Source organism: Lucilia cuprina, chromosome 4 (genome assembly GCF_022045245.1).
Source record: "Lucilia cuprina isolate Lc7/37 chromosome 4, ASM2204524v1, whole genome shotgun sequence".
Taxonomy (NCBI): Eukaryota; Metazoa; Arthropoda; class Insecta; order Diptera; family Calliphoridae; genus Lucilia; species Lucilia cuprina.
This window is the reverse complement of record NC_060952.1, coordinates 80,185,870-80,257,958: the sequence shown is the minus strand read 5'-3', so window position 1 is coordinate 80,257,958 and position 72,089 is coordinate 80,185,870. Positions and strand designations below refer to the sequence as shown.

Genomic DNA, 72,089 nt, shown 5'->3' with positions numbered 1-72,089 from the left:
TTGATCAAAGCTTACCTTGTGTTAAGTCCACTGCTTTTTTTAAATGTATCAGGGATATAATGCGTCTAAATATAGCATCCCATCCCACAAAATATCTAAAAGACACTATATTAAATTGCGTACACATATTTTTGAATGAGAACTTTTTTTACTTACGCAGGTCAACATAACAGAGATGAATAAATTCCCGTTCATTTTGTGTTTGATTTGAAATAACACATTTTTTTTTATAAAATTATGAAAAAAATCTTTTCTGCAAAAGTTTTTTCTTTTTATTTTGTTTTTACAAATGTCAAAATATTAAAAATTTTAAAAATTCAAAAAGCAATTACAAAAAATAATCACATTAATTAAAATATAATTCAATTAAAATTTAATACTGATTAACGTCTTTATTAAAAAAAATTACTGAATATTTTTTTCTGTGTATCTTGTTTCAATATCTCTGATCTCTAGAGGACATATATTGCTCTATAACCTATTGAAACTACCTTAATGTGAATTCATACATACGTATATATCCATAACAAAAGCAACACACTGTATGGTGTATGTCAACGATTTACCTCTAAACCACATGATGCATCATGTCTTATTACGTATGTATGTATATAAATATAGGGGTGTTATTTTGTATATAAAATATACATACATATGTATGCATACAAGTATGTATTTTATCATTATTACTTTATGGTTAAAACTGTAAGCATTTAATTAATTAGTTTGATATTTTGCTTTGTTTTTGTGATAGGGATTATATGGTTTTAATCTTTTTTGTCTCCTTATTTTTAATTCTTTGTTATATCCTTCACCTTTGTGTGTTGGATATATATTACTTTATCATTTCGTTTGTAATTTCCATACTTTTTCCTTCTTAAAAACTACTTTTTGATTATTCTATAGCATTTAATCTATAAACATGAAATAAATCATGTAGAGCCCGGAGTTTGTAAGAGAATTTTGATACTTGTTCGTTCCTCAAAATGTACTTGTTGAATTTTCTATAATATTGTTAAAGGTGTATAAAATTCGGCACAACCGAATATAGAACTCTTACTTGTTTTTCTTCTTATCTCTTGTTTTCAAGGAATATGACAAACTAATTAAGGTGTAGTTTGTGGTTTTTTTATACTACGATTAATAGAATATAATTAATTGTTTGAAAATTTTTATTTTATATTTACATAGTGAGTTAAAACAGAAGTATGTAAAATATAGTAGATAAACACATATGGGTAATTCTATACCAACGTTCGTGTCATTTGTTCGGAGTGGTACAAATTTTTTAAAAATAGTAACACTTAAAAAATAATTTTACATTCTATTCCAATTTATGAATACTATTTATATGTGCGAAAAACATTCCATTTTGAAACATATTCTAAATTATAGAAGATGATGAGGGGATATCATACGTGATAGATTTATATTTTCATGCAGTTACCCATATGAGGCATTTAAATGGCTATGGAAATCTTTCACTTTCACGCTTTTAAACTAATAAACTTTTTAATTTATTTTATTATTCTATTTGTAGTAAAGAAATAGTAGCTGTTTAATTAAACTGAAATATTAAAGCAACAATCCAATGAAAAAATAAATTTATAATTAATACAAGTATGAATGTATAGTCGGACATTGCCGACTATATAATACCCTACACCAGTCAGCATGTTAAAAAAGTGGATAATTTTAAAAAATAAAGCATTTAATTTGTTCTTTAACCGTATTGTGAAATATTTTTACGTATTATTGACAAAAAAAGAGATTTTCTACAAGAGGGCTCATAGAGGTATAAGGGTAAATATGGGCCTATCCCTATAAATTTTGGTAGAGGAATTCACGTCTACCCCAAAGTTATTTACGAAGATTTTAAAAGTTTTATTAGAAATTATAAGTAAATTTTGACCTTCAAGACATTTTCTGAGGGGAGTTTGTATGGGAGCTAAGGTCAAATGAGGCCCGATCACTACAAAAATTAGTAGTGTCATTTATAATTCTATAAAACTAAGTTTTGCAGATTTTTGTTGAAATAATAAAACATATAACGTAATTATGAGCCTAAAGGCCCAATTGGGTGGGTACGGTTGTATGGGATCTAGACGAAATAATGGTATGGAATAAGAGTGTGTGCCAAATTTCATCAAATTATCTTGAAAATTGCGACCTGTAGCGTGCGCACAATGTTTACATGGACACACAGACAGACAGCGGACGGACGAACATAGCTTAATCGACTCAGAAAACGATTCTGAGTAGATTAAGCAGTGGCAACGGCTCTCTGCTATAGGAGACACCATTTTTATGCTGGGATAATATATAACTTAATAGCAAACACAATATTTCAAGAAACTGAGGTTTAAAATCTTACAACTTAGTATACAATACGAATAGAATACTTAAATTATACTTTTCATCTAGTCCCCACAGAAAGTTATTTAAACGCTAACAACATACTATAATTTTAATTACTTACTCAAAAATATGATTACTACAGTAAAACTCTATATAGCGATGAAATTCGATAGTAATTATTATAAAGCGATGAGGATAAGTCCACACTCTACTCTCCATATAACCATATCTCCATATCTTCCAAAAAAAAACTTAACTTAACCAAAAATATGTAACATTTTTAATTCAGAAAAGTACTTTTATATTTAAAACCTTATTAAAGGTCCTCTTTCAAATATTTCCCTATTGTACATATAAATTCTATACCGTTGCATAATTATAAATAATTATAAATAAATCGCTAATATCAGTTCAATAATAAGGATGTTTTGATGGTGTGTGTATATAAGATTCGTTAAGATTCTTATTTGGTAATACCTTTAATAGTGTAATTTTATTATTTTGATCATAATTTTAGTTTAGATCAAATACATATTCTAATTTATTTATAAAATATAAATCAAAACTTATTAAAGTTTTTTAAAATACATTTTGTTTGTGTAAATATATATATTCTCCATCCACCAGTTGGTTAACTTGTCATGTAAATATAATAAATTATTTTTTTAACTTTTACTGCATGCCTTACAGAAAAATTCAAGTTACTACTTACTTTTAAATGTTTTTACCATTTTAATGTCATGTTTATTCCGTTGCATACTTGACATAATATCCGATATAATGTGGAAATGCTTTAGTAAATATTTACCATTATTTATACCTGTACATGCATTTGATGTGGCAAAAGTATACAATTGTACACACATAGTTATTGTAGTAAAATGTTTACTATATGTATGAAAATATATTTTTAAAGAATTAAATTGCACTTGATTGCTATAATTTACTTTTATACCCTACACCACTATAGTGAGGAAAGTATATTGGGTTTGGGCTGATGTTTGTAACGCACAATTAAATTGGTTCTATATCCAAGTATACCAATTGGCTTAGAGTTATTTTCTGAGTCGGTTTAGCTATGTTCGTCTGTCCGTCCGATCGTCCATGTAAACCTTGTAATGATCGCAATTTCGAAAATAATTCAATGAAATTTGATACATGATCTTGTATTTTTCCATGGACGCAGCATGTTCAAAATGGTTAACATCGACATATTATTTCACCTAGCAACCCCATACAATTGATCCTATATAATTTCTTACTTTTTTATGAATACAAATGATGTATGTAAGTAAACTTTTTTTTATACTCTCCAAAACCATCAGTGGAGATAGAGGGTATATATTTTGTCATTCTGTTTGTAACACTAAGCAATATTTATCTAAGACCCAACAAAGTTTATATATTCTTGATTCTTATAAAATTCTGATTCGATCTAGATGTGTCCTTCTGTCCGTCTATCTGTCTGTCTGCCTGTCTATATAAAATACGCTCACGTTAAATTGAAGCAATGAAACTCCTTAAAATTTACTCGACATATCATAGATACAACCATGATCAATATTGCTAAAAATTGGAAAAATCGGTTCACAATTTCATATACCTTCCATACAAATGTACGTATTCTCGGAATGTGGGTTTATTGTTAATAATATACTAATATACAAAATTTGCCACAAATATTACTTTTAACTCCATAAATATTACCATTAATTTTTTTCCGATCGGTCCACAATTGGTAATAGCTAACATACAAGGTACCTCTAGAAAAATCAAACTTAAACTTATAACTAATTTAGTTAATTATACAAAATTTGCAACAAATATAACATTTAACTAAAGAAATGTTAGGGTAACCTTTTTTGTACGGCCCAGAATTGGAAATAGCTCCCATACAAGTTCCTCTCCCAAAAATCATTTAAAAGCTCATTATCTAATTAAGATTTTTATACAAAATTTGGCGAAAATATCACATTTATAAACGCAAATGTACATCTCCCTCCAGAAAATTTAATTGACCTAACTTATTATCTAATTAAGATAAATATATTAGTTCTATGCATAGAAAAACTGTAAAATTTCGATCAGTCACAATTGGTCATAGTTGCCGAAAACGGTTCTCTTCAGAAAAACACTTAAGTGCATATGATGGATATCAAATTTGGCAAAAATATTACTTTTGTATACAGAAAATATACTTCAAATTGCTTTAACGATCAACCATAATTGTCCGTTATTCCCATGATGATCACGAAAATTACGTAAACACTTTTTATTTATTACCAAATAAAGTTTTGCACATTAATCCTTTTTATCTTCAGAAATGTTACTGTCAATTTCTTTTTACTATCGGACCATCGTAAGCCATTTTTACCGATTTAACTATTTGCATTATCATAAATATAATTATGAACAATTCCCTCCGTATTCATGACGATATTAATCATTTATTTGAATTTTATTACGCACATTTTCCTTTCAAATTTCCTACAATAAACCATCAATAACTTTATTAAGTATTAATGAATATGGGGGTTAGTGTACAACAATATGTTTGAATTTACTCAATTTTTTTACTCGCATGCAAATTATTAAATATATCGCTAAAGCATATTTTATGGTGTAATGTTGAAAAAATGTTGGGGTTTCCATTAAAAAACATGAAAAAACTTATGTTCACAAATATTTCATCAATATATAGCTGGTGGAGGGTATTTAAGATTCGTCACTGTAACTTGTTTAACTCTAAAATTGTTTAATAATTGTTTGTTTCATATATTTAATAATACTTTTAAGCCGGTAATAAGCGTTATATTAATTTTTTTAAACGGGGTGTGGATTGTCCGATATCAGTCATAATTTAGAATTTTATTTCTGGAAGCAAAAATACTAATGTGTTACTATTTTATACAATATTCATATATACCAATATCCCTTTCACACACAAAACTAAAGCGTTGTAGTTTTTATGGATATGACTCCACCATACACTTTATTTTGACATATAACGATCATTTTCAATGATAAATGGAAAAAGGATATCGTATCGTTTTTTTTTAGCTAAAAAATACATATTTTTCTGTAGAAATAACCATTTGAGTTACAGCTCTTAACTCAAAATGACGCATTAGTAGTTAGTTAGTTAGTTAGTTAGTTAGTTAGTTAGTTAGATAGTTAGTCAGTTAGTTAGTTAGTTAGTTAGTTAGTTAGTTAGTTAGTTAGTTAGTTAGTTAGTTAGTTAGTTGGTTAGTTAGTTAGTTAGTTAGTTAGTTAGTTAGTTAGTTAGTTAGTTAGTTAGTTAGTTAGTTAGTTAGTTAGTTAGTTAGTTAGTTAGTTAGTTAGTTAGTTAGTTAGTTAGTTAGTTAGATAGATAGTTAGTTAGTTAGTTATTTAGTTAGTTTGAAAGGAGGATGTATACACATCAAATCCGAAAAAATACACCTAGGCCTCTATTGGGCCTGTCCTTAACCAGTGCCACGGATGGGAATCGAACCCACGACGATGACGCATTAAGTCGACAAAAATGTAGACGAAAATTTTTGAGACACAAGCGTCCGTATACGTGAAAGAGATAACAGACGGACGGATATAGCTATAAATATACACTTTATGGGGATGCGAAGCAATATTTCGATGAGTGGCATATTGTATTCCAAAATCTATATATCTTTAATCTTTTTCGATAGTTTATATACAAATAGTGTTAAAATGTATAGAAGCTGTATTATAAATGTTTTTATTTAAATTTTTGATATATATATTTGGTTTTTGCTCAAACTAAGCAAAAACTGAATGCTTAAAGCTCACAATTTGCGAAAGATATTTCCAGAAAAATTAAATTAAACTGAGGACTATTTCTTTTATTTTTCCCATACTTAGTATATCAATGTGCTTTAAAGGCATACATATAAATAAAGATACCTGGACACTTTCATATTTGTATGTGTTTTATTAACATTAATTATAAACTAACTCTTTACCTTTAATTAAACCTTGTAATACAACATTTTAATATTACGGTCAAAATTTAGGCAAATAAAAAAGGTTAAACTAAAGTAACACTTTAGTTCTATGGAATATCATAATATGTACAAAGAAATACGATAATTTTACATCGTTTAAAATTTGGTTCGTCATAATTATGAGCAGCTTTGTTTGTATTCATCATTTTAAAATATAAAATATTCTCTTTCATTGCTAAAATATTTTTCTAAAAAAAAGAAACGTGTTTCATATTCCAAATATAAAATCTGCGTTTGTGTTATTGGATTATTATAATAGTAATTTCGCTATCTGCGTTTTATAGAAAACAACCACAAAATGCTAAATATTTATAAAAAGTTTTAAAGTTTTCTATACAAGAGAGTAAATAAATCGAAGTTTATGAAATAGACTACAAGTCATTTATGTATGCTACTACAAATATTTTAGTCGCAATGTTTCAAATTTGATACAAGCGAAAAATATCTTTTGCCTACCCAATTTATAATTTTCATGTTCATTTTAATTACTCACATCATAACATTTTAGTTTTTGATTTGATACATTTTTACAATCTTCTTTAAAAAAATGTGAAAAAAGTATTCATTACAGCTAAAAAGTTAAATGCTGTAATAGAAATAGATTAAAAATAGGGTTAAAATATACACGCTTTTTATATTTTGTTCTACTAAGCAGTAAATTGCAAACTCATTAAAAATTTGTTTTAACTTTTTTCCATTCCCTATTTGTTCTTATGATTTTTTTAATAACTACAACCATTTTTCGTTTGCTTGAAAGACCTTTTTTAAAAACGTAAATGAAAAAATTTACATTCCATTGAAACAATGTATTTTCTAGAATTACTTTTTTTTTGTTGTTGGTATAATCCTTGAAAGGATATAAAAACGCGTTAGTACTTTTTGGTGTTTGTTTACAACCGCCCACAATTTGTTTTACAACAATAATGAACATTCATGAAGTGAAAAAATAGGAAAATTAAAATAAACCTTAAGTATTGAATAACAAATTTCAAATTAAATTGAAGTTTTATTTGAATAAATTTTTATTGCATCGAATTTCGAAATAACAAACAAAATATTTTAAATATTGCTGATGCTTATGCGTTTGTTATATTATTATGCGTATGGCCGACCATATTATACTCTACACTGGTGTTGGTGCCTATGTTAAAAATGTGGAATATTTTTTTTTATTAAAAAACAATTTAATTTAATTTTAACCTTTCGAAATATTTTTACATATTGTTGACAAAAATAAACTATTTTCTACAAGAGGGTAAGGATAAATATGGGCAAATTCTAATAAATGTTATTTATTTAGAATATAATCGTGTTATTAGTGTTTGTAAGTGAATTTTGTACTTCAAGTCATTCTCTGAAAGTTCAAATGAGAACAGAATTATTTAGGCTTCTATGACATGAAGTTTTGCCGAGATTTGTTAAAATATTAGAATATTTAATATAATTATGAACTCATAAATTTTCAAACACACTTAAAGCTATGACTCCATGAAAATGTGACCTATACCAGTAATGACTTACAAATAATATATTATGTAAGTAATTATCAACCATAAAAAAGATGAAGGGTATATTGTTGTTATTCCGTTTTTAACACTTAGAAATGTTAATGTGTGAGACTCATAAAATTATATAAATTCTGGGTTCCTCTTAGATTCTAAGACGAACTTACCATGTCCGTCCGTTTGTTGAAATCACGATAGAGTTTAAACGGGACGAGTTAGTGACAGAAATCTTGCACAGCTGTTTTAGTTGATTCAAGTTGTTTCTTATTGAGAACAAGAGTTATTGGTACATGATTTTACTTTGCACCGTGTAAGGTCCTCTTCAGAAAATGATTATAATGCGCATATCTGGACTAAAAAGGCGTGTATAGCAATGAATAACGTTAACGCTCACAACTTGCAAAAAAATTCTTATTAAAATAAAAGAAGTAGGAAAGTATAGTCGGGCATGGCCGACCTACACCATGAGTATATTTTTTAAATTTTTACTTTTATATAAAGAAATTCCAAAATATTTAAGCAATTTATTATAAAAAAAAACTAAAAATATTTGGGAATAGGATATATTTTTAAATAAAAGTTAGTTTTGTTGAGTTTCATTGCGATACAAATGGTTACAAGTCAATTTTAGATGTTTAAGACATTTTTTGAAGGGGGATTGTATGGGGGCTAGGGTCAAAAAAGGGCCGATCCCTACAAAAATCTGCAGTGTCATTTATACTTATATAAAACTTATTTGTGCCAATTTTTAGAGAGATAATATAATATTTGACTTAATTATGGCATAAAAAGTTCAAATCGGGAGGTACGGTTGTATGGGGGCTATGAGAAATAATAGACCGATTACAACCAATAATTCAATTTTCAATAAGCTTCGTCCCCGTTCCAAAAAACATGCTTGGTTAAAATTTCATTAAATTATCTTGAAAATTGCGGCCTGTACCTTGCGCACAAGGTTTACATGGACAGCAAGCCGGACAGACGGACGGACGGGCATGTCTTAACCGCCTCAAAAAATGATTCTGAATCCATCGGTATACTTTAAGATGGGTATTGGAACAATATTTTTGTATGTTGCAAACATCAGCATAAACGTATAATACCCACCCCACTATAGTGGTGTAGGGTATAAAAATTTATAGTGTAAGTTTTTGCTGGGTACTTACATATTGTAAACCAATATATATATAAAGCCACAACAGTCTACGAACAAAATTTGGTAGAGTATTAAAATGTTCTACAAAAAAAGATTTGGGTTGATTTTGTCAATATGTGTATAACACATCGAAATATTGGTTATAGACCAATAAAAATATATATATTCGGCGTCCTTATAAAATTTTAAAACGATCTATCACCATCTGTATATTGAAAACTTCCTTATAGGAAGTCGAAAAAATGATTTGTCTTTTTAAATATATATACATATTTTCAATTCGGACGAATTCGTTCTATTATTGATTAAAAGATTTATTAAAACCCCTATTTCAAATATAACCTTGATGTTCATATACAATCTCTATTAAAGGAGTTAATATTGTTATCCATCGATTTTTAAATATCGAAGTTTGTTATTGGAAGAGACTTCCTATTACGTCATATGATTTAACGGTGAGCATATTGAATTCGGCATAGAATAGAACATTCTTACTTATTCACTTTAAATTTTTTTAAAAAACTTGACCTATTAACTTTATTTACATTAAACTAAGCGTGTGCCTAACTTTTATAAACTAATAAAAAGGTCTTTTTGTTTTATCTTCTAGTTTTTTTTTAAGTATTTAGTTTACACTGGGGTTAAAATGTATTCATTTGTAGTAAATTTGTTGATATAACTATATATGCTTTCATCTTAAAGTTTATGACTTTTCTTCTATGACTTTTATCGTGTGCTGCCTATAGAAAACTAAGAAATTCCTTTGAAATATTTGATTTTGTTACATTTTAATGCTGCTTTTACATTTGATTTTATGCGTTCGGCTTTATGGTTTGGGCGGATATGGAGTGTATTTTTATGTTTGTTTATTATTTTTATTGTACTAATATTTTTTTACTTGTAGTGAATAAGTAATTTATTGATTGTTGTGTTAGTTGATACGTAGAGTGCCTATTACGGTTTTATGATTTTCAGTGTTTTGGCTAATATAAAATTTGGTGAAATTTATTATTTGTTCTTTGACTTTAAGAGGGTATTAAAGGATTGATTTTGTTATTCTTTTTACTCTAGATTAAATGAATTTTTATTAAAATATATTATCATTTTAAATTTGCTAATCGTATAGCAATTCTGAGCATTTGCAGCTAAAACTTTTTAATGCTATTCTAGTTACATATTATTGCACTCAACTGAGAATATATGTAAAAAACAGCCTCCATATATTGATCAAATATATATTAAAACAAATAACAACTTATAGTCGGGCGAGGCCGACCATATAATACCCTACACCTGTATACGAATAAAATGTGATTTAGTTTTTATAATAAAGTATTTATGTTGAATTATACCTTGCCTCAGATATAATAAAGTCATTTACTGTTTAATAAAACTGTGGATATTAAAGTAAAATTTTGATGGGGGCTTTTTAGAGGGGCTAGGGTCAAATGAGGTCCTATAATTATAAAGTTCATCGGGGTTATCAAGACTAGTATAGAACTTGGTTTTGCAGCTTTTTGTCGACATACAAGTATATTAAACATAATTATGAACTTAAATTATGATTTGGCAGGTTCAGTTCTATGGGGCCTAGGCTGCGACTTGTAGTTTGATTACAATGTTTACAAGCTATATTCGGGGGTACAGTTGTATGGGGGCTAGGTAAAATAATGGACCGATCTTAACCATTTTCAATAGTGTTCGTCCCTGGGACAATAGAAGATCATAACCAAATTTCATTCAATTCTCTTCAAAATTGCGGCCTGTAGTTTGATTAAAGGTTCACATGGACGGACGGACTAAATCTAATTCAGAAAATGATTCTGAGCCGATTGGTATACTTTAAGGACTAATAGGACCAATATTATTGTGCGTTACAAACATCAGCACAAACCCAATATACCCTACCCACTAATGTGATGTAGGGTATAAAAATTTAAATTTGTTAAATCAACATTGATTGAACATAACAAAAATCATTTGCTGTTAATATATTTAGCTCCTTAAAATATGCTCCTAAAATATTTTTTTAGTTTGCAAGTACATATGCCCGTATGTGAGATTTAAGGAAATTCAAATTTTTTATTAACGATTTTATTAAGAGGAATTTTGATTCCATTTTCTGAACATTAAAGTGGAAATTTTTTAGAAGTTTTGAGCAATCGCTAAGTGATGCTCAGCAGAGGACCTTGGTGACAGATCTTGAATTTTGTTTTTTAGAGAAGAAGTGGTACATGTATAAGTAATATTTGGTAAAAAATAATTTCATTCAATAATTTTCCGGAAATAAATTGGACCCTATGGCTACCATTTTAAAAACATTCACAAAGAAATTAACATGAATTTTTAATAGTAAAATCGACAAGTTTGGTTGCTAAATTTAGAAAAGGTATAAACTGCTTCTTAACTGCACTTTTTATCAATAATAAATACGAAATGACAAACTTTTATGGTGGTGGAAGGTAAAGTAAATAGAAAAATACCTGATATTTTTTATAGAAGGAATACTAATTCAATCGTTGTACTAAGAATAGTCGGATTTCTTCTACAAAAGTTAAATTTTTACGCTCCAGTTGTAATAAATAATAAAAAAGTCAAATATTTTTTTTAAGAGCAATTTTTTTATTTTATGATTTTATTTTTTGAAAAAATTGCAATTTATATTTTATGCATTTATTAATAAAACAATTCAAGTTTTAGTTAATTGAAATAAATAATCTGATAAAACAATTACAATATAAATATTTTCGAATAACAAACAAATCATAAAAAATGGAATCTGTATTATTTATTCTATATATAATTTTTTTATCTTTTCTATATGTAACAACAAAAAATTTTTATATATTCGGTTTAGTTTAAATTAAATAATGTTATTTTTCTAATAAACTCGTATACTTTGCAATTTTGTTATTTAAATTAAACCAATTATTTAAATTTATTCGATATGTTAACCTAAATAAAAGTAAATATTTACTAACTATTTTAAAAATCTTATCAATTTATTTACATTTACAATATAGTTATTTTTGTTGCTTTATTTTATTCCTAACGAATTTTATTTTATATAAATAAACTATACATGATCATACACAAATAAGTATGTATGTTTGTATGTAAGTGTGTGTTTAGTAAAAGAAAAATCTGCACTTAAATTTTATTGAATGCAATATACTTACAAACAAATATTTAAATAAATAATAATAAAAATAAAAACAAATAATTTTAAAGAACTGAATAAATAATGGCAAATATTCACAAACAACCATTGCCCCAACAGCCACACCATGGTATCTTGCCACCAGTGTGAGAACTTACAGATAATTTACGCCTTTGCGAGCGCAAACTAAAACTGGCCGATGATTCCCGTGATGATGCTAAACTATTTGAATTACGATCGGAAAATGAAGCTACAGTCTCGTGATTGCTGTCTCGACGGGAATGATGACTGTGATGCGGATTTGTGTTGCTTACTAGAGAAGAGCTGTGTTGATGATGATGGTGATTGTGCTGATGGTGATGATGAGTCCCATTGGTACCACCACTTGCACCACTAATACGTTGATTACCATGTGATACTGTGCCATCAGAGTGACGTCGTGAACATTTCGAACGCATGGCATTGGCAGCAGCGCAAGCTATTTCCGCTGCGCTGGCTTTAATTGCGTCTTGACTATTTTTACGCGGTTGTTGATGTTGTTTTGTCAATGGTGACACAACATTTGGATAACTATTACTATGACCATGATTGTGAGCTAGTAGCTGTGATATACCACTCGTATTGGAGTTGTTGCGTTGATGTTCAGGCGTTGAATTGGGCGTGATTGAGATAGTGGGCGGTAGTTGCGTTATGGCCAGTGGTGAATTCTCAACTTTGCGGGAGGAATGTGGAGTATTTGGTGTACTCTGGCTAGTTTGTTTAATGTTGCGTAATGCCGGATTTGTCATTACAGCATGTAAATCCATACAACTACCACTGGTTGTGGGTTGAACTTGAAAAGTAGGCATTTGAGTACGCAAAGCTGGCGAAGGTTTTTCTGGTGTTCCTGGGCTATCAGTGTCGGCACAAACTATGGATACTCGTCGAGCTTTTCTTTTGGCATTTTCCGTACTCTGAAAAGAGGAGGATAAATTTAAACCATTTTATTGGCATTTTTTTCCCGAGAAATTTACAATTAGTTGCTTTACTTACCTCTTTCTCCTCTTTTACACCATTTATATCATCATCATTGATGTTTTCCGGCATATTACTATCCATATCTAGTGACCTTGTTATATGTGTTGGCTGAGATCGAAATTGTGCTCTTTTGGCAGCAGCATTGGCCAAAGCAGCATATAATTGACTTTGATTGGGCGATACACCAGCTAGCACTGGAGAATTTGTACTAGAATCAGTTGTTGGCAGGCAACCAGTTACAGAACTACTTCTCGCTATACCAGCACACTTGATATTCAATGGTGTTGGATATGATCGGTTTGGTGGAGTGGGAGGTAATTGTTTACCATTTATAGTTTTTGGTGTATTAACATTAGTAACCAGGGGTGACAAAGGCAACTGAGCTCTTTGATTTAATGGTGAATTTGTTATGGGGGAAGTTTGTGTTGCTGTAGCAGCCACCATGGGTGCTGTTGTGGTTGCTATAATGGCAGCCTTATTGATACGATCAAATCCTATGTATTTACGATTTTCCGGAAAAGGTTGCATCGGATCTGGTATATGTGGCGATGGACTGTCTGTATGATCTCTTTCCAGAGATCTTGTTCTTCTAGCTGTATTTGTATTTGATTCCGGACTTGTTTCACTATTGTCATTAGTTTCCGCTGGCTTTATTGTAGGATTGTCACCTTCATAGGTTAGCAATAAATTCATTTCAGATCTGTATGGTTTATTATATTTATTGTTCGGCTGCAGTGGTTGTTGCTCAGTTGTGTTAATTGAATCTGTAGATTTATTGTTTAGATTATCACGGGATTTATTTTTAATTAGTTGTATGGCTAAGATATCTTCTGAAATGGCCTCAATATCGTTTAAAATTGACTCTAAATTGGCTGAGTCAGTCTAAAAGTACAAGGAATATAGAATAACATTTAGTACTGGTTTTGTTTATTTTAAGCAGAAGCAAATATCCTATTAGAGTTAGTTTGTTTAGTAACAAGTTAAATACATATAGTACAAGTAGTAAAAGTATACGCATAAAATTAATAAAACATAACCAAATTTTTGCAGCTGTTTCAAAAAAACTAATTTGGAATGTATTATTCCACACACACCTATTCAAAAATTTTGAACTAGGACTGAAAATTTTATTTAATGTATACAAATAATTTTATTTCTTATTTAATTACAAAAAAATTTCATTCCTACATGAGGAAAACATTTAAATTAAATTTTCTTTCTTCACCTTCCCCTCAGTTTTGGGATAAATTCAAAAATCAATATATGAAATGTTTTCAAAATCTATTTATTTCCTCTGATAAAAACCAAATCTCACCTGACACATCGAATCGACAACAATACAATTTGTTGATGTGGTTGACGTTCTCAATGATGTTGTTATTGGTTTTTTAAAGGAAGAATTTATGGTTAAATTACATGAAACACTTGATAATTTTGCCATCGATGACAATGATGATGGTGACGACGATGATGTTGTTGACGTTGGTGACACAGTTGTTTGTGCTGGTGGTAGTGGTGGCATAATATCAATACAACCGCCACCACCAGCAGCAATTGCAGATGTTATAGTAGTAGAAGTACGAAAACTTTGTGCTGCTGTTGATGATGATGCAGCTGTTGGTATTGGTAGATGTTGTTGTAATTGTAACTGTTGTTGTTTCGCTATACAACACTTAACAATCGATGACATCAGGGGTTGTGTAACAGCAGTAGCGGTGATTAAATTATGGCAAACATTTTGTGCGATTGCATAAACAGGATCATTAGGTTTACGAAAGTTAATATTGGAATTTATAAATTTAAAACAAGCTGCTGGTGGACATGTTGTTGATGTTAAATATAATAAACTTGTTGTTGTTCGTACTGTTTTCGCTGCTGCTGCTGTTAGTAATGGTGATGATATTGTTGTTGGTGTTGTTAGTAATGGATTTAAAGAATTACATAAAGAATTAGAAGTTAAAACAGTTGTTGTTGTCATTGTTGTTAGTAGTGGACACAAAGTTTTTAAATTAGTTTGCATGCTGGTGCATAAAGTGTTAGTAAAGTTTAATGCTTCTGTTGTTATTGTTGTAGTAGTTGAAATTGTAGCTTTATCATTAGTATTTGTAGAAGTGATAGTAGTGGATATTGTTGGCATTACATATACATCATCATTATTAGATACAGCAACATTATTATGTTGCTGATAACGACGCATTTGATGTTGTCTACGATGATGTAGTTGTTGTCTATTTCTTTGATGTTGAGTGGAACTTACTTGTGCTTGGATTGTTGATGTACTGGTTATGCGTTGTGGTATTGGTGGTGGTTGCACGGTTGGCTTGTTGGGTGGCCTATAAGGTGATGCCAGGGCATTGGTCACATAAATATCGGGAGGTTCACATTTATGTTGTGGCATCAATGATTGCGTTTGAGATACTGTTTCGGTCACTGGAGGTGGGGGTGGTGGTAAACGTTTTTGATTTGCCAAGGCTGTATTTAACTTCAGTTTGGGTTTAATGGGCGCGAAAAAGTGCTTAGGTGTTGTATTGCCATTGTTGTCGCCATTATTTATTATTGCTGCACTTGCATAACCATTAGGCGGCAATATTGTTATGGGCACTGTTTCGATAACGGGACTAGTTACACTAAGATCGGTAGGTTTTTTCGGCAATGCAGGTTTTCCATTCGTGGTTGCAATGTCTGAAGGAGGAGGTGGTGTCACTGTGGTAGTAGGTACAAATGTAGTTAAAGTTTGTGCTGGTGAACGTTTAGATATATATATAGAGTTAGCTTGATATCGCCTTTGAGCAAAAGGTGACTCCAGATTGTAGTCCCAACCATTAGTATGCCTAACAATTGTTTTGCCCGAATTGGTAGTAGATGAGCTTTCAGGAGTGCTACCTGTAAAATTAATAGATTTTTTTTTAATAAATTTTCATTTAACTAAAAATAACACCTACCGAAATTTGAATCCATGTGTTGCTGCAAAACATTTTCGAAATACGATAGAGGTGGAACTACAGCCTGTAAATCGTTTAATTCATTTGCAACTAGCTCTATAGGAGTTAGAGGTGTTAACGGTCCCACTAAACTAGGCAGGGTGGTTTGCGAACCACTTATATCGGGGGTATAACCTAAAAGGTTTTCAGCAGGTTGTGTTAAAGCTACTTCACTATTACTTAGTGTTTCCTCCGATACCACCGATAAATGATCGAAATTTGTTAATTTGCTAGGGCCAGTAGGTGAAGCTTCTGTCGAAACAGCATTAGCAGTGTCATTTTGCGGTAACACTTCTGTTATCTGTTGGCCTTCAGCAATATCAGCTAGTTTTTTACTTTCATTGCAGCATTCTTCATTGCAGGCAACATCATCTTCATCGTGGCAACAGCAAGAGTCACAGGAATCTGAATCCTAAAAAAGTATATATTTACAGAGTATTTAAATTAGTTTAAACTAATTTTCTTTACCTCACTATTACATCTACTATGTACACCATCGCATGCGCCGCCACCTTCGTTATATTGACAGGAACAGTTATTACCTCCGCTACATCTAACACTATATACACCATGTTCATGTTCTATAAATTTTGCCTTAACGCGCTTGTTAAGTCGATCGCATTCATCACGTAGTGTCCAAATTTCTCGTCGTAATTGTTCATTTTCTTTACGTAAACGTTTTATATCTGTTTGTCCTGGAAATGGAAAAATATGTATTTTGTTAATATTGGTATATTAGGGTATTTAATGGAAATTAATAAAACATTTTTTTTCTGCGTATATTTCTCAGTTCTAATACTACTTCCCACTTAAGTCACTGCACAGAAAAAATTATCGGTAGTTTATTTTCAATTAACATGTTTTAATTTTCTTTATTTTTTATTTAAACAAATTTTTATTTGTCTTAATTATCTCGTTTTTTGAAACTGTTTGAAACTAAAGTGTAAAATTTTGATTAAATTTTTAATTAATTCAATTAATTTTTTAATTGATTGAAAAATTTTTTCTGGCCTTCTTTTCCATTTTAGATTTTTTTTAAATATTTTATTTTTAATTTTTGTGCTAGCAATATTTATAATTCTTAAATAGTCCATAAAATTTTAGGCATATAATATTCAAGTTTCTTTACAATTTATGAAACACTTTATATGTTAAATTGTGTCAATAAAGTGATAATTTTTGAAAATGCTGAACGCATTGTTAAAGGTCTAGTATTCCTTTAACGTTGTGTGTAATCGATTAATAATTTGATTGTTTGAATCACCATCTTAATTGATTTATAAAAAATTCTCTAATTTTAATTTATTTGATTAATAATTTAATAAAAAAATCAATTTTATATTTATTAAATATTTAATTTATACAATTAATGAATTAATCAATTTTAAATCTTGTCTCAATTATTGACATTAATTGTTCTGATTAATCCATTATTTGGAAAAAAAATATATATTTTTACTTTTTTACAAATTTGGTAATTGATATCATCATTTTGGTTATAGGTGCAAAACTTGCTTGATACAATTATTTTGATAATTAAAACTCATTTTCAGTTTTTTCTGTGTGGAACATAATGATATTCAAAATATTCAATAAAATACTGAATTGTATATCATCTTTTAGCTTAGTAGATTATTCAAGTTCTATTTCTCTCTATCTCGAGCATGTTTCAGCCAATTGGAAAAGGTTAAATTCATTTTTATACAATAACAACAAAAATATTCATCCTATATCTACACTCGACTTAGAATCGTTTTCTGATTCGATTATGCTATATCTATCCGTCTGACTGGCTGTCTATCCATGGAAACCTTGTGCGCAAGGTCGCAATTTTCAAGGTAATTTGACGAAATTTAGCACACACTCTTGTTTTGGCCCAAGTCCGAAGCCTATTGAAAGCGGATAAAATCGGTTCATTATTTCGCCTAGCCTTCATACAACTGTGCTCCCCGAATAGGGCCTTTGGGCTCATAATTAAGTTAAATTTTCAATTATGTCAACAAAAGTCGGCAAAACTTAGTTTTATAGAACTTTAAATGACATTACCGATTTTTGTAATGATCGTGCCTCATTTAACCCTATGCCCCATACAAACTCCCTTCAGAAAATGACTTAAATGTCAAAATTCACATATAAACATTAATAAAACTTATAAATTCTAAATAAATAACTTTGAAGTAGACGTGAATTTCTCCTCCGACATTTATAAGTATAAGCCCATATTTTCCCCTACTCTTCTTTGAGCCCTCCTGTAAAAAATCTCTTTTTTCCAAAAATAAGTAAATATATTCCGGAATAAAGTTAACATACTGACTGGAGTAGGGTATCATATAGTCGGCAATGTCCGACTATACATTCATACTTGTTTTATTTCCAAAGATGGTAAAGTTTACATACAATAAGACTTTCATCATTTCAACACCAAGGTAAGGGTCAAGAAGTAGACGATATCGCAGTGTTCAAGTTGTCCAATGAAATGAAATGAAATGAAATACAAGTAAGAAGTTATAGTCGGGCGAAAACTACCATATAATACCCTACACCTGTATACGTGGATATTTGAGTAAAATTTTGATGGGGGCAACTTGGTTTTGCGTCTTTATGTCGAGATACGAGAATATTTTACATAATTATGAACTTAAAAGCCCTATTTGGCGAGTTCAGTTCTATGTGGCCTAGGTGAAATAATAGACCGATGTTAACTATTTTCAACAGGCTTCGTCTACAGTACCATAAAAGATTATGTGAAAAATTCATTGAATTATCTAAAAAATTGCGACCTGTAGTTTTATTACAAGGTTTACAAGCCCTAATCGGGGGTTCAGTTGTATGGGGGCTACGTAAAACAATGGACCGATGTTAACCATTTTCAATAGACTTCATCTACGGTATAATAGAAGATCATGTGCAAAATTTCATTGAATTATCTCCAAAATTGCTACCTGTAGTTTGATTACAATGTTTACAAACCCTATTCGGGGGTATAGTTGTATGGGGGATAGGTGAAATAATTGACCGATCTTAACCATTTCCAATAGGGTTCGTTGTTGGGACAATAGTAGATCATTTACCAAAATTGCGACCTGTAGTTTGATTACAATATTTACATGGATGGACAGACAGTTAGTGGTGTAATGTATAAAAATCAAAAATCTACAAAACATATCCCAGGTTAATTTTATACCGTTAATGGTATTTATTATTGAATTATATTCTATTACGTAATTTTTCAGTGGGGCTTTTCTTCTACTGAGTATTTAATAGTTAGACTACTTAAAAAAAAAATATCTTAAAATTGGCGATATCTCTGGTAAACTATAGCGTTTCAAGAAGAGAAATAATAACTTTTATTTTTACCCCACTAAAGTGGTGTAGGGTATAATGATTGAAAATTACTAATTGTTAATATATGTATATGTAAAACAGCTGTTTTCATCATAATTTATTATTGTTTTACAAAAATCGTGTAAATATTATCGTTTTTGTCAGTCTATATGTACGTAACCTGTAAACTGTCTTTTAATAACTGATTTATTAAAAGAAGTATCTATAGGTTCCTTCTTCAAATGGCTGGAAATATATGAAACAATAAACATATAGAGGGGTCAAGTTAATGCGGGCTAATTTCAGTTAAAAATGAACTGGAAAACATATGGGTCCTGAGGAACAACTCTTTTATGAATTTGAAAATTTTTTTTTCTTTTTGAAAAAGTCCTCAGTGTTAGAAATTTTTGATTCACAATTTTAATTTCAGTACAGTATGTTCTGCAATAATTTCCAAATGAGTTTCGTAATCTCGTTTTGGAATAATGTCTCAGAAATTTTTATAAGCGTCAGTCCGTTTGTAACACATCTAAATATTCATCTTAAATCCATAAAAATATATATTACGTGACCTCTTTAGATTCACATATAAAGTCCCCTTCAGAAAATGACTTTAACGCTAATAACTGGCTCAAGGTGGCACATATAGCGGCACAAACATATTTTATAGGAACCTACATCTCAATGTAAAATTTTATTCGGCCTATCATTGACACTACCCGACAGAAAATGACTTTAAAGCCCATAGCTGGCTAAAAGAATCATCAAGAGTGGTGAAATTTGGCACAAACATATTTTATAGAAACCTAAATCTCTTTGCAAACTTTTTTAAGAATCGTCCCATTATTGACCCTAACCGCCATTTAAGGTCCCGTTCAGAAAATGACTTTAACGCACATAGTTGCAATATTTTCCAATTGAGTTTCGTAATATCAAGCTTTTAGTGGTAAAAATAATGAAATTTTTTTCTAAGAGTATTTTTAAACAAAAAACTACTTTTACTGCTTTGTGAGAGGCACAGAAATTCTAAACTTAAAAAATGTAATAAAAAAAGATGGGGGGTTTATTTATTTTGTCATTCCGTTTGTAACACATCGAAATATTGATCATAGACCCATAAAAGTATATATATTCCGGGTCCTTATAGAATTCTAAGACGATCTAGCCATGTATGTCCATCTGTCTGTGCTAGACAGTTGAAATTTTTCATAAATATTCCCTATTGCTAAGGTTTATTTGGTAGTGAAAATGGTCCATATCGGTCCACTTTTTCGGATAGCCCCGAAATCCATAATTGACCTCTCATATTAAGTCCCCTTCAAAAAATGACTTTAACACTCATTACTGGCCCAAAAATGCGAGTATAGGGATGAAATTCGGTACAAGTATGTTTCTTACAAACCAAAACCTTTTAAACAATTTTTTTAAGGATCGGCTCATAAATGACCATACCCCCATATAGGGCCGCCTTCAAAAAAATTATTTTAATTCGCTCCGAAAACATGTTTTATATGAACCAAAATGGGTCTACAAAAAATTATGAGAATATAAGATCAACTTTAGAAAATTTGCGGAAGAAAATTCAGAAAAAATATTACTACAGCGCTGAAAATCGACATAAACAAGTTTATACTTAATAACATAATTCTTTATTCCAAATTTAATGAGTGATGAGTAATAATGACTAATCTATATCTGACCCTAGCTCCTATAAAAGTTTCCCTTCAGCAACGAGTTCTGGTTATTAAAATAAGAGTTTTATTTATTTAAAATATGAGTATTGTGCTGAAATTTTGCATAAACAGGTTTTATACAAACGAAATCTATGTAAAAAATTTTATGAGTATCGGTTCATAATTGACGCGTATAAAGGTCCTCTTCAGAAAATTTTTCATACGCTCACGGTTTTAAATTTGAACTAAAATATTTGGTTTTTAAAAATCAATATTTTGTTAGTTCAAAAGAGCTCGGTCCATAATTGATTCCAAATATCACCCTGATTTTCATGGGGGAGCATTTCTTTTACAGCATACGGTTTGATGGTGGGTATATGAGATTCGGCACAGCTGAATATAACACTCTTACTTGTTTTTTCTATATATGCTAAAAATTGCGATAACCGTTTGAGTGGTAAGCCTACCTCGGGACACGCACTACTAGTATATTACAATTAAAGGGTAATTCCAAAAGAAATCGTTTAAAAAACGCTGTTTTAAATGTTTGTCATCTTGGATCCTTAACTCATTCAGCTCATATTTTATGGGGCTCTAAAGTAGAGTATTAAGAGTATTTTTGTTCAAAATTAAACAAATGTTAATGACTTTTATCTGATTTTATCAAATTTGTTCAATTGGTCTTCGAGTACTCATTACAGAAAGTCTAAAGGACCATATAGTGGAAAATGTCCGTTATTCGATTTTAATGTCTTTTATTGCAATAAAGATTATTATTTATGTATATTTCGAGTTTTAAATAAATCGAAAGGGTTGAAAATTTGAAGTGGTCGAAATGTCTCTGAAATTACTCTATATTTAAATAACTAAATGAAATTCAATAAATGCAAAAGCACACAGTTCCAAAATCAATGGGTGTTAAATGAATTTTGTTTTTCCATTGAAATTTTAATATCTATCACAGTTTATTTTGTTTATATTATTTTGACCGTTGACTAAAATCGATGATGTTAAATTGTTTATGAACATTTTCATATTAAAATGCATGTTTACAGAAACACTTGAGGTAAAACAATTGTTTTATAAATCCTTTAAAATTAAATGATATTAGAGTATATGTATGTTTAAATACAACCAAAACACGTTGTTTTCAACAAATGCATAAAATGTTTGTTTATTTGGCAGATCTGTAAAGTATTTATTTTCCATGTACATCAAATTTGGGATTTAGAAAATATATGAGCAATAAATATATAAATTTGTATATTAACTAATTGCGAAATTTTGGCTAAAAGCCAAATATTGTCAAAGGCAATATATTGTTTATTTACTTTCTAACTGTGTCATTTTATAAACTTTATAGAGGTAAATATAATATATACAAAATTTTACTCACCTCTCTCTACCTCAGCATTAATGTTGATGGTACGTAATCTTAATTCTTCATTTTCATAGATCATGCCACGCGATGACTTTCGATCCAATCTATAAGACAAAATAAATTATATTGTGTTAATAAGAGTTTAAAATAAAGTTTTGTTATATTTTATATATAAAAAAAATTTGCCTTCTCAATTTATATGGACCCCACTGTCTATTGATATCTAACAACATGTTATTCTTGAATTTTTTTTTTTGTTGAGCTTTTAAAAATTTTCCTTTAATCGTAATTTTTTTTAAATCTTATTAATATAAATTTAAACAACCACACAAAAAAATTAATCTTTCTTTTTAGTCTGAATGTTGTAAATAAACTAATTTGCTTATCTAATGTTCAATATAAAAATATATATATTTATTTTTTTTACTTTAACTTCGTGTTTTCATTTCAACAATAAAAATATTTATATATTTGTTTTTGTATCTTTTTTTATCAACTAATAAATTTATTTATTTTTTTTATATATATAGTTTTTCCCAAAAAAGAGGCGAACCCATAGCTAGAAACACGTTTGATTTATACTAATAAGAAAAATCAATGTTTACCAAATAAACAAATAAATATCTGACTATAACTATAGAAAGTAAATAAAATCAGTGGGAGAATAGTTTTAAAATATACATAGAATATATTAATAAACATAAACAAATACGACAAAGGTAGACAATATACTTTAATGTATTTCAAAATATCCCAGCAAACTTATTAGGCAGTTTTTTGTAAATAAAATTTATGAATAATTAAATTAATTATTACATACATATTATCTATGAATATCTATGGCGAGACTTATAGTTACCAATTATTATACTAATTTTGTTATATTCAACAACTGCCTTACACTTTCTTATAAGAAATATAATAATTTATTGAGTTGGAATAAATTCCATAGAGTTAATCATCCATAGACAATAATCTTAATAAAACTAATTCATAAGACAATTAAAGATGCTTAAAATCGACTAGAAGCAAAATAAAATGCAAACTTCTGAAAAAAGTTGTGTAAGTAGACTTCATAAAATTCTCACAGAAAAGTATAAAAACTATTTTGTTTTAATAATACTAAAGAAATGCAAAATTATTTCTGATATTAATATAAGTATTTATTTTAAATCATATAATAATTAAAAAATGACAATATTAGAAAAATGTTAAACAAAACTTTCTTTAATAAAATCAATTTTAAGAAATTTTCTCAATAAAATTTGTGAAAATAAAAGTTATTATTTCTCTTCTTGAAACGCTACAGTTTACCAGAGGCATCGCCAATTTTAAGATATTTTTTTAAAATGCACAGTAGGAGAAAAGCTCCACTGAAAAATTACGTAATTGAATATAATTCAATAATAAATATCATTAACGGAATAAAATTAACCTGGGAGATATTTTGTAGATTTTTGATTTTTATACCCTGCACCATTTCAGTGGGGAGGGTATATTGGGTTTGTGCTGATGTTTGTAACGCACTATAATATTGGTCCTATACCCACCTTAAAGTATATCAATCGGCTCAGAATCATCTTTTGAACACGATTTAGCTATGTCCGTCCGTCCATGTAAATATTGTAATCAAACTACATGTCGCAATTTTTCGGTCCATTTTTTCACCTGGCCCCCATACAACGGTACACCCGCAATTTGGTACAGGTCGCAATTTGGAGATAATTCAATGAAATTTGGCACATGATCTTTATGGTAACGCCTATTGAAAATGGTTAAGATCGGTCCATTATTTCACCTAGCCCCCATACGACTGAACCTCCCAATAGAGCTTGTAAAGATTGTAATCAAACTACATACAGGTCGCAATTTTGGATATAATGCAATGAAATTTGGCACATGATATTTTATGGTACTGTAGACGTAGCCTATTGATCCATTATTTCACCTAGACCCCATACAACTGAACCCACCAAATAGGGCTTTTAAGTTCATAATAACGTTTAATATATTCTCGACAAAAAGCTAAAAACCCAAGTTCTATACTAGCCTTGATGAACTATCAAAACTTTACATAAATATTTACAGTTTTTAATTAAACAACAAATCGCTTATGTATATCTGATGCAAGGTGCAATTTAACTTAAATTCTTTGTTATGAAAACTAAATTACATTTTATTCGTATGCAGGTGGAGTATTATATGTTCGGTCTCGCCCGACTATAAATTTTTGCTTGTTTTTTTTTTTTGAATTGATCATACACAGAAGAAATTAATACATAACTGAATGAATTTTGTAATAAATTAAATGAATCGAACATGACTTTTTTCCCAACTCATTTTTATTCAAAATATTAAAAATTCATAGAACTTATTAATTTGTACATGAAGGATTTTTTTTAATTCTTACTTTTTTCTGCAATGTTAATGAAAAAATTGCTAATAGATAAAAATCCTTTTTCTGTGTATAAATAACATATACACAGAAAAAAATTGAAAACGAGTTTTAATTATCAAAATAATTGTATCAAGCATGTTTTGCACCTATAACCAAAATGATAATATCAATTACCAAATTTATAAAAAAATAAAAATATATTTTTTTCCAAATAACGAATTTTATACTAGAATACTAGACCTTTAACAATGCATTCAGCATTTACAAAAATTATCACTTTATCGACACAATTTAACACATAATATATTTCATAAATTGTCAAGAAACTTGAATATTATATGCCTAAAATTTTATTGACTATTTAATAATTATAAATATTGCTAGCACAAAAATTCAAAATAAAAAATTAAAAATAAATCTAAAATAGAAAAAAAGGCTAGAATTTTTTTCAATCAATTAAAAAATTAATTTAAAAATTTAATAAAAATTTTATACTTAAGTTTCAAACAGTTTAAAAAAACGAGACAATTAAGACAAATAAATTTTTTTTTAATATAAAAAATAAAGAAAATTACAACATTTTAATTGAAAATAAACTACCGATAATTTTTTCTGTGTACATAGTCCTTAACAGAAAATCACCTAAATATTTTTTCCAGGATTTGTTCAAAATTGTTTTCCAAATGGAGTATCTCGTGAACTATTTTTCACAGAAATAGTAATAACAAAACAAAACACACATACTTTTTTTTCAAAAAACGAAATTATCAGATCTTGTTTCAGATTTTTGTTTTAAATATTTATGGGCAGATTTTTCTAAGTTAAATGCAACACTTTTTGAAAGCATCTCTGACAGAATTGTTAAAGATTTGAATCACAAAGACATCTGTGGTCTTCAGAAAATATATTTTAACGGACAGACAGACAGACAGACAGACAGACAGACAGACTTATATTGTCACAAAATATAAAAATGAGGAAAAAGAAAATAAGTGAAAAAGAAAACAAAATTTACCCGCGACATTTGTATTACGATGAAATTTTATTCAAATAAATTTTATATAACATAAATTCCGTTAAAAAAGTTTATAAGCATCGATTTTAGTCTTGTAAAAATCGGTACAAGTGTAACATAAATTTCGACAATAAATTTTAAAAGGATCGGCCCAAGTTTTACTCTAACCCCCATACCACCCGACCTTCCGATTTGGACCTTTTATCTCATAACTATGTTCAATATACTACTATGTGCACAAAAATCAATGCAATGCACAGTGCAACATTTAGTACATTTTGATACGACAAAATTAAAATTAGACTTTAAATGTATGGACATATTAAGTTTATAAGTTAAAATTAAAGGTTAAAACAACCTTAACAAAAAAGACGCCTCTATATACCATGTCTACGCCTCATTTTAATGTTAGTGTTAATTTTGGTATTCTCGAGTACAATAAACTTAAAACTTTATTCATAATAGTTATTTTTAAGTTATTATACCCTCCACCACCATTAGTGGTGATAGAGGGTATATATAACTTTGTCATTCCGTGTGTAACACCAAAAAATATTCATCTGAGACCCAACAAAGTATATATATTCTGGGTCCTTATCGAATTCTGAGTCGATTTAGCTATGTCCGTCTATCCGTCTGTCTGTGTAAAACACGCTCACGATAAAACGAAGCAATAGAATTTAACCAAATTCACCCAAAATGTTTTTTGTTTTCCTAAGTTGTTTGGTATTGAAAATGGGCAAAATCGGTTCACATCGGGAAAAGTTATGAATCAAAATTTGAAACAACCTAGAAAAAATTAGCATTTTTTACACATTCTGATGTAATTTTCTCGTTTCCACGCAAGGGCTTAATCTCTGCGTAAAATCGCCGGAATCGGTCCACAATTTCATATACCTCCCATACAAAAGTACAAATTCACGGAAATTTGTTTTTTTTTGTTAATAACTACCGTTGTAATGTCGTTATCTTCACCAAATTTTAAAAATTAAAATTTTATGACAATAGAATTTATTCATAGGAAAATTTTTTTGAATAGGTCCATAATTGGTCATAGCTCCCATACAAGGCTCCCTCCCAAAAATCACTTAAACGCGGATAACTAATTACCAAATTAAGATATCGATATAAAATTTGGTAAAATTATTGCCCTTATATACAGAAATATTATCATGAAAGATTTTTAAACACGTATAACTCATTACTTAATTAAGATATCCATATAAAATTTTATACAAGTTTTGATCATGTATACAAAAATATTACCAAGAAATCCCATACAAAGTCCCATCCCGAAAATAACTAAAAGGCACATAATTCATTTTTAAATATCCATATAAAATTTTGCACAAGTGTTGCTCATATACAGAGAAATAATATTGTGAAATGTTTTTCCGATCGGTCCATAGTTGATCATAGCTCCCATATAAGGTCCCTTTAAAAAAAAAAACACACATACAAGGTTCCTTTCCGAAAATCAGAAAAAACGCACATAACTCATACCCAAATATTTATATCCATACACTGTAAAATTGTTTTACGACCGGTATTTGGTTATAGTTCTCATACTTGGTTCAGAAAGTCACTCAGATTCACAATATTATAGATACAGAATTCTGAAATTTTGTCTTTATGTACATAATTGGACATAGCTCCCATACAAAGTCCTTTTACGAAAATCTCTTAAACGCACATTACTTATTACCAAATTAAGCTATTGATACATAATTTGGGAAAAATACTAGTACTTCTATTTCTCCTATACTAGGTCCAGCCCCTAAAAGCGCTTTAACCGTATTTAAAGAGAATTATCAATTTGCGTTGAACAAAATTTTTTGTACAACAAAATTATATATGTATTTGTATTTTGAAAATCTCTAAATCTTTTACAAACATACATACATGCAAATTACTAAATTTATAATGTTCAATAAATTTTGGAATTTTAATAGATGTAACTTTTGGGATTTTTTTCTATTAAAGACATGAGAAAACTTATTTCTACAAATATTTGATCAATTAGAAAAGTAATAACATAGAAGTAGCTGGTTGAGGGTATTTAAGATTCGGCAGAGCCGAATATAGCACTCTACCTTGTTATAATTTTCAAGTGAGTGTAGTCAATAAAATTATTTTAGTTATAATTTTAAATGAAATTTAATATCTCTAAAATATAAATGATATTATTCTCTTTTGTACACATCCTATTTTTAATCTATATTAGTAACTTTAAAGTTAAACTTTGGACTCCAAGTGCGAACACTTTATTGGAATCTTTCCGATGCTTCCATACTAATGGAAGTTTAAATCACTTATATATAAAATCGCGAAAATAAAACAACTTTTTTATTTTGTCCTAAATTGGGAAAATATCTCACTGAACAATGTGCTGATGTTTAAAGCATTAAAAAATATTCTTCTTTAGGTATACCAGTCAGTTCACTTTTTGAATCGATTAAGCTATGGCTTAAATTTGTCACGTACTCTTCTATGAAAAGCTGCTGAAAGTGATTTTAAATCGGTCCATTTTTTCACGCAGTCCCCTACCGTGTATGGCTTTTGAGTACATAAATATGTTAAAATATGTTAATCTCATCAAAAAGTTGCAAAACTATGTTTTATACTAGCCTTGCTATATAGTGAAACTAATGTAAATTTTAACATAAATGTTTTATAATTGAAAATTAATCACATTTAATTGGTGCTTGGCCACGACCGACTATAGTTATATTGTAAAATATTTTTGGTTTAATCTCCTGATGGTATTTTCCGAACCACAAACCCTAATTGTACTGTCATAATGTTTGCGCCTTTTTTCTTAACAATTCTAAATAAAACTATTGTAATTAATTTTCTAATAACTTAATCGAGTGTCTTAAATATATTAAATATCAATATTACGTATACATAACAAATTGCAAATGACACAAAAATATAACTCATACGTCCGAAACTAATTGAAACATCACATGAAAGCAAATATTTAAACAAAACCAAATATTATTAAATACATAATTGCAAATAAAATATAATAAAATTCAAAGACTTCTTTGTACATTTCGGAAACAATAGACAGGCTAAAAGAATCTATAAAATGTATTTTTTTTTTCTTTAAATAAATAAACAATTCATTAAAATGATACAAATTAAACAAAATTCAATAAAAGGTGTGAAATGGAATAAAAAAATACATAAAAATAAACCACAAAAGCCAGAATAATATGAATGAAAAAATCACCATTATTCACTTTTAAATGTGTAAAAATAATATTTCTCTCGTGCTAAAGTTTCTTTACACTTTTATTTCTTAAATTTTTATTTTTTATTTTTGTACACAAAATGGCATTTTTATTTTAATAACCCTGAAATTTGAAAATTATTATTTTACTCGTACTGCCACGAAAAAATATGTTTGTGTTTGTATGTCTCTATATATTTGTTAATGGATATAGGTAAAACTGTAGCAGTGTCGATGTTTTTTTGTTAAATATTTTGCTAATTTTAGTGCCGTTTTCATTCTTTATTTTAGACATTTTGTTGTTTATGATTTTAAAATGTTTAAACAGCTACACGTACAAGCATTTTACGTGTAGTTTAGCATTGTTTATTGAAACTGTGCGTGACATTTTCTTTAGAATGTGAGATTAAATGCGCTGCGATTTTCTTATTCTACAAGGATTTTTACGTTTCTTGTTTGGTATTTTTGTTTTACTTTTTGGAAACTTTTATTTTTATTAAAAGATAATAGGTCATTAGAAATTGTAGACATTTATACAAGGTTGCAATGAAAAAGATATTAAGAAATTAATACAAAGTTTTTTATTGTATTTTCAATAGACTTAATACACGTAAAGTTCATGGTCTAGAAAATGTTTTTATTTCTACAAAAAAAGACACAGATGTTTAAACAATTTTATTATGTTTTTTTTTACAACTAAATATTTACATAAAATTTTAAGATTTTGTTGTTGTATTTAAGTTAAAGTAAGAAGTACGAGGGTTGAGTGTAGTTAAATTATATCAGGTGTGTAAATGTTTATGTTAAATTTGTTCATAATAAAAATTAATGAATTTTCAGAAGTCAATTATGAAGAAAACAATTTTTGGAAGTTAGGCACTAGAGTTAAGTAGTGTTCTAATAACGAAATCATTTTTTTAAATCTACAAAGTATAAATATATACTTAAATTCGGGATCCCTTTAAAATTCCATGACAATCCAGCCATGTCCGTCCGTCTGTTTTTTGAAAGCTCGAAAGAGTCTGAATGAAAATTGTTACATAAATTTATATTAACTAAAATCACTTTATTAAATTATATAAAGATCGGTCTATAATCGAATCTACCCCTATTATATTCGGGGTCCCTTTAAAATTCCATGACAATCCAGCCATGTTCGTCCGTCTGTTTTTCGAAAGCTCGAAAGAGTCTGAATGAAAATTGTTACATAAATTTATATTAACTAAAATCACTCTATTAAATTATATAAGAATCGGTCTATAATCGAATCTACCCCTATTATATGAAGTTACGATCATGTCCATCCGTTTTTCTATTAAAAGCACGATAAAGTCAAACAAAAAGATCTAGGGATCTGAAATTTTCACAAATATTTACTCTACTGTTTAGTATTCAAAATGGTCATATTGATCGATGCTTTCATATTAAATTAAATTTTATCAAGATCGGTCTATAATAGACTCTAACCCAATATAACATCATCTTTAACATATTGCTTTAATGCTCACTTGCGGCTTAATAATACGAAAAAACAATAATAAATTATTTTTATATTGCAAAGTTTTTATGTGAGTCGATTCAAAATTGTTCCTACCGCCTCAAAAAAGTTTTCTTAAAAAAATTACTTCAACGTTAAAAATTCCATAATTTTATAAAAACCAAGGAAATCCTACCAATATTTAATATAAATATTTCAATATGAATATTTTTGCCAAAAAATGCGATTAAAAATAAAGAGGCGTGGCAACTTCCTACAAACCTAAAATTTTATATTTCAGCTAAAGTTACATCTTAGTCATCCATATACACATGGGATAGTATCACGTATATCTGAGAAAATATAACAGTTAAATTAAGTATCAACATATTCAGGAGAAAACATTGCCGTACTAACAACAGGGACCGCGAAAAACTACAAGAGAAAGAATACTTAAATTTTTCACGATTAAATTTAACGTACATTTAAATATTTGGGAAAGAATTGTGCGTCCTTTCATTGTTGTCTTGGAAATTTCCATATAAACAAAATACTGAATTTCACATATCTAAGAAACTATTAAAGCTAAAATCCTTAAAATTTGCATGAACTATTCTGACAGCAATATGAACTTAGAGTCATAAATAGACGAATAAAATTATATGGGAAACTATTAAAGCTAGAATCTACATATTTGGAAAATTTTAATTTGGATTTACAAAAACTCTTGTAATTATGTTTTAAATCAAAAAATGAATCTTATATACATACATACCATGAAATCATATGTTTTACCCTATAAACATTGGGGTAATACGTAGAATAGACTAGCCACTTGTATGGGTGGGACATTTTTTGAAGGAGGCTATATATGGGTCAATATATTTCCATACATTTAGACAGCTAGATTTTTGGTCATATATTTGTAATTTTAAAACAGTTATGTCTGCTTAAACTGTAATGCGGGAGCCATTAGTATGGGGCTAAGTGTTGCATATTTTCAATACTTAACCAACTGAAGCAATAAAAAGTATTTGTTCAAAATTAAAGTTTTTTTGCTCTTTCCGTTCGGACTCTATCGTGCTTTTAACAAACAGACGGACGGACATTTCTAGATCGTCTGAGAATGTTATACTTTTGTGGGTCTATAACCAGTATTTCGATGTGTGAAAGACAAAATCAATATACCCTCATCTTTTTTGAAGGTGGGTATAAAAATTTAGGGGGTTATTTGTAAGTCCCTCATTTCACTTAATTTTTCATATAATTTGTATGCAATTATTTTCAACACAAGATAAAGTATTTTACAAAATATGGGGAATAGTATTTCATTAAAGAAATAAATTAAATTTGACATAATTTTATTTTTTTAATACATATTTTTATATATAGACAACATACTTTGATGATTTTTCGGATCGTTTGCCATTTTTACCACGTTCGGTATTTCCATATTGCTGACGTACAACTTTCGAACTTTTCATTTAAGTTTAAAAATATTTTTTTTTATTTATAAATGCCTTTAGTTTAATGCTTTTGAAAATATAAAGCATTTAAAAGTGACATCAAATGAAATTTATATCAAAATGGCATGTTTTTTAATTGGTTAATTTTCTGTATATCTTATGGACATTTAAACTTAATTTAAATTAGCTTTGTATAACGAAATTTTAATTTTTATTTATTTTTGTTTTTAATAATTTCCGTTTTCTTAAAACATCTTACACTTTTGTCACTTTTAAATTTATAGCGATTTTGCAAAATTTGCTTTTATTTTTATTTACGCGTTTTTAGCTGTTGTTTAAACACAAACAATAATTGACATTTAGTATTTTATAGACATAAGAAATTAAAATTATTTTTTCTTTGTTCTTTGAAAGTTCTGCCGACTTAAAGTACTTTATAATACACTCATACTCTTCTTAGACTTAACGAATGACGAAATAAAATTCAACTGACCAACAAACCGACCGACATCGTCTCTCTGTAAAATCGTTAATATTTTTTGCTTTTTTCAGTTTTTTTGTCTATTCTATTTGTTTAAAGCGTTGGTGGCTACGAATTTCATTGCCAGTCAGTTTAGTACTACAACATTTATTACTCGAGGCATCAATGTGAGACCAACTACTAAACGAAAATTTATCATGAAAAAAATCTCTATTATAGTGGGAATCTATGAAATGTTTTTAGTTCTAATATTATTAAACGAAATAGAATAAAACAATGTGCCATAAGGCATCAACCCAATAAAAACACACTGTATACAAAATTAAAAGGCCTGACGGAGAATTTTTTTTGCGATTGAAGAAAGAAAAATTCACGTTGAAAACAACAAATCATCATTTGCAAATGGACTACTCATCGCTGGCGAGCATGGCAAACACAATTATATACATATATTTTCTCACAATACAAATTTTTCAAAATTTTTACTCAGTTGTCGAAATTCAAAATAATTTTCATTTACACAATGTTTGTTGATTTTTTCAAAATGAAAATTCAAAAATCATTTCCATAAAATTTATGAAAAATGTATTTTCATACAGGAAAGGTCAGTGATTCTTAAACATACTAGGTATACATGCATATATTTCATTTTTAATTGCCGACAAATCAAATAATATCCGGCAATTTAAACAATTAGTAATTAGTTAAAAATATATACATACGTGTTGTTTATTTATATGTAAATTGTTTTTCATATATTTTTTTTGAAATTGTACAGGTTAATTGATTTTTAGATAATAATTATACCCTACACCACTACAGTGGGGACGGTATTATGCGTTTGTGCTGAAGTTTGTAAAACCCAAAAATATTGGTCATAGATCCAAGTATCCAAGTATACCAATCGGCTCAGAATCACTTTCTGAGTCGATTTAGCTATGTCCGTCTCTCTGCGTGTCCATGTAAACTTTGTGCGCACGCTGCATGTAGCAATTTTCAAGATAATTTGATAAAATTTGGCACATACTTTTCTTTTGGTTCAGGGACTAACGCTATTGAAAATGTTTGAAATCGGTCCATTATATCTCCTAGCCCCCATACAACCGTATCCCCCGAATCGGGCCTTTAGACTCAAAATTACGTTAAATGTTTTATAATATCAATAAAAATCAACAAAAATTAGTTTTATAAAACAATAAATGACAATACTAATTTTTATAAAGATCGGGCCTCATTTGACCCTAGCCCCCATACAAACTTTCCTTCAGAAAATGACTTGAAGGTCAAAATTAACTTATAATTACTAATAAAACGATCAAATTCTACATAAATGACTTAGAAGTAGAAGTAAATTCATTTACCTAAATTTATAAAGATAGGCCCATACTTACTCCTTCTTCCCTAAGAGATTTTCTACCCCTTGTAGAAAATCTCTTTTTTGTCCACAATAAGTAAAAATTTTCACAATAAAACAAATTAAATGCTTTATGTAAAAAAATCCACAATTTTAACATACTGACTGGTGTAGGGTATCATATGGTCGGCAATGTCCGACTATAAATTCATACTTGTTTTATTTTGGAGTTTTATTGTTAAACGATCTACGATTTCATGAGCCAATAAATGTTAGTCATTAAGGGAATAAGTTTTCTATGGGTTCTATGACAGTATCAATAAAAATGTTAGTTAAGAGTCTATGAACACGTATTTTTGTAGCGATATAAAAACCTTTAACATAATTATGAAACCCATTAATCTATACGGAGGTATTTTCGACTTAATCATTTATAAAAGCTTTGTCATTATCTTAAGAGAAAACAGACAGAAATAGTGTTTAATATACTCATAACGTGATTCTGATTTTAGCAAAAAATAAAAGTAATATTAAAAGAATTTTATTTATCAGTTATTCATAAGAAGCATTTTTTTAACATCTGGATTTAGTGCAACAAGAATAGTTCAATTTCTTATTTACATTTTTGAGTTAAACAAATATAGCGATTGGGTCAATTAAAGATCGATCCGAACAATAGTTTGTCGAGAGATTTTTGCTCATAAAAAACATGTTTACGTCGAATTTCAATGCTGTACTTTCATTTTGAAATCAGTTATAATTGTTTAACTAATTTTTTATGAAGGGGTCCTTATATGAAAGGTAAGGTGAATTATGAAACGATCCTCACAAAAGTTAGTAGATAAATTTGAGGTCACATGGGACTTATTTATATGGTACTAGTGGTGGCCTTGATATACATTAGAATAATCCGTGGAGCACTGTTTTTTAAGAATACCTCTCAAACGATGCGTATTAATATACTAAATACGAGTAAAATAAAAAAACAATTTTTTTTTTTTGAAAAGGCCCTTATTTTCCTACCAGCGATTGAAAAAATTGATCTCAGTACAATATGCTCAAATAAATTTTTGCAATCTTTTTGAAATGAATATCAAAAATTCCGTAATTTTTAGTTTATTGCTAGAAAAATAATTAAAAATTTTGTGTACCATTCCTGGTCCGCAAAATGAGTATATAAATAATCTAAAAAATTCCAATATAGACCAAACCAAATTAGAAACTATTTTTTTACATTTTTCTGTATAAACTAAAAATTTTGACCACTATTTCGATTAAAAGCGAAAATAATATGCCTCTCTAAACAACTAAAAAATATTTTGTGAACCAAAAATACTTTACAAATATTTTAAAATTATTTTTCGCTTTATAATCGTGAAACTACGGAGACCAATTTCAAAATAATCGAAGGTATTTTATTTTTCTCAGGTCAGAATTTTCAGTTGCTGGTAGGAACTGACCATACGAAAAAAATATTTTGTGTTTATCTCTTACATGAAATTCTTAAGAAGGCTGTTTCTCGAGTCACTCTTATGTACATGTGGACTTTACACACAGTAATCTATACATCCCTCAATTAAAAAAAAAATAGTTTAGTGGATTCATCTTATCATCTGTAAGATGAAATACTTCTCACTATCCCTAAAACATATATTTGAAATTTGGTATTATAAGGCCGCAGTTCCTGAGTTTACCAATTACAAATAAACATTACTTTGTTATTGATTTTTTTGGTGGGTATTAAAATAAGATAATAATTACTTCTTGAGAATGACTTTGGATGCAGTGAATTTTGGCTTCTTTGGAAGTTCGTTTTTGACTGGGTATTTAAATAGTTTTTAGTAAAAAGTAACTTGACGATATATGGTTTTTAAGTTTCTATAGTGACGAATATAACACTCCAACTTTTTTAATTATCAAATGCATACACGCAGAGAAAAAACATAGTTTGACGTGGTTACAGTTACTAAATAAGTATTTCACTTTGTATAGATTATTGTAGTTATGATTTGTGAATTAAACTGAAATTTGTGAATCGTGTCATTTATTGTAAGTTTTTACTTTTTTAAAAACTGTAATTTTACTGAATCAGTCACCAGTAAACAGATTTGATTTCGATACATATTTCTTAACAAACTTTTGATCACATTGGATGATAATATAGTCATGTATAACAAACAAGTAGGATAGTATAGTCGGGCATGACCGACCATATAATACCCTACAGTATATTTTTAAAATTTTAATTTTTCATAAAGAAACTTTTATGTTTAATTTTACTTTAATTATAAAGTATTTAAGCAATTGATTGATAAAAAAAACAAAATGTTCTAAATGAGGCTTAATATAGGTCAAATATGGTCCGATTGGGAAAAGGATATATTTTTGAATAACAGTTAGTTTTGTTGAGTTTCATTGCAATACAAATGGTTACAAGTCAATTTTATTAGACGCTTAAGACGAAATTCTGCAATGTCATTTATACTTATATAAAACTTATTTGTGCCAAATTATAGAGAGATATTTGAATGAAATATTTAGAATATTTGACGTAAATATAGCATAAAAAGTCTAAATCGGGAGGTACGGTTGTATGGGGGCTAGGTGAAATAATAGACCGATTTCAACCATTTTCAATAAGCTTCGTCTATGTGCCAAAAAACATGTTGGGCCCAAATTTCATCAAATTATCTTGAAAATTGCGGCCTGTACCTTGCGCACAAGGTTTTCATGGACAGCCAGCCATCCGGACGGACGGACGGATGGACATGTCTTAATCGACTCAAAAAATGATTCTGAATCGACTGACATCGAATCGATATCAGCACAAACGTAATAAAATTATACGTTTTAAATTTAAATTTAAAATATCATATCATAATATGATTTTTTATAATTGTAATAATTTTTATCTATGTGTTGCTCTTAGAACACGGTTACCACAACCATGTTTTTTCTCTGCGTGTACAAATAGATTATACGTTATAATCTTTCAATCATACATGTATGTACTAACATACATATATGTATATATACACAAAAAACCAAAAAACAAATAGAAGCAGAACAACATCAACAAGTAACAATTTTCAAAGCAATCATTTTTATTTTACTACGTGTCAATAACATGTCTCATAAAAATACCAAAATAAAAATCAAATATTTATTTAAATTTACATTAATACTCAAAATATTGTAATTTGGAAACTTTTGAAAAAAATATATGTTTGCTTTACGAGTATGTGATGATCAATTAATTAAGATTTATTTGAATAAGTTCAGTGTACATGACGTAGACATCTGTTTATTATTTTCTTATTTATAAAAATGTATATTTTTATTTGTTTGATTTTTGGTTTCGCTCTTCTTTGTATCTTCTACATACATATGTATATTTGTATATATTTTATATTTACATATATTTTTATTGTTTGTTTAAGGTTAAAGACACAATGTATCTTTATAAGATTTCCACTGACCACTATGAACATTTTAAAAATTTGTTGGCATAAAATATTTAATTGTATTCTTAATTTATTGTTTTCTTTAATTTTGCAAAATTAGCTGTATTAGTGACGAACCATTTGAAGTGTCATTTGGGATTACTTATTCTTGAATATATTGAAAAATGGAAAATTGTGTTATGCGGTTTTTCTGTTATTAGTGCGCAATTTATATGTTTGCTTAAGATTAAGAGAAAATATTTTAAAATTTTTAGATAATTATTTTCAATGTGAAACAAAAAAAAAAAATTGTTTTCTTCAGCTTTGTCGAATAGCAAATACCTAACATCAAACCATATCCCTTCAAAGCGAAGTTAGTTTCGAAAGGTAACCTTCCTTTTGGTAAACCCAATGGCAGATATATTTAAAAAAAATCATTCTACCTACTTAAAACACAGTAAAAATTTAATTTCAGTCTTATTTTATCTTATTAGTTTTATTGAAAAAAATCGCGAATTAATAAAAATTTAGAAAAACAGGTAATATCTGAATTATACAAGCTTGTTTTATAAGGTAATGGAATAAAAAATTATAATTTAAAGGAATGCCATATTTATGTATTAATTTACATATTTTTATACCCACCATCAAAAAAGATGGGGGGTATATTGATTTTGTCATTCCGTGTGTAACACATCAAAATATTGCTCTAAGACCCCATAAAGTATATATATTCTGGGACCTCGTAAGATTCTAAGACGATCTAGCCATGTCCGTCCGTCTGTCCGTCTGTCCGTCTGTCCGTCTGTCTGTTGTTGGCACGATAGCGTCCACAAAATAAGAGATATTGAGATGAAATTTTCCGAAAATATATTTTATTGGTCAGAAATGTTTGGTCTGCATTATGGCGGACATAGGACCTTAATTGGCCCTACCCACATAAGTTTCATGCAAGTCAATATCTCTCAACCAAATTTTATGTATATCGGTCCATAATTGACCCTACCCCCCATATAAGGTCCCCTTCAGAAAATGACTTTAACGACGTCTGCAAAGTAATTCTGCATTATGGCGGATATAGGACTATAATTGGCCCTACCCCCCATATAAAGTCCCCCTTAGAAAATGACTAAAAAGCTTATTACTGGCTTAAAAATGGGAATATAGCGATGAAATTCGACACACATAAGTTTCATGCAAGCCAATATCTCTCAACCAAATTTTACGTATATCGGTCTATAATTGACCCTACCCCCCATATAAGGTCCCCTTCAGAAAATGAGTTTAACGCTCATTACTCTCTTAAAAATAAAAGTATAGCGACGAAATTTGACATAAGTTAGTTTCTTACTAGACAAAACTTCTCTATGAAATTTTATGTGGATCGGTCCATAATTGACCCTACCCCCCCATATAAGGTCCCCTTCAGAAAATGACTTTAACGCTCATTACTCGCTTAAAAATACATGTATAGCGATGAAATTTGACATAAGTAAGTTTCTTACTAGCCAAAACCTCTCTATGAAATTTTATGTGGATCGGTCCATAATTGACCCTACCCCCATATAAATTCCCCTTCAGAAAATGACTTTAACGCTCATTACTGGCTTAAAAATACAAGTATAGCGATGAAATTTGATATAAGTAAGTGTCTTACAGGCCAAAAAATCTTTATGAAATTTTATGTGGATCGGTCCATAATTGACCCTACCCCCATAAAAAGTCTTCCCATAAACTTTCCTTAATGCTCATTACTGGCTCAAAAATAGGATTATAACAATGAAATTACACAGAAGTCAGATTTATACAATTCAAAATTTACCAAATTTTATGTGGATCGGTCCATAATTGACCCTTCCCCCCACATAAGGCCGCCTTCAGAAAACGACTTTAACGTTAATTATGGGCGTAAAAATACGAATATAGCGAAGAAATTTGACATAAGTATGTATCTAAGGAACCAAAGCTTTTATATCAAATTTTATGTGGATCGGTCTATAGTTGACCCTAGCGCCCATATAAGGTCCCCTCCATAAAAATACTTTAACGCTCATTACTGCCTTAAAAATACGAGTATAGCGATGAAATTTCACAGAAGTAAAACCCCCATTAATGGACCTCTTTCAAATGTTACCCTGATGTTCTCATTAATATCGATATATAATAATAAAATATTCAAAATATCAAAGTTCGTTTATATGGCAGTGATTTGATGGTGGGTATAAAGGATTCGGCATAGCCGAATATAACACTCTTACTTGTTTATATTTATTTAGGGTTTGGCTTAATTCAGTTCAGTTCATAGCTCTTTTTCCGTTTTTAAAGGAGTAATTAATTCTTAAACACAAGTCAGTTTTGTCAACTTTTTATACCCTACACCACTTTAGTGGGGAGGGTATATTGGTTTTGTGCTGATGTTTGTAACATACAAAAATATTCGACCTTAGAATAATTTTTGGAGTCGATTAAGCTTTGTCCGGCTGTCCATGTAAACCTAGTGCGCAAGATACAGGTCGCAATTTTCAATATAATTGGATGTAATTTTGTACACAAGTTTTATTTGGCCCAAGAACAAAGCCTATTAAAAATGGTTGGAATCGCTCCATTATTTCACCTAGACCCCATAGAACAGAACCCCCCGAAAAGGGCTTCTGAGCTTATAATTATGTTAAATATACCGGTATATCTATAAAAAGCGACACATCTAAGTTTCATACAAGTCTAGATGACCTTGCCAAATTTCATAAAGATCGGTCTTAATTTGACCCTAGCTCCCATACAAAGTCCCCTTCATAAAATTACTTGAATGTTCAAAATTAACTTATAAACATATAGATCGCGATGAAATTCAGCACAATAAAATATTATGTAAATATAAATATATTCACAAAATTTTATCGGGCTTGGTTCATATTTGCTCCTAGCCCCCATATAAAGCCTCTTTCAGAAAATTAGTTTTTCATCCATTAATTGCTTAAAAGTATCGGAACAATGTAATATTGAAGATAAATGCTTTATTATGAAAAATAAATCTCATTTAATATTCATAACTGGTGTAGGGTATGCTTTACTATTTCAGTAATTCAAAAATCTAATTTATGTGTAATTGTATTATTATTTTTTTGTATTAGTACATTTTTATGTTTATTTAAATTTAAATTTTTTTCATGTGGCATCTTTAGCATAAAGCTTTTACTCAAATTTTTAATTTCACAAAATTTGTTATGATATTTGAAAAGCTTTCGCATGTAGAAAAAAGCTTGAAAAAGTAACAATACAAATATTAAAGTAAAATACAAATATTAAAGTAAAATACAGTAATATTGAACAAATTTAATATTGTTTACAGATGCGTATGATTTATTTGCAATAATCGTTTATATTGTATATTACTCATACGACTACATATCATTTTTAAGCTTTTACTACATACAGTACAAATGCAGAAAAAATAAGAAAAATATGTTCTTTAATCTTTATTTATAACATATGTTCATAAACAACATTTCAATTTTTAAAAGGTTTATAAAACACAATATATCTGTTCATTACCAACAAATTGTTACAAATTATCACAAATTGGTTTTGTATTTCATAACAATTTCAAATATTTTTGTGAAAATAAGTAACAACTTTTAGTTATAGAACAGACATAATATTCATACAAAATTTAATTTACATAAAATAAATATTTTTTTACAAATGCAAGCGAAGAAGTTTTTTCTAATCTTATATTAATAATATAAATAATATAAACTGTGAAAGATATATCCGTTTGCATTTAGAGGAACAGGCAGTGTTTAAAGTTATATATTTAATGTATAATTCATAACAATTTATCAAAGGTTTAGTATGAAAAATTGTCTTATAAGCCTATTATAAATTGCTATTAATATGATCCTTCATCTTTAAAAACAATAGTAAATCTTCGGATAACTTTAGTATCACTTTGTTAAAATATTTTTAAATATTTATGTAGAAATTAATTTGAGAATACCTTAGTATTAAAATTTTGGTAATATTTACCTTAAAGTAATATAACTAAAAGGCTTTTAGTAAAAGCTTTTCTATGTATGCACGAATATCAAATCTAATGATAAACATTTTTGAAAAGCCTACAAGTATACTACATAATTTGAATATTCTAAAGTACTAAAATTAATTAGACTCTTCACAATCACTTGCAAATATTATAGTTTTTGTGTAAAGCCAAATTATATTAATATATTTTTTTAATATTTTTGTAAAAATAAATATTAATTTGGATTGAACTTTATATAACTTTGAGAAATTGTATAGGGCCACGTTAAAATATAACTCATAGATTTCAAAAGTTATTTCTAAATAAAAGTTTTGGTATTGATGAGTAGATCCATTTGTAGATCTGGTTTATTAATTACTTAATTATTTTGACAAACTAATTGTATGAGAGCTACAGTCAAATGTGTCTCAATTATTAGAAAGATGTCTAGTATAATTAAAGCTAATAATGCTTGTATCTTTAATACAATAATGTTTTGCATTGGAAAACGATTTTAACCTAAACGAGAAAAAATCTTTGTAACCAAATTTAATCGAATTGAGATATAGAGCTAAAGGTTAAACGGGTTCATTAAGTAAGAAATTAAAGACGTGCGCCATGCACGCCAGGAGAATAAAATGTGACGGAAGCGTTAAATGGGTTCGATCAATACAAAATTAGGTGGGGTAAGATAACAGTATATTTAACATAACAAGTAAGAACTCGAAATACGCGTTTGTGAATCTTTGTTTAAAGACAGATTATTTATTTTTAATTTATTTAATTTTTTTCCGAAAAAAACAACAACAACAATTTTCGCTAAATGAAAATATTTTAAGCAATAAAACCAACATTGTATTGTACAAGGAGATTTACGTTCCAATAATACATGTTTGTGCCAAGTTTCGCCGCTATTGATGCTTCTCTTAACCAGTTATGAGCGATAAATTCATTCTCTAAAGGGGACTAGGAGGGGGTAGGGTCAATTATGGACTGATCCTTATAAAATTCTACGGTGAGATTTATGTTCCCATAAAACATGTTTGTGCCGAATTTCACAGCTATTGATGTTTCTCTTAGACAGTTATGAGCGATAAAGGGGACTTTATATGGGGGTAGGGTCAATTTTGGACCGATTCTTATAAAATTCTACGAAGAAATTTATGTTCCCATATAACATGTTTGTGTCGAATTTCACTGCAATTGATTCTTCTTTCTTGCACCGCTATTCTGTTATATAAGGGCTAGGCGAAATCGTGGACCGATACTGACCATTTTCAATACCAAACAAACTGCATGAACTATAAGTATCTGTGCAAAATTTCAGCTTACTATCTTCTTCCATTCGGACTCTATCGTGTTTTCAACAGACAGACAGACAGACGGCTAGATCGTCTTAGAATCTAATAGGGACCCAGAATATATATACTTTTATGGGTCTTAGACGAATATTTGAATGTGTTACAAACGAAATGAAAAAAACAATATACTATCTTATTCCATTCGGACCCTATCGTGTTTTCAACAGACAGACAGACAGACGGACAGACGGACAGACGGACGGACATGGCTAGATCGCTTTAGAATTTAATAAGGACCCAGAATTTATATAATTTTATGGGTCTTAGACGAATATTTGAATGTGTTACAAACGAAATGACAAAAACAATATAGCCCCCATCTTTTTTGATGGTGGTTATAAAATTGAAAATGGAATGACAAACTTATAAAAAGCTTTTCTTGCGAAGGTAAAGCGTACAATTAAGCGCATAATCTTGAAAGGCAAAACTTGATCGTGTAACGTCCAAATTAATTCCGAAATATTTTTATTTATTAACATTTTTTTCTACAAAAGGGCTTATATGGGGATAAAGGTAGATATAGGCGCATCTTTTTAAATTTTACATTTTTTTTTTTTTTTTTTTTTTTTTTTTTTTTTTTTTTGTAGAGGAATTTTTCATCAACATTATTTATGTAGAATTTAATCGTATTATTATTGTCTATAGGTAAATTTTGACATTCAAGTCAAAGAAAATATTTCAGATTAACCCAATTATGAGCCCAAAAACCCTATTCGGAGGGTACATTTATATAGGGACTAGTGGAAATAATGAACCGATTTCAATCATTTAAATAGCGTTTGTCATTGAGTGAAAAGAAGATTTTGAGTCAAATTTCATCTTATTATCTTGAAAATTGGGACCTGTAGCATGCGCACAAGCTTTACAGGAAAACACAGACGGACGAACGGACAAACATTGCTAAGAGCATCAGCATAAATCCAATATACTTTACATACTAAACTGATTTATGGTATAAAAACATTGTAAAATACGCTGCAATAACATTAAGATTATATGGAATTTTCTTCAAAATGTGTGAAGTTGCATTCTGCATATTTTCAATTTATAAAATAATATTTTTGTGTTTCTCAGCGTTTAGCACATGTTATCAATATATCACGAGTTTTCTAAATTTACCATATTAATTATTTCTATTTACACACATCTACTATTTAGATTTATACCGCAAATGCACTCATTCACCGCTGAACGATGTTGATAAATGAAAATGTAAACAAACAATGTAAAATTACCTGGTGTTTAGTTTATAGTGCGCATGCCGTCTTCGTTCTCGTAGCATTGCCGTGCGTTAAAGTAGTAGTTCCCATAGTATGAAAATAAAGAAAAACCAATAACAACAAAAGAAACAAAATAAAGAAAATAATAATAAAAACAAGTGGAAAAATAAAGAAAATATTGGAAGAAAAATAAGATCAAACATAAAAGTTATAATATTTTAAGAGAAAGCAATACATAAGGAGAACATGTATTTATAAAAAATTTAAGAGAAATTGTATTAAAGAAAAAAATTAGAAAAAAGAAGAGAAAAAGAAATGTTCTTATTGTTAGTTTATTTTATATTTAGCATAGATATATTTCTTAAATTTTTTTGTATCTTTATTTTGTTTGTTTTGTTTATATTTTCTTTAGATTTTTCATTTATTTGTTTATTTTCTTAATTCAACACTTGTGTACTATTTATTTATTTACGTTTCTTATAGTTTAAATTCAAATATCATGTTTTGCTTGGATTTTCGTTTTGTATTTTTTTTTTAGAAAAAGAAAAAATCTTTAAAATGTTGACAGTTTTTAAAATGTTCTTTTAAGTAGTCATTAATGATAAGTTTTTCTTTTGAAAAGTATTTAAGGTATTTATTTGAAAGATAAATGAAAAGTAATTTGTTGAGTTCATTTGTGTCTTGTTATATTTTTATGAACAAAATATATAAATATATTGTAATCTCCTTAACTATAAGAATATTGCAGGAGTATTAAACTATTTCAACAACATATGTATACCCATTTGAAAAAAGGTCAAGTCCCTTAATATTACAGATTAAATATGACACTAGCACATCATCAGCCATAGTATTTTCATAGAAATGCCGTAAATACAAATTTCGACTGACACAAGAAAAATTTTACTTACTCGGTAAGCAGGCAAGTAATATTTAGGCAATGTGAAATAACTAATTGTTTTTTTCGACGAGGTTAAAAAATAACTGGTTACACATTTTGTATTTATTGGACTTTACTCTTACTCAGTTAGTTATTCTATAGAACTTTTTTAAAAAGTTTTACAAAAAAGTACAAAACAACGTTTGAAGAAAAATACACTCATATCAACTATGATACGAACCACAAAAGTTGAATAAATGATTTAGATAATTGGACTGATTCTATAGATAATTGGCATACAAATCTCATTCAAAACAAAATAAATTATGTTAGCGATAACAACAACTCATTACCAGGTAATGTTTTAAATAACTACATTACCTAGATTACTCATTACCATCATTTAAAGATTTTTTGGTGGGGAGATTCTACAGGATTATGTGGTAGGCCTACTCTGGTAGTATCTCATAGTAGATATCAAAAATGTTATTATAAGACCGGTCAAGAACTGGCGAACTTAGAGGGGATCAATGATGGACATTTGATTTAAATGAGTTTAACTTTTTGCCTATTGGTTCAATGTTTCCAATATTTTAAATGGGTCATTTAGAATTTTTCAATATTTGTCAATTAATTTTAAATTTTTTTTAAATAGACGTTTTTGTTGATCTTTTTTTCCCAAAAAGTTTTGACTATTTCCTAAGGAGATTTCTAGTTACTTAGTGGGATAATGTCTGCACATTTATTTTGAACATTTTATGGAAGTTTATGCCAATTAGCGTGAGAGACAAACGTATATTTTTTTATTCAGAGCTTATATTTCTCTTAAATTTTGCAGAAAAAAGTATTGAAGAATTTAACCATTTTCTCCGCATGCTCTACAAGTATTTCAATCTAACATCAGACTTATTTAATCTGAAAAGTCTTATTGTTCGTCCTGCTCTCGTGGTGGTCACCTTATTGATTTTTAGCAGTCATACCACTTGAAATATACTGATCCTAAACACTAAAGATATTCGAAAACTAAAATTTTCTTTAAAAAAAAAATATGCAGATAAAAAACACTCCTGCTTCTAAGTATGTAATTTAATTTATAATATTCAAAACCTATGCTCTTAATTTATTTCTATAGCGACGAGTTTTAAACTGTATTTAAATTTTGCAAAAATTAAGAAATTGTGGTTACATCTTGTACAAAAATTCAAATGAGCAAAAAAATATTATTACAAAATATTATACAAAAAAATAATATATTTAATTCAACGCAAAGAATATAGGATAACAAACATTAAACCCATAGAGCAGAATATATTTTTTCCTAAGATTGAGCTAAACAAAATCATATTAAATTAGAAATATTAAAGATCTGAAAAAACACGAATTTTCGCTTTTTTTAATTTTGTCCTCCAGGGTATTTTTATATCTAGGGGGTGTATTGATTTTGTCACTTTGTAACACATCGTAATATTGTATGTATATTCTGGTTCCCAGAAAAGTATATATATTCGTGTCAAACAAAATTTTAAATTTCTTATTAAATTCTAGTTCGATCTAGCCATGTGCGTCTGTTCGTCCTTCTGTCTGTTGAAAGCACGATAGGGTTCAAACGAAAAGTGCTAGAATGCTACAACTTTCCACACATATTCCTTATATAATCGATCCACGATTTCGAATAGCCCCCATACAAGCTGCCCCAAAAATTCGTCTATGAAATTTTTTTAGGACCCCCTTCAGAAATTAAATTTAAAGCACATTACTGGTTTAAAAATCCGAGTATATCTATAAAATTCGATAAGTTACTTAAGTCAAAATCTTATAACAAGTAGAAAGCATAGGCGGGCATGGCCGACCATACAATACCCTACACCATGACTGTATTTTTAAAATTTCTATTTTTCATAAAGAAACTTTTATGTTGAATTTTACCTTAATTCCAAAGTGTTGAAGCAATTTATTGATAAAAAAAATTTTTTTCTTAATGAGGCTTTATATAGGTCAAATATGGGCCGATCCTTGGTAAAATTGGTAAAAGAATATATCTATATCCTACACCACTACAGTGGGGAGGGTATTATACGTTTGTGCTGATGTTTGTAACACACAATAATATTGGTCCAATACCCACCTTAAAGTATACCGATCGATTCAGAATCAGAATTTTTTGAGTCGATTAAGACATGTCCGTCTGGCTGGCTGTCCATGTAAACCTTGTGCGCAAGGTACAGGCCGCAATTTTCGATATAATTTGATGAAATTTCTACCAAGTATGTTTTTTGGCACAGGGACGAATCTTGTACACAACTTTAATGGACAGCCAACCGGACAGACGGACGGACATGTCTTAATCGACTCAAAAAATGATTATGAATCAATCGGTATACTTTAAGATGGGTATTGGACCAATATTTTTGTGTGTTACAAACATCAGCACGAACGTTTCATAACCTCCCCACTATAGTTGTGTAGGGTATAATAATATCAACCTAATATTTATAGGGGAGCATTCCATTGAATGCATACGATTTGATGGTTGGTATTATATACAAAATTTATTGAGAATCGGTCTATAATTGACACTACTCCCCAAATAATGTACCCTTAAGAAAATGACTTTGATGCTCATTACTTTCTTAATAATAAGAGTGTAGCCATGAAATTCGGCATAAATAAGTTTTATATGAACCAAAACTTCTTTACTAAATTTTAACAAGATCGGTCCTAATTGACCCTAACCCCATATAAGGGCCCTTCAGATATTGAATTTTAAGCACAATACTAGCTTAAAAATGCGAGTATAGTTATAAAATTCAATACACAGAGTTAAGTTTCTTACAAGACAAAATCTGATAATAATATCAATCTAATATTTTTAGGAGAGCATTCCATTGACTGTATACGATTTAATGGTGCGTTAACAAGCGTTACCATTGATTTTTTTCATGTCCAGATATATTCAGAGAAAACTCTCTTCATACTATATTTATTTAATAGATTCGTACTACTACTACGTCAGTATACCGGTTATGTCTCTAGGTGATGTTGCCGACTCAACAGAGGGCTTTCCATATGTGGTTCTAAACGGAAGTGATGTTTTTGTAAGTTAAGCAACAGGTTAGCAATAGTCAGAGTTTGGATAGCTTAAGTACTTAAGAAAATTGCACGGCAGGTGTTCACGTAACGAACTTCGACATTAGTTCGTATATTCATGTAAAGATTGTTATCAAATATTGTACTTAGTCTATTGAAAATGTTTAAAATACGTTTTATTAGGTATGTATATCACTTAGTCTCCATATAACTAAACTCCTTGAATAGGGCTTTTTAAGTCATAACTATTTCGAATATATTAGTACGTTGAAAAAATCATCTGAACTAAGTTTCAATAAACTTGATGACCATGTCGAATTTTGTACGGGCTTCATTTAATCCTAGCGCCCATTACATATCACTCTTCAGAAAAGGAAAATTAATATTTAAACACTTATTCTGCATACAAAAATGTGTATAAATAATAATCGATATAACATTGGTTCATATTTCCTGATAGTCTCATTTGAAATCTCTTTAAGAAAATTTACTTTTTATCTCAAAAATAAATGTTCAACTAGGTTGAACTTTAATAAATAAAATAGTTGAAGAAGTGGTTTTTATTTTGCATGAGAGATAATTCTCTATCACACAAAATAATTCTCTATCATACAAATACAAAATCAAATTAAAAAAAATGTTTTAACAAGCACTAGATTTAAACATTAACCAGATTAAGTAAAATTAGTTAAAAATTTGTATTTATACCAAATGATCTAATATAACAACTAAATGTATAATTTTTTCAATTCTGTAATGGTAAATATTTGGATTTTTTGTTATCCCATAAATAATTTTTATATTTGTATATTAAACCATAAAAACTTACTCAGAATCGTAAAATGAACTCATAGGGAAGTTAGATTCATTTAAGTTTGCTTAAAATCGTTTTCATATATATATTTTGTTTTCGTTAAATTTCCCCACAAGGGAAGAAAGTCGTAAAAAAGAACGCCGCACTAGTTTGTTTATACAAACTAAATTCATAAATACATTGTTAAAAATAAAAATTGAAATAAAACAATTTATTTTTTTTATATTTATATTTTCTCTAAGAATAATTAACACAGCACACACAAACAATTCTATGGTAATTTTAATCTTTTATATATATTTCTATTTAAATTTTTTCGTTTCGTTTAAATCAAAAAATTTTCTAACACAACACGCACGCGACTAAGACACTACTGCACGCCGACGAAAAAAACTCTTTGGTTTGAATGCGTTTTTTTTTTTTTGGGGAGATACAAATTCTAACAAAATGTTTCTTTTTTTCTTAAAAAAATCTTGTTTGTTTTTTCTTAATTTTATATGTAAATATATTTTTTTATTCTTAGCCAACACTACTATAAACGCAGACGTTACGCATCTAAAAAAGAAAATTTGTGTTGCCACAGTTTTATGTATGTAGGAAAAAAATATTCTTGTTGCTGTTGACCAAACTAAACAAGTAAACAACATGTGAGCCGGAAAATTCGAGACGGTAAATGGCGACTGTTGAGTTACTTAATTTTATTAAGATTATAAAATAATGTTTAATTTGGAATTTTTAAGTAAACTCCAATAACTTGTGTAATGTGTAGAAAAGTACTAAAATTTATACAGTCCGTTGTCATTTAGAAAAGAAATATTAATAAAATTTATAATTTAAACTCATCGTTGTCATTGCACATCATGTCATGCAAGGCATGGTTGACATTTAGATTACGCTTTGTTTCAATCCTTTGATCCTTTGGATTTAGTTGGAGATGTTGAAATGCTTACGTGAACAGGGTGAGCTTTATTGATTACTTATTCGGTAGATAAAAACGTGAATCATTAAAATATGCCAAGGATTTTGCTCTTACTCTCAGAGAACAAACTGTGGTTAATCTGGGATGAACAAAGCATTTCCTTAACATAGAAGGAAAATGTAATGGTATCACTTGTATAAGGCTCCTTTCATCCACACTTCACACCATCTCATATCCAACGCTTAGTCACTTCTCTGTGGGTTATCTGTTGTCTCGGCAACATCAAACTTATTCCGAATTATATACATTACTGTGCACCAGCCATTTAACAGACATTCTCTTCCCGCGAATTTAGGTTTACAACAGAGCTACGACGTGCTCCCGAAAGCAATTCTCCAATAACGGTAACACAGTAAAGACCCTGTGGGCATGGTACCAGATAATGTAGTTCACTGATTCGACCCCATGTTAAATCGTCCCAAGAAGATACTGAGGATACATTTGATCATTACCAGTTTATAGTTCGAGTAGACTTGATATATTATTAGCACTGTTGACCATCACCAGTTTATAGTCCAAGCAGACTAGAGGTAATGTTAGCTCTTTCCTTCGGAATGGATTGCAATAATTAAGGTAACATACCCCCGGGGGAGTTCTGTTTGACAACATAGTGTTGTAACTCCGAAAAATATGTTGTTGTAGATCGATAATTTGACAACGATTTGACAGGTTTTATTATTATTTTTTATATAACATTGTGTACTTTTATATTATTATTGTTGCTTCGACAACTATCCATACATACTTCGACAACGGATGTTACTAAAAAATTATAAACACTTTGAAGAAAATTTTATATCAATTTTGTATAATTTTAAAATGTATTTTTTCCCTCTGTGTACTATTTCATCAAGATACTGCATGTTTAATTTTACGTGTAAATTCACAATGCTTCGAAATTGTCGAAATCAAGCGGGCTTGAATGACATAAACAAAGGACTCATTATGTCAACCTAAGTAATATTAATAAGAAGTAAAGTCAAAGCAGAAGAAATTAACGAAATCAACGTCAAAGCAGAAGATCATATGAAATAGGAACTGACTCTTTTAAATCAACTCAAGTGCCCTATAGTTTTGTAGTATGTACTCTTACAAAATTTTCGAAAAAATTAATATACCTATAACAATGTTAGATTGCAAAAAACTAACAAACACCGTTTATAATTTGCTCTAAAAATTAAAGTCAACAATAAAAATTTGTTTAGACACAAAAGAGCAAAAAAAACAAAGAGTGAATACCCAACTCAGTTTAGACACATAAATATTGAAATATATTTTGCTTCATTAAACTGTAGCACGAAGCGTTTTGTATACATATTTCTGCGGCCAACAAGTGGTGTGATAAACATTAGTGGAACATTAATAAGATTTAAGATTTCTTAAATATATTCTTAAGTAGGTTTGAAATGTATTTACAGATATTTTTATCTTTAAATATGTATTTTTAAAAATGAACTAAGTATTGTTAAAAATAAATATTGATTTTTTAGAAATTTTAAGCGCTAGGAACAGTTTTAATATTTTTTTTCATAATACGAGGTTGTGTTCTTTATGTTCTGAAAATGTCAAAAACATAAAATTTAGCAACAATTTTTTTTCTTTTTTTTTTTGAACAAATCCACAAAATTATTTTGGCAGTGTACTTTCTTCATCCCCTTATCATCTGTTTTTTATGGCTCATCAATTTTGTATTAAAGGCACTTCAAACAAACTAAATATAAACGTAAATATATATATATTTGTATAATTATGCCTCTGCCATGGAGGTGTCAGACAGTCAATCCATAGCAAATAAAAAAAAATCTCTTTTCTTTTTTTTAACAAATCACTCTTCTAATGTTGATGTGTATCATTTTAGTTTCTTAAAGTCTGTGACCGCAAATTTTTTTTTTCAAAAAAATCCAAAAACAAAATTTCATGTTGGCATGTATAATTTTTTATGAATATACATTTTTTTCATGTTATTTACGCATTTTTTCCAGAATTTCTATGATGAAAAAATTTTAATTACATTTAGTGGGTGGATGAGTAAAACAAATTAGACAAATTAATGTTTTTCAAAAATGTGATAATGATAGAAAAAACAAATAAATATAAATAAGAAATGCATTTTTTTATGATGCTATGTAATAGAGAACTGGTGCCGCAAATCTACAATAAATTTTTAATACTCATAAACAGCTACAAATTACATGCTTTCAAAATAATATTGATTTTTTATATTTGACGAATATACAAAATATAAGGGGTCTGTATTTAAGAAACTATACAAAATAAACTTTTTTTCAATTATTTATTTGTGAAAAAAACTTTTTGCCACATATTGTATGCCTTCCAACAAAATTTACAACTAGCATAAATATTTTGTCTATTAATCTTGGTCGTTAAACAACAGTGAATAAAAGGGTGAGTCGAAAATTAGTTTTTCTGTCGTATAAATTTCCGGATTATGTCCATTTTTGTAAAAGGCCTAAAAGTATATATATTCTGCGTCCATATTAAATTCTAAGATGATTTAGCTATGTCTGTCCGTCTGTCCGTTTATCTGTTGAAATCATAGGGACCAAATTCGTCATAAATTGGTTTCATATTTATTACAAAATACGAGTAAAGCGAAGAAATGCGACACTAAGTTTGTTACGATACAAAACCTTTCTACCAATTTTCTTCAGGATCGGCTAGTATTTATTAAAAATATGAATAAAGTGACGAAATCAGACACTCATGAATTTTATGCGAGCCAATCTTTGTGGGGATTGATCCATAATTGACCCAACCGGCCATATTATGTCCCTTTCAAAAAATCAATGCTAATTTCTGTTATAACAAGTAAGAGTGTTATATTCGGCTATGCCGAATCTTTTATACCCACCATCAAATCACTGATATATAAATAAACTTTGATATTTTGAATATTTTATAATTATATATCGATATTAATGAGAACATCAGAGTAACTTTTGAAAGATGTCAATTAATGGGGGTTTTACTATTGACAGTACTAATTTTTATAGGGAGTAGGGGTATATATACATACATATATGGATCAGTTCTCATAAAAGTCTGTAGGAAGATTTCAGTTCCTTATTTGTTTAAAATATCATCGATCTACTTGTATTTTGAAGCCATTAAGGATCATTAAAGTCAAAAAATATGGTAGAGAGATTTTAAGTCAAAATTGTTTTAAGTCGAATTGCATTACGGTATTTGTATTTTTCGCGTTATTTTCTGGGGCGGAATTTATATGGGGTGGTGTAATTATGTTCTGATCCTCATAAAAATTGATTTCGGTTCCTATAGAAGAGATAGATATATTAGCCTACACAAAACTAGTTTATGTCGAATTTCATAAATCTACTAGTATGTTTAAGCCAGTACTGAGCTTTAATGTCATTTTCTGAATGGGCCTTATATGGGGGTAGCGTCAATTATAGACCGGTCTCCGTAAAATTTTGTAGAACGATCTTAGTTCCTACAGGTCAGGTTTATATTGAATTGCATCGCTTTACTCGTTTTTTAGCCCAGTAATTAATTTTTTGATAGGAACAGTATATGGGGGTAGGTCAATTAAGGCTCGATCCACATAAAATTAAGTTAAGAGTTTTTGACTGGCAAGTAATTTAATTGAGTCGAATTTTACTACTATAGTCGTATTTTTAAGTCAGCAATGGGCCTTAAAGTATTTTTCTGACAGGGACCTCATGTTGGGGGTAGGGTCAATTAAGGCCTGTTCCCCCTAAAATTTGGTAAAGAGAGTTTGGCTTGTGAAAACTTACTTCTGTGAAATTTCATCGCTATACTTGTATTTTTAAGCCAGTAATGAGCGTTAAAGTATTTTTATGGAGGGGACCTTATATGGGGGGTAGGGTCAATTATAGACCGATCAACATAAAATTTGGTGGAAAGGTTTTATTTCCTAAGATACATACTTATGTCAAATTTCTTCGCTATATTCGTATTTTTATGCCCATAATTAACGTAAAAGTCGTTTTCTAAAGGGGGCCTTTTATAGGGGAAAGGGTCAATACCAAACATTTCTGATCAATAAAATATATTTTGGGAAAATTTCATCTCAATATCTCTTATTTTGTGGACGCTATCGTGCCAACAACAGACAGACGGACATGGCTAGATAGTCTTAGAATCTTACTAGGTCCCAGTATATATACTTTATGGAGTCTTAGAGCAATATTTCGATGTGTTACACACGGAATGACAAAATCAATATACCCCCCATCTTTTTTGATGGTGGGTATAAAAATGATAGTACAGTGATGACATTCAATGAAAACAAGTTTTATATGAACCTAAATCGGTATACAAAAAATTGTGATAATTAATCGTACCCCTCATATAAGGTCCTCTTTAGAAAATTTGATGAGGAGGATTCAGAAAATTATTAGTACAGCGATGAACATAGTAATAAAAAGCTAATACTTAGGAACATCTGTAATTCTTCCTTCGGAATTTAATGACCCCAGCCGCTATAAAAGGTTTCCGTCAGAAAATAGCTTTGGTTATATAAAGAATAGCGATGAAATTTAACAGAAACAAGTTCTGTATAAAACAAAATCTATGTACAAAATCTTATGAGTATCCATTCATAATTGACTCTTCAGAAAATTTAACAAAATATATATATTTTTTAATTTATATTTTGTTAGTTCAAAATATCTCGATCTATAACTACCTTAAATCAAATTTCAAATATCATCCTTTTACGGCACACGGTTTAAAGGTGGGAAAGGAAAAAAGCATAAATATTAAACCAAATACTAGACCGATTTTAACAATTTTCAATAGGCTTTATTCTTGAGCCAAGAAGAGTTTACGCTCATGCTTTGCATTGACACACAGAGATACGGACAAAGCTAAATCTACTCAAAAGGTATTCTGAGTCGAATCGCTATTAAAATTATATGTCTTTGTTTTATTGTGAGCACGTTTTACACTGTCAAAAGGACAGACGGACATGGATAAAGTAAAGAGAGAAATTGATAGGGACCCGGAATATTGGTGTTACATATGGAATGTTTAACGTATATATACTCTCTATAACTGGCGCGTAACCAAGGGGTGGAAAAAGGTGAAATTTAAGACTTAAGGTCTATTTTCAACATACTACATTTGTCATACATCATTCCGAATTTACTTTTTCTACTTCTTATATGTTATATTCGATTATACAAAGTTTTTTCGTATAGTGACATAATAAAGCTGTATTCGAACCATATCCTCTTAAATTTAACAGTACACCATAAAACATTTCTAAGTAGCAAATATAATTGGTATTCATTTTGTTTTTTATTTGCTTTTTTCTCTAATAAATACAAATTAAATTCAATTTTTAAAAGAATTTAATGTTGTACAACAAAAAATACACACGTAACAATGTGTTGTTAAACTTTTTTTTTTGTATTCTAGAAATAAAAAATAATTTCTTCATGTATTTGTAGTTTATTACTTTGTTGTCTAAAACACAATTGTTTTTTATGCTTCTAATAATAATAATGTTTTATATTTCTGGGTGTTGTTGCTTCAACAAAAAAAAAAAAAACAAAAAAAACGGCAGAAAAATTGTTTATTAGTGCTTATTATTGTTTAGCAATGTTTTGTGGTTAGAAAAAATATATATTTATTTATAACAAACATGTTTTTAATTAATTAAAATATCATAAAGCAAAAACGTGTTGAAAAAAAAATAGTTCAGTTTTGTTTTTGCTCCACAAAAACAGCAGCTATAGAATAGTTAAGACATAAACCCACAAAATAATATGAAACCTTTCTTGTTTTGGCTGAAAATGTTTTTTATTAGCAAATAAACTTTTAAATTGAACATTTTGCTGCCACAATTGAAATTGTTTAAAGTTTAATTAAATTTTTTTTAATAACATTTTCAATTGCTCTTATAATGTTTTGTCAATTAGCCAACATAAGTTGTTTTTTATTTATCTTTAATCATATCTGCAATTATGGTAATTTATAATTTTATGAATGTGGTTTTGTGCAAATGAATATTTTATATTTTAATTTAAACATTTATGGAATGACTGGTAATGATAAAATATTTTTAAGGAGAATTGTTATTAATAAACTATGTAAATAGTGAAAACAAAGCTTAATTAAGATCAAAATGGTTAATTAATAATACATGTTTGTTGAGATTTAATTGCGAAACTAATGAAATAACAACTTCAATTCAATAAAATATTAATAATTTATATGGTAGTCAGTATTTATTTGTATTTATTGTAGTTTTGAAAACAGTCCTAGATAGTGAGTTGTTTTGCTAGAGTAATAAAAGTTTTCATGCTATTTATTTATATTGAATATTATTACCATATCGATTTGTTTGTTCCTGATAATATAAAGATATGATTTGGTGTGTAATGTACCATCGGATATTTGCACCTGATAAACGAGACAGATTTTGAGTTGTATATGGGTTTGTGCTGATGTTTGTAATGCACAATAATATTGGTCCTATTCGCACCTTAAATTAATCGACTTAGAATAATTTTCTGAGACGATTTAGCTATGTCCGTCAGTCTGTCTGTATGTGTCTGTCCGTCCATGTAAACCTTGTAATCAACCACATTTTGAAAATAATTCGATGAAATTTGGTACATGATCTTATATTGTCCCAGGGAGAGAGCAAACCACAGGTCGAAATTTTGATGATAATTCGATGAAATTTGGTACATGATCTTATATTGTCCCAAGGAGAAAACAGAGAAAATACTAATAATAAAATAATCCATACAACTGAGCCCCCGAATAGGACTTGTAAACCTTATAATGAAACTACTGGTCGCAATTTTTGAGATAATTCAACCAAATGTAGCACATGATCTTCGATGATACCGGCATCAAGAGGGTTTAATGTTGGTTATGCCTTTTTTGTCGGGGTATTAATTGGTCTTGTTTCATGATACCTGTCATTCCGCAATGGGGCAATATGACCTAAAGTATACCAACTAATATATATAGCTACATTTTTAAGGTAATTTGATGAAATTTGAAATGGATGAAATAGGTCAATTATTTCACCTTTTAATTATTATTTCAGCTTTTAATCGTAATGATCATGTCTCATTTGACCCTAGCTCCTATACAAAATGTTTGTAACAATGTTTGTTTTCACGTATACAAGTAGGTTCTGATCCGAATAAACTATGTCCGTCCGTCTTTTTGTTGGTGTACACCTTGTGTGCATGCTACAACTTGCAATAATATGAATCTACCAAACAAATTTTATGTCTTCTTTTAGTAAATCAGTTCTTCTCTAAGAAATTTAGAACTAAAGTAAAATTCAACAAAAATTCATAATTATTGAAAATGAATCGCACTTGAAATTAGTATTTAGTGTAAGGTAACATTTGGTCGGTCACTGCCGACTACAATTTTTAACTTGTTCTTAAATTAAAATAAAAAATCATTATACATTAAATTCTATTTGTATCCTTTCTGTTTCAATGCAACAATTAATGTTTAAAATCGATTGTATTGTTTATTGACAAAACATGATATTTGTTTAATTAATCAGATGTGTTAAATAAATATTTACTTTACTGTTATTTTACGTAAACTTAAAATAAATGTATGTACTTCTACATCATATCTACAAATAGTTGTTACACATACACTACATACAGACATACATAAACAATAAATAGAATTAATCGTTTATGTAGTTGTTATTTTTAACTGACAAATATTAGCTAACTAACAATTTATTTTCAACAAGTATTTGATTTGTTTAAACAACAATTACAATTCAATTAAATATGTTGTCAAAAAATCGAATGCATTCGAATAACATCAACAATAATATCATTTGGCACAACATGAAAAGGAAAACATTTTCGTAACCGCAGGATAATCAAATTCGATTTTATAATGATTTATGGTTAAACGATTGATAGAGAGAGAGGTTGACCAAAATTAATTTTGGCTAGATTAAAATAATTTTTGTGTATTTTGCATTTTAAATGTAGATTTTGGTACAAGAAAGAAATTACTGTAATTTAAAGGAAATTTAATAATGATTGACTCTGTGTGTAATTATAGCTTTTAGCTATAGAGGGAATAATGGAGGTAAAAGAGCAGTTTTATCAGCACTAAAATAATGTTCAAACTCGTAAAATTTTGGTTTCAACAAAAAATGTAGTGTTTTACTGTTTTGTTAATTGATACAATATTTTTTATAAAAATATTAATAACTTTTTCACAATATTGATAATAATATAATAGTTTTCGGAAAAAGCTTTATGTCTGCTTGAGTAAATATTCATATTTTTGTGATATTATACAGCGATATTTAAACGGGACATTGCTCGGGTACATTGAAGGCTTCTTGAGTTACGATTAGTTATTCATTAAATTTTTAATTACAATTACTCGTAATCTGTAATTGAGCAATTATCAATTACAACTACTAGTAATTGAATTTGATTTCTTTTTTAATTACAATTTCTTGTATTTGACCAATAATCAATTACAATAATTTGTAATTGCTATTACTTACTAATAATAATTAGCAAAATATCATACCCTACACCTGTATATGAATAAAATGTGATTTAGTATTAATAATAAAGCATTTAAGTTGAGTTATATCTTGTCCCCGGGACAATAGAAGATCATGTACCAAATTTGATTGAATTATCTTCAAAGTTGCGTTCTATAGTTTGATTACAAGGTTTATATGAACGGGCAGACGGGCAGACGGACGGACATAGCTAAATCGACTCAGAAAATTATGAGCCGATTAGTATACTGAAAGGTGTGTATAGTACCAATATTTTGTGCTTTAGAAAAAAATATCAGCACAAACCCAATATACCTTCCCCTTCCCCATTAACACAAATGAACTTAAAAAATAATATTTATACACTACATCAATTTAGTGGGGAGGGTATATTGGGTTTGTGCTGATGTTTGTAATGCAAAATAATATCCAATACTCACCTTAAAGTATACCAATTGGCTCAGAATCCTGAGTCGATTTAGCTATGTCCGTCCGTCCGCCTTTCTGTCTGTCCGTCCATGTTAACCTTGCAATCAAACTACATGTCGCAATTTTGAAGATAATTAAATGAAATTTGACACATGCTATTTTATTGCTCTAGGGACGAAGCCTATTGAAAATGGTAAAGATCGGTCCACTAATTCACCTGGTCTCCATACAAGTGTACCCCCGAATATGGCTTGTAAACCTTGTAATCAAACTACAGGTCGCAAGTTTGCAGATAATTCAATGAAATTTGATCTTCTATGGTACAGTAGCCTTGATGACTCATGAAATTTATAATTATAGGGCCTCATTTAACCTTAGCGCCTATAAAATGCCTCCATCAATATTTTCCTTAAATATTCACAGTTTTATTAAGCAATAAATGGTTTAAGTATATCTGAGGCAAGGTACAATTCAACTTAAATGCTTTTTTATGAAAACTAAATCACATTTCATTTATATACAGATGAAGGGTATTATATGTTTAGTCGGTGTAGGGTATCATATGGATTATTTAAAAAATAAAGCATTTGATTTTAAACTTTATTCCGGAATATTTTTACTTATTTTTGACAAAAAAGGAGATTTTTTACAAGAGGGCTTAAAGGGGAGTAGGGGAAAATATGGCCCTGTCCTCATAAATATTGGTAGGGAAGTTTAGTCTACTTCAAAGTTATTTATGTAGAATTTAAAAGTGTTTTTAGTGTTTGTAAGTGAATTTTGACCTTGAAGTCATTTTCTGAAGGGGAGTTTCTATGGGGGCTACGGTCAAATGAAGCCCAATCATTACAAAAATTGGTAGACCCATCTTAAAGTATACCAATCGCCTCAAAATTACTTTCTGAGTTGATTTAGCTATGTCCGTCTGTCCGACCGTCCGTCTGTCTGTCTGTGTGTCCAAGTAAACCTTGTGCGCACGCTACAGGTCGCAATTTTCAAGATAATTTTATGAAATTTGGCACATACTCTTTTTTTGGTACAGGGGCGATCACTATTGAAAATGGTTGAAATCGGTCCATTATTCCTTCTAGCCCCCATACAACCGTACCCCCCGAATCGGGCCTTTAGGCTCATAAGTACGTTAAATGTTTTATAATGTCAATACTAATTTTTATTGTGATCGGGCCTCATTTGACCCTAGCCCCCATACAGACTCCCCTTCAGAAAATGACTTGAAGGTCAAAATTAACTTCTAATTACTTATAAAACGATTAAAATCTACATAAATGACTTTGAAGCAGACTTAAATTCATCCAACAAAATTTATAATGATAGGCCCATATTTACCTCTTCTTCCCTATGAGTCCTTTATAGAAAATCTCTTTTTTGTCAACAATAAGTAAAAATATTCCACAATAAAACAAATTAAATGCTTTATTTAAAAAAAAAAAAAATAAAAAAATAAAAATTTTAACATACTGACTGGTGTAGGGTATCATATGGTCGGCAATGTCCGACTATAAATTCATACTTGTTTTTAATTATGAACTTTTTTGAAACCTGTCTAGCGCTAACACATTCTTAGTAGTTTAAACAATAAACATTGACTTTTTTAGTTTTATAAATGTGGTGGTGTAGGGTATAAAAAGTAGTGTCATTATATCAAATGTTCTATTTATAATGATATATAATAATTTAAGTTTATTTGAAATGGAAAAGTAGGCACATTATTTGCAGCAATAATAATTCATGTACATACTTGATTTTATTGCGAAATTTTTCATTTATTTTACGCGATAAATAAATAGATTTCTAGATTTCATAAAACAAATTACATTTGTTTATTATTAACTCAAATATTTATACAAATTGGAATACTTGTTGATAATTAATTTTAGAAAACACAAAGTAATTTATAATTTAATGCTCGCAAACAAAAAAAAAATAACAGTAAAATAAATATATATTTTTTATTATAAAATATAAAGAAAATAAATAAATAAATGAATAAATATTTTAATTTTAAATAATATTTAATTATGCAAACTTACTTGCTTTTGTTGTGACCGCTAATCCTCTAAGATGTTGTGCCTTACGATTTGATGATCTAAAATTGTTTGATGAGGAGGCCTTTGATAAACGATGATTATTGTCACTTAATTCTCCATTGCTGTCTGCGCTCAAAAATGAATTATTGATTAAATTGTCATCAAATGTAAAACCATCCAACCAATACATGACATGGTATTTTTATACAGATATATTTTTTTTTATTTTCTATATAATGCAATTATAAAAATTGTGTATATGTATGTGTATACATACGTATATATATTTTTTATTATTAATTTTTTTTTGCTTTAATTCAACAAAATATTTCACAGAAACGAGAAAACAATGTGTTTTGATTTAATATTTTTATTTATACCCTTTTAATAAATACAAGTTTGACTATTTTTTGTAAATTGTGTTGATAACTTTGTAAAATGTTTTAATTTTTTTTCATACAATCACTGTTAATTTTTTGGCTTTTTTCATTGTTTTCACTGAAACACATCAATATAATGTTATTTAATGCCGCGCCGTTTATATTTTCAGTTAATTTACGTGTGTGTTTCGTGCACAATAATGTACTGAATTATGATGATTTTTTTTTTATTTTCAACACGATAGACTCTTTTAGAAATTAAAATGGAAATACAATTTTCACAAATAAACCAAATAGTAAAAAAAATACAAACAAAAAAAAATTGCGAACGATTTCGATAATTCCTATCGATTGATTTGTTGTTTGTTATTTGTGTGTATCGTACAAGTATTACAGTGAAATACTAGAAAAAAAAAACTGTTCAACGGAAATAAAAAAGAAACAAGCAACAATTGTTCATGACGATGATATTGCCGTCTGTTGGTTAGTATTGTTTATATTGTTTAGTTAGTATGTGCATTAGACGTGCTCTTAAGAATTAATTTTTGTTTTTGGTTGGATCCAGTTTTATTCTTTAGTATCCGCCACTGATAGAGGTAGAATTAAGTATTTATGAAATAATGTTAAAGTTTGCATTGTAAGATAAAAAATATGTTCTTAAAATTTCAGATATTCTTACTTATTAATTTCTTAATCAGTTTATATCGTTTAAAAATAGTTTTTTTTTTTTTTTTTTGTCAAGAAAGGTATTTTTAAGAACAACCCTAATATTAATAGTACATTTAAAGATTATAGAAGATTCTTTCTGTTTTCATACATGATTTTAGTACAAGTACCTACATATGAATGTATGTATGTTTAAAAGTGGGTTGTATGAAAATTAGCATAAAAGTTAAAATTTTATGTTGTTTGCCTTTTGTGACCACTCCCTACATAACAAGTGCACTTACATAAGCTAACAAATGATTTTACGAACGCGCTATATTTAATATTGCTATTTCTTTATTATCATAGAATTTGATCCAAAACAATTTATTGACGATCAATCAATTACAGATGGATTTTAAAAATATATGGTACTAAGAAATTGCTACTTTCAATATTATAATTATTTGGATGTTTTAGAATTGTATTGTTAAAATTTTTACTTCCATTTATGTGTATAAGAGCATTTATCGATATTGTAATGGCCACTATTGGGACTGTTGTGCATTTTTATACCCTTCACCACAATCAGTGGTGATAGAGGGTATATATAACTTTGTCATTCCGTGTGTAACACCAAGAAATATTCATCTGAGACCCAAAAAAGTATATATATTCTTGGTCCTTATGAAATTCTTAGTCGATTAAGCTATGTCCGTCTGTCTGCCTAAAACACGCTCAATGTAAAACTAAGCCAAGAACATCAAGCAAATTCACAGAAAATATTTATTGTTGTCCTAAGCTGTTTGGTCTCATACTAGGTCCAGAAAATCACTTAGATTCATTGATAAAAAATTTGGCACAAATATTTGTTTTGTATACAACAAAAAAAAAAATTCAAGACTTTTTTCACGATCGGTTCATAACATGTTACTAAATTACGATATAAATACAAAATTTTACTGAAATATGGATTTTATGTACAGAAATTTAGCTTAAAGAATCTTTTACGATTGGTCCAGCCCTTAAAAACGCTTTAACTGTGAGAAAACTCGTTTCTACAAATATTTGATCAATTAGAAAAGTAATAAAATAAAAGCAGTTGGTGGAGGGTGAAAATGTTTGTTGGTTGAAACAAAATTTTTTTAATAGTCATTAATGAAGTTCTTATTCTCCGACGTACGTTCACAAACTCAGTTTCCTTTACGTAATTCTTAATAATTATTTTTAATACATTTCAAGAACTCAGTCACTAAAAGGTCTTATCGGCAAGTTATTCACCAATCTACATAAATATTGGTATTAATATTTTGTTTTCAATAAAATTGATTTATGACGAATTTCACACATATGATAGCGTTATAAACCCAACAAGAGAGAGTGCTATATTCGGCTGTGCCGAATCTCATATAACCAACATCAAAACGTCTAACATATACCGTAAAAGCAATGCTCACCTATAAATATCAGGGTGATATTTGGAATATGGCTTAAGTCAATTATGTACTAAGTGTTTTGAAATAACAAAAAAATTATTTTTTACAACAAAATATTTTTGGTAAATTTTTAAACCGTGAGCGTATGAGTAATTTTTTGAAGAGAACCTTTATATGCGTCAAAAAATTGGTACAGAGGTTTTGGCTCGTAAGAAACTTACGTACGTCGCATATCATCGCTTTAGTCGTATTTTTAAGCCAGTAATGAGAGTTAGAACCATTTCTTGAAGGCGACCAAATAGGGGGGATACGGTCAATTATGGACCTATCCACATAAATGTTGGTAAATAGACTTTGGTTCGCGAAGAACTTAATAGTGTAAAATTGTATTTCTATATTTGTATTTTTTAGCCAGTGATGTGCGTTAAAGTAATTTTTTTGTAGGCGGTAGGGTCAATTATGGACCAATCTTCACTAAATTTGGTAGAAAGTTTTTGGCTCGTATAAAATTTATTTGTGTCGAATTTCTTCACTATATTCGTATTTTTGAGTCAGTAATGAGCATTAGAGTCATTTTATGGGTTGATTCATAAGAAACTTACTTGTACCGAATTTTATCGCTATACTCGATTTTTTAATCCAGTAATGAGTGCTAAAGTCATTTTCTGAAGGAGATCTCATATAGGGATAGGGTAAATTATTGAACGATTTACATAAAATTTGACAGAAACCTTTTGGCTCGCAATGAACTTATGCGTATCAAATTTCATTGCTATATTCTTATTTTTAAGACAGAAATGAGCGTTCTGGTTATTTTCCGAATGCGACTTTGGTAGAGAGGTTTTGGTTAGTAAGAAACTTACTTATACCGAATCATTATCGCTATACTCGTGCTTTTATAGCAGTGATGCTTGTTAAAGCTGTTTTTTTAGGTCCACTTGTATGGAGGGTATCCAGAAAAGTGGACCGATATTGCCCATTTTCAATACCAAACAAACCTTGGCAATAGAGAATATTTATGCGAAATTTCAACTGTTCTCCCTTGTGGTCCCTATCGTGATTTCAACAGACAGACGGAAGGACATGGCAAGATCGTCTTAGAATTAAATGCGGACCCAGAATATATATACTTCGATGGGTCTATGACCAATACTTCGATATGTTACAAACGGAATGACATAATCAATATACCCGCGATTTTTTTGATGATGGGTATAAAAATAAGTGTTAAAATTATTTTTTATATATAAGTACAATATTTCCAGGTTGCGGACAATCTACCTTTCCCTCAACTTAAGAGAAACTATAACCAGAATAACTAGGATACGGCCCCGGGGACTTGCTCGTTAGTAATAACTTTAAAAATATCGTAATATTAGTACTTCTGCTGTAGCTTTACTTCAAAATTTAATACTAAATAAAAATAAATAAATGTAAAAATTTACACGCACGCTGCTACTGTTAAACACATACATGTATAGATTTAATAAATAATAAAATATAAATATATATTTTTTTATTTGAACAGAATTGACCCCTGTCATTATTAAGATCGATATTTCCTACAACCGTTTATAAACTTTCAAATATGCCAATATTTTATTTCTTTCATTTTCATCAATTTGATTTCTTAATGAAGACATTCGATGGTGCATTAAAGGAAAAATAAACATGTACATAAATATTTAAAAAATGATTTCTTTTGTTTTATTTAATTGAAATGTAGCTTTCTTTAAAAACGAAAGTCAGCAACAACCGGCGTAAAAAAAAACACTTTTGCTTTTCTTGTTGTGTTTGTGAATAATTAATCTATTATTGGGGGTGTTTAACCCTTATGGGGTAAAAACATACATATTCATTTAATCTAATACGTCATTGTTAAATTTATTTCTTTCAAAAGAAATCACATAATCTTCGAGGTGTTTGTTTATTTATAATTTTTTCAGTTGTTTTTTTATTTAAACAAATTTATTTTAAATCTGATTTTGGTATTTGTTTTAATTAAGTATAATCAGTTAAGAAATATACATATATATATATTAGAAATGCATATATATGTGTGTGTATTAATATGTATTTATTTATTTATTTTATTTGAGAACTGTTTAAGAGTGTGAAAATGCACACATGTTAATTTTTCTACTTTATTTGTTGTAAAATTGTAAAGCAAATAGAAGTACATATGCATATATTTTAGAAGTGTATATATAGGCTTGTTCATGTGTAGATAAATTTTTACAAAAATATTTTTAATTTAAATACAATAACAAATTATTTATTAATCACGACTGACCTATATTATACAAATATATACTAAATACATACATTCATATGTACATGTAAGTACATTAGGTTGGCACCAAAATAAAAATTGCTGATGCTCTCGCCGAAAGTGAATATATATTATTCTAAGACACAATTTTTCGTTCCTCTTTTTGTTCTGACGTTAATATTTATAGGCACCCAAAGGTTTGGAAACTCGATATAAATTTTACAAAATAGTGATCATTTTTTCAAGTTCGAATTTTGCAAACCGTTAGGATCTTGTATCTCTTGTCATAATTATTAACACTTATAATCACACATTTCATCTTCAAGGTCAAAATCGCAAAAACTATAAAAATTTCGATTTTTTACCCTACACCATTTTAGTGGGGAGGATATATTGGGTTTGTGCTGATTTTTATTACGCACAAAAATATTTGTCTTATATGTACCTTAAAGTATACCAATCGGCTCAGAATCATTTACTGAGTCAATTTAGCTATGCCTGTCCGTCTGTCCATCCGTACATGTAAACCTTGTAATCAAAGTACAGGTCGCAATTTTGAAGGTAATTCAATTCTTCTATTGTATACATGGACAAAGCCTATTGAAAATGGTTAAGATTGATCTATTATTTCAGTTACTCCCCAAAATATGTACTCCCGAATAGGGCTAATTATGTTTAATATACTGCAAATTCTATACTAGCCTATAAAAAGTCCCCTTTAAAAATTTAACCTAAATTTCCACAATTTTATTCAACAATCAATGGCTTAAGTATATCTGAAGCAAGGTACAATTCAGCTTAAATGTTTTATTATTAAAACTAAATTACATTTTTCTTTTTGTAACATGTGTAGGGTATTATATTGTCGGCATAGCCGGACTATAATTTCTTACTTGTTTAACTTTCGAATGAATCTCTACACTAGGCGTATACTTAATATTTGTTATACCAATAATTCGGTAACACGTATACGTACAGGTGTCGTTAATAAAAGCAGTGAAATGTCAAAATGAATATAAAATTGTTTTGATTTTATATGTACTTTATAGCAAGATCTACTTTTCCTCTAAAACTAAATCAAAATTTCAAATGGTTTGCTAGATATGAATTATACTCAGGTCGTAAATTTTTGTGTTTATTAAAAAATAGAATTATATAATAATAGGGACTGAGTCAAAAGTTATATGTATACACAGAAAAAACTTAAAATAAGTTTCAAAACTTAAAATAAGTCCAATTAATTCAATTAAAAATTATTGTATCAAACAAATTTTGCACTTTTAACTGTTAAACTGTTTGGGGGAGAACATTAGATACAGTCATGTTAATACTTACATTTTAAAGGAATACTTTACCTTTAACAATGCGTTCAGCATTTACAAAAAATATTACTTTATTGTCACATTTGAAGATATAAAATGTTTCATAAATTTCATTAACTCGATATATACCTAGCATAAGAAATTAAAATAAAATATTATAAAATAAAAACTAAAATAGAAAAGTTGTCAGGAAAATATTTTTAATGAATTGAAAAATCACTTAAATCAATTAAAAATTTAATCAAATTTTAGTTTTAAAACAACAAAATAATTAAGAAAAATAAAAAGTTGTTTAAATAAAAATTAAAGAAAGAGAATTTGTTTGTTAATTGAAAATGAACTACCGATAATATTTTCTGTGTATAAGTTTAAAAAAAAATTGGAAAAAGGACGTTTTTTATTTCTAAGTTATCTTAAACAAGTTCTACGAAGGTTTATAAAGAATTTGTACTTTTTGAAAAGCTTTTTTTATATGACATATTTAATGTAAAAAAAAGATTCAAAATTTTGTATATTGATTTGACCAGATCCATACAAAAAATTTCTTTTTATACCCTACACCACTATGATCCTCACTTCTCGTTTCAGGCTTGTTACTATCTGTTTTTATTCTTTTTATATTTCAGTTCTTAAATACTACCCACTACTGTATCTATCGCTCCTATCTCCTTTCCGTATCTTGTTTTCTTCCCTTTCCTACAAGGGGACCTCATTTAGACCCAAGTAAAGTTATACTTGCCTAAGTATTCAGTCTGCTGAACCTAACCTAACCCTATACCACTATAGTGGGGAGGGTATTATACGTTTCTGCTGATGTTTGTAACACACAAAACTATTGGTCCAATACCCGGTAAAGTATACCGATCGATTCAGAATAATTTTTTGAGTCGATTAAGACATGTCCGCCCATCTCTCCGGCTGGCGGCCTGTCAATGTAAATCTTGTGCGCAAGGTACAGGTCTCAATTTTGAAGATAATTTTATAAAATTTGGACTGAACATGTTTTTGGCCTATTGAAAATGGTTGAAACCGGTCCATTATTTCACCTTGCCCCATACAACCGTACTTCCCGATTTGGACTTTTTATGCCCTCATTACGTCAAAATCTCTCTAAAAATTGACACAAATAAGTTTTATATAATTTAAATGACATCGTAATGATCGGCCCCTTTTTGGACCCTAGCCCCCCTACAAAGCCGCCTTCAAAAAATATCTTGAAGGTGTAAAATTGACTTTTAACCATTTGTATCGCAATGAAACTGAAGAAAACTAATTGTTATTTAAAACTATATCCTTTTCCCAAATTTACCGAGGACCGACCATTGTTTGACCTATACTCCTATTTAGAAAATTTTCGGTTTTTATTAATAAATTGCTTAAATACTTTGGAATTAAGGTAAAATTCAACATATTTTCTTTATGAAAAATACAAATTTTAAATTCATAGTGTAGGGTATTATATGGTCGGCCATAACCGACTATACTTTAGTATTTGTTTTTATATAAAATTAAAATTCTCACATCGCAAAGTCGATATCAAAATATAGTAAACCATATATGTTTTATAGAAACTGAAATCTGTCGGGCAAATTTAATGGGGATCGGTCAAATAATTACCATACCACCCATATAAGGTCCCCTTTAACAAATTACTGACGATCATAACTTACTTCAAAGTACCATTATATCAAGGAATAAACAAATTTAATATGTACTTAAATCGTTTTAAAATTTTATAAAAATGGGTCTATAACTGAATCTTTAACTAGGTTTCACAAATTTTAATTATTCATCGTAGGGTTTGTTTTAATATTTGTTCATACAAACTTCTGATGACAAACGTTCAGTGACCACAAAAAATATATAAACATTAAAAAGCAAAAACGTATACTACACATACATACATATATTCGTATGTATTTTGTATGTCCGGATTACGCATTAATTTGCACAGTTTGTGTTTTATTCTTTTGTACAAAGAAAACAATTTTTTTAATATGTTGTTTTTTTATTATTTGCAAAAGATTTTTTTAACCAGTAATATTTTATTTTATTTAATTGATTTTCTCTTTACTTTTGGTAAATTTGTGTTTTCTCATTTGAGTCCAATATAAACATTTTTAAAACACTTTATCCCAATCAATCGTTTGTAATACAAGCAATAACATAAGATTTATGAGAACGTAATTAAAATTGTTTTAACGATTAATGATCGCGATAATCATGATCGAGAAAAAAATATGTATGTATATTGTTTAATTTAACCGGAAATTTGTTTTTTTTATTTAGCTTGTATTGGCTTTATTAAAAGAAAAATAAATTTATTGTTTACACTAAAACATGGTCTTATCTTTATGTTCAGAAATATATATATATATATTTTTTTTGCACTTTCGGCTTGTATTAATTAAACGAATTTATTTCATATGGCAATTTTTAGTTTTATGCACTTTTGTTTACTTTTGTAAATTTTAACAATTTATTTAACAAATGGTAAATATAGCAAATATATTGCAATCAATAAATATATATATTTATTTAATTATTTGATGTTTTTAACTGCAAACGAATTTTATGACTTAATTGACTTTTATTTTCGCTGATGTTTCAAAATAGACAACGATTTTTTGCTGCATTTTTTTCCAATTTATTTTATAGTCATTGTACAGTGATTGTATAAATAAAATGTATGTATTTCTTAAATAGAATTTATTTTGGCGCATTTGCATACCAGACACAGCTTAATAATTACTATATACGTTTGGAAAAACAAACAACACTATTGCATCTCGTATCGAACGAATTCGAAAATGTGTCGACAAACTAAATTGCGTTAAAATACTTCCGTAACGGCGCGCTTGAAATACTCGTACTAAACACTCTGCGTGTGTCACACCCTTTCATTGTTTCTTCTTTCAAAATAATCATGTTAATCTGGCTGGAAAATTGTACGAAAACGAAATAAATGGAAGAAACTAAAGCGAACCAAAGAACCAACAACAAAATTAAAAAAAAACACGACAAATAAACTAAACAAAAATCCGTTATAATTTTCCACGCAAATATAAACAACTTGTCCCACTGAATGAATGCAACGAAATAACTTTAAACAGCTGAGTCCAATGCAGTAATATGCACACAATAGACTCAGTCTGTGCTTTAAAACACCACACAAATTTTCACACACATATGTAAGCATACGGTGGGGAATATAATATGCAAATGCATTTAATAAAGAATTAAGACACAGTGGTTCGAGGTGAAAAATTTTCATTAAATTTAATGTAATCAAAGAGTTTGCTTCGGTGAAAATTTTTCATGTTTTTTTTTACACCAGCAAAAGTCACTATTTTAACAAAGCGAAGTTATTGGAGACAAGTACTTACCACAATCGCTTATAAGTAATTAGTGAAATCAGTGAATACAAATCGTATGTGTAAACATATTCAGCTTCTTTATCTTCAATGAAAAGCTGACACATTATTAATAAGACGTGTAATCCATTTTAACCCATTTTTTAACGCAGTGAAGTCATTGAAGTACTTGTGTTACCACAATCGCTTACAAGTAATTAACAAAAGCAGTAAATATAAATCATGTGTAAAAACGTATTCAGGTTCTATATATGCAAGGAGAAGGTGATTAATAAGTTACAAAGTAGTTATATTACACATTATTAATAAGACGTATAATAAGCACTTTTTTTAGTATTCATTAAAATGTATGTTAATAGGCAAGTAATTACAATTACAAATAATTACCAATTATTTAAAAAGCTTTTGTTCCAAGTTTCAGTTGCTGGTCTTAAAGTAGTATATTTAGATCCTCCTTCTTTTTCTTATAAAATAAAACAATATGAACTTTTAGATCAATCAAAAACAGTACTTTCTATATATAACTAATGATTGATTATCCTTCCTAACAAAAAGTCCCAATAAAAACGTTCATTTCATTTAAGTCTTTATAATACCCTACACCACTTTAGTGGGTAGGGTATTGGGATTGTGCTGATGTTTGTAACCCATAATAATATTGGTCCTATACCCACCAAGTATACCAATCGGTTTAGAATAATTTTCTGAGTCGATTTAGCTATGTCCGCCCGTCCGACCTTGTAATCAAACTACAGGCCGCAATTTTGAAGATAATTGTATGGAATTTGGTACATGATTGTCCCAGGGACAAAATCTATTGAAAATGTTTAAGATCAGTCTATTATTTCACCTAGCCCCCATACAACTGTACCCCCGAATAGGGCTTGTAATCAAACTACAGGTCACAATTTTGAAGATAATTCAATGAAATTTGGCACATGATCTTTTATGGTACTGTAGACGAAGCCTATTGAAAATGGTTAACATCGGTTCATTATTTCACCTAGCCCCCATACAACTGAACCCCCGAATAGAGCTTGATAACTTTGTAATCAAACTACAGGTCGCAATTTTGGAGATAATTCAATGAAATTTGGCACGTGATCTTTTATGGTACTGTAAACGAAGCCTATTGAAAATGGTTAACATCGTCCATTATTTCATCTAGGTCCCATAGAACTGAACCCGCCAAATAGGGCTTTTAAGTTCATAATTATGTTTAATATACTCGTATCTCGACAAAAAACTGCAAAACTAAGTTCTGTACTAGTCTTGATGACTCCGATGAACTTTATAATTAAAAGCCTCAATAGACCCTAGTCCCTCTAAAAGGCCCCCATCAAGTTTTATTAAACAGTAAATGGCTTTAGTATATCTGAGGCAAGGTACAATTCAACTTAAATGCTATATTATGAAAACTAAATCACATTTTATTCGAACACTGGTATAGGATATTATATAGTCGGCCTCGCCCAACTATAATTTCTTACTTGTTTTTATACGATGTTGTCATTAGACACTATAAACGCTTACAAGTAGTTAAGGAATTTAGCCATGTTATATGCGTTTTACTTTAAAATTTGGGAAGTTCTTAAAATTCAGCATAAATCTAAAATATATGTTGATTTTCTTAAAAAATCTCTAATTTTATGTCAGTTTATATTCCACAACTAGCAATGCACTGTGCAAGATTGTCATCACTTTGAACTAAACACACAATTGTTTATAAACACTTACAGACTAACATACATTCAAGTATTTAAATGTATAATAAACTAAACAAATATTTGTACGTTTGTATATTTATGGGATCCTACATATCTATTAAACGAACCATATGTTTTA

At 28.8% G+C, this 72,089-nt stretch overlaps 1 protein-coding gene across 13 annotated transcripts; it reads right to left on the bottom strand.

Moving 5' to 3' along the window:
* Positions 1-12,168: 12,168 nt before the first annotated feature.
* On the bottom strand, positions 12,169-69,966 carry LOC111690868 (mucin-5AC). Of its 13 annotated transcripts, none has more exons than XM_046948653.1 (9): positions 69,602-69,966; positions 60,819-61,443; positions 44,067-44,103; positions 22,593-22,681; positions 16,668-16,894; positions 16,161-16,611; positions 14,534-16,101; positions 13,234-14,100; positions 12,169-13,154 (listed from the first exon to the last, which is right to left on the bottom strand). In XM_046948653.1, the coding sequence occupies exons 2-9, from the start codon at positions 61,003-61,005 to the stop codon at positions 12,297-12,299; spliced, it is 4,284 nt and encodes a 1,427-aa protein (XP_046804609.1). In that variant the 5' UTR covers positions 61,006-61,443; positions 69,602-69,966; the 3' UTR covers positions 12,169-12,296. The 13 variants fall into 13 exon arrangements, with proteins under 13 accessions (XP_046804609.1, XP_046804610.1, XP_046804611.1 ...); XM_046948654.1 differs by having other exon boundaries at positions 60,819-61,218; XM_046948655.1 differs by having other exon boundaries at positions 60,819-61,196.
* Positions 69,967-72,089: the final 2,123 nt, after the last annotated feature.

Bases quoted from the DNA above. Each gene is read 5' to 3' on its own strand.
- LOC111690868 (XM_046948653.1), bottom strand. From the start codon at position 61,005: ATGTATTGGTTGGATGGTTTTACATTTGATGACAATTTAATCAATAAT. The intron at 44,104-60,818 runs GTAAGTTTGCAT...CAATGCTACGAG, and splicing joins AGCGGTCACAACAAAAGCAA to AACGAAGACGGCATGCGCAC. The intron at 13,155-13,233 runs GTAAGTAAAGCA...TCCTCTTTTCAG, and splicing joins GTGTAAAAGAGGAGAAAGAG to AGTACGGAAAATGCCAAAAG.